The sequence below is a fragment of the Erigeron canadensis genome, chromosome 3 (assembly GCF_010389155.1).
Source record: "Erigeron canadensis isolate Cc75 chromosome 3, C_canadensis_v1, whole genome shotgun sequence".
NCBI lineage: Eukaryota > Viridiplantae > Streptophyta > Magnoliopsida > Asterales > Asteraceae > Erigeron > Erigeron canadensis.
In genome coordinates this window covers 46062201-46134289 of record NC_057763.1, presented here as the reverse complement: position 1 = coordinate 46134289, position 72089 = coordinate 46062201, and the positions used below count along the sequence as shown (strand labels likewise).

General features: G+C 32.6%; 7 protein-coding genes and 1 long non-coding RNA gene across 11 annotated transcripts in view; 6 read left to right on the top strand and 2 right to left on the bottom strand.

Moving 5' to 3' along the window:
• The window catches only part of LOC122593818, a 1418-nt gene extending 364 nt beyond the window's left edge, over positions 1-1054 (bottom strand). Inside the window, exons 1-3 of the mRNA XM_043766270.1 lie at positions 725-1054; positions 408-624; positions 1-162 (exon numbers count right to left, since the gene is read on the bottom strand). The exon at positions 1-162 is cut by the window's left edge and continues 364 nt beyond it. Of these exons, the coding sequence (XP_043622205.1) occupies positions 1-162; positions 408-624; positions 725-1000 (655 nt within the window). The 5' untranslated portion in view covers positions 1001-1054. The remainder of the gene's footprint in view (positions 163-407; positions 625-724) is intronic.
• Positions 1055-15368: 14314 nt separating this feature from the next.
• LOC122593338 (non-classical arabinogalactan protein 30-like) lies at positions 15369-17754 on the top strand. Its single transcript, XM_043765733.1, has 2 exons — positions 15369-15941; positions 17176-17754. Exons 1-2 carry the CDS (start codon positions 15476-15478, stop codon positions 17499-17501), a joined length of 792 nt encoding a protein of 263 aa, XP_043621668.1. The 5' UTR covers positions 15369-15475; the 3' UTR covers positions 17502-17754.
• A 9339-nt stretch (positions 17755-27093) lies between these two features.
• Positions 27094-27986, top strand: LOC122593786 (VQ motif-containing protein 4-like). The gene has a single exon (XM_043766235.1). The coding sequence runs from the start codon at positions 27163-27165 to the stop codon at positions 27778-27780; it is 618 nt and encodes a 205-aa protein (XP_043622170.1). The 5' UTR covers positions 27094-27162; the 3' UTR covers positions 27781-27986.
• A 5611-nt stretch (positions 27987-33597) lies between these two features.
• On the top strand, positions 33598-34946 carry LOC122592244. Its single transcript, XM_043764437.1, has 4 exons — positions 33598-33605; positions 34098-34195; positions 34462-34574; positions 34671-34946. Exons 1-4 carry the CDS (start codon positions 33598-33600, stop codon positions 34944-34946), a joined length of 495 nt encoding a protein of 164 aa, XP_043620372.1.
• A 3234-nt stretch (positions 34947-38180) lies between these two features.
• Positions 38181-43877, top strand: LOC122593811. 4 transcript variants are annotated; one of them, XR_006322876.1, is made up of 8 exons: positions 38181-38999; positions 39086-39230; positions 39380-39502; positions 39690-39785; positions 39856-39931; positions 42483-42579; positions 42686-42805; positions 43493-43877. It is a non-coding gene; the product is annotated as an uncharacterized LOC122593811 (long non-coding RNA). The 4 variants fall into 4 exon arrangements; XR_006322875.1 differs by having other exon boundaries at positions 38193-38999; positions 39402-39502; positions 39686-39785; XR_006322873.1 differs by having other exon boundaries at positions 38193-38999; positions 39686-39785.
• A 1479-nt stretch (positions 43878-45356) lies between these two features.
• Positions 45357-48654, bottom strand: LOC122592720 (30S ribosomal protein S5, chloroplastic). The gene is made up of 3 exons (XM_043765011.1): positions 48116-48654; positions 46771-46973; positions 45357-45808 (listed from the first exon to the last, which is right to left on the bottom strand). Exons 1-3 carry the CDS (start codon positions 48554-48556, stop codon positions 45559-45561), a joined length of 894 nt encoding a protein of 297 aa, XP_043620946.1. The 5' UTR covers positions 48557-48654; the 3' UTR covers positions 45357-45558.
• A 20012-nt stretch (positions 48655-68666) lies between these two features.
• Positions 68667-69737, top strand: LOC122592243 (uncharacterized protein ECU03_1610-like). Its single transcript, XM_043764436.1, has 3 exons — positions 68667-68804; positions 69084-69123; positions 69202-69737. The coding sequence occupies exons 1-3, from the start codon at positions 68667-68669 to the stop codon at positions 69735-69737; spliced, it is 714 nt and encodes a 237-aa protein (XP_043620371.1).
• An 889-nt stretch (positions 69738-70626) lies between these two features.
• The window catches only part of LOC122594378 (probable disease resistance protein At5g45490), a 1620-nt gene continuing 157 nt past the window's right edge, over positions 70627-72089 (top strand). Inside the window, exon 1 of the mRNA XM_043766844.1 lies at positions 70627-72089. This exon is cut by the window's right edge and continues 157 nt beyond it. Coding sequence (XP_043622779.1) covers positions 70679-71938 — 1260 coding nt within the window. The 5' untranslated portion in view covers positions 70627-70678 and the 3' untranslated portion in view covers positions 71939-72089.

Here is a 72089-nt window from a genome sequence, read left to right as displayed (position 1 = left end):
ATTTTCCCACGAATACTTCGGGAATTTTAGATACAAGATTGTTGTATTCCTGACTTCCTTTCTTCATCTCAAATTGGCCGCGTAATTCCAACTCGATTATCACTCTCACCTCTCCTTTCTTTGGATTAGTGTTGTCGATCACGTCCACAAACGTGTGTTCTCCTGTATCACAAAAATTAACAAATTAAACTTGATTAACTATAGTAACGACAATGAGACATAAATTCCTAAACATACCAAAATACTTAAATGGAACGATCTCAAAACAGAACTAACAATCGAATATGACTGATTTCGACTTTTTTTTTTTTGTCAAACACGTGTGGAAATGTTTTTTAGGAAAAACGTATTATTTGTGGTTAGCATTTAATGAAAATGGAGTTAAAGAAATAAAAAATATCAGTTACCTGAAGGAATATCTAAAGAGCTCTTCCATTTGGACTTGCAAATAGCTGAATTATAACCAGAATTTTGTAGCCTGCTACAAATTTCTCTCATCTTGCAACTCTGGCAACCACCAACAACCGGTATAGAGCACAAACAAACATTCGCAACTTCCTTTAGTATTTCTTTTGTTATACTTCGGATTTTGGATTCTAAACTTGTTGTCCTAAACAACGTTGTCTGTTGATAAATAAATAAAATGCACCAGTACTTGTTAAGTTATTATTATAATTTTAAAAAAGGTACTATAAATAATAATTTAATATATATCTAGACTTACATGTAAATTTTGGCATTGTGTCTCCCAAAATTTGATCTTATGTTCAATATCTTCCGGGTTTTCGGTCTCATCTCCATCTTCTTCTATATTATGTTGACTGTCATATATATCGTTTTCGGGAGATGATAATATGTTTACTTCTTCTTCGAGGAACCCGAATATGGAACCGGATAGTTGTAACATCGGTTGATCATGTGGATGATCTACGGCATCGTAGTCGTGATTTGGTGACAGGATACGGTGACTCATGATAGTACGAGTGGTGGCTTTGCTCATTGACCCAAAATATTATAGATTCCCTCTTCTTTTTTTTTTTTCAATAAGTTAAGGTTTTAGGTAAAGTTGCAACGAGTTAAATAGAGAAAAGTGCTGCTTTTATATAGAGAGTGGTAAATTCGACGTGGCGTGTTGCTATTAGATTGCATGAGGGTCAAAGATGATTGGTTGGATCCACGTAAGTTTGAGTCAAGATATGCTTAACATATATTCGGATATTTCTTAATGTTTTCACGCAGAGACAAAAAAAAAAAAAAGCCCTTCAACTTTCAACGTCTTTTACTCATATGTTACTCTTTATTTTTATTTTTCTTTTATACCCAAATTAATATTATTGTTGTAAAGTCCTCTTTCTCCATGTTAGTATGTTATTATTAAATACATATGATATGATATACGGTGGAAAATATGTAATGAGCGTCTTATGAGTTATGTCATGTCTAAATTCAATGCATATGCAAAAATTTGTGATGTGTTATCTGGAATAAGAGTCATACTTTAACGTAATTTTGCACATATATATATCTTTTAGAAAGAATTCTACATAAATATACATATCTTACAAGTATATAGTATAAAACTTAAACTCATAACTAATAAGTTGATAACTTATCAAATATACCAAAAACGAAGTTATATAGATCGTAGTTCACCAAATGGTAAAAGTTTTAAGTTATAGGGAAAAAATTATACAGTAACTTATAAGTAGTTTAAATTTTGAGTTTTGACTTTTATCAACAACAAAAAAGGTGAAAAGTAAATCGCTCATAACAAAAAATATGAGTAAAGTGTCAGTGGTGGAGATATGATTCTTATCATGGGTCGACGAACAATTTTCATGGTACTAATAAGTATAATATTAAACTAAAAAATTCAATTATCTTAATTTGGAATTGTTAATTATCTTAAATCTAATTAAATATATAGAAATAGTACTAAAAATATAAAATTTTATATAAATTATGAGATTGTCATGACCACCTTTATTCATTATATAGCTCCTCCATTGTAAATGACTAAATGGGTATCTTCAATTTTAGAACGTACACACATGACACATGCCTTTATCGTCACTTGGGTCAGAAATATAGATTACAAAATCAAATGGCTTAGATCGAAAATAGTAAAATACTACAGGGACCATTTATGGAACCTAATGATAAGCTTTAAAGAACCCGTAGTATATCCGAATCCATCACATATACTCTCATTGCGGACTGCAGTCTATCGCGTGCAGCCAGAGGGGATGCTCGTGGACTCATGGGCCCAACTTAACAGCCTGTAAGTAAGCCGTAAGGATGAATTAGGATGTAACCATGGACTTATTATTAATATTAAATTAATAATAATGAGTACTACGTTTATCTAATCAGGCTGGTTCTATGCTATCACCTATATATTTTTTATTTTATTATCCAATTATCCAAAATATATACTATTTTTTATATGCGGCGTAAAGTCCATGAATGTTCCCCAAGTTGCAATAATGTACTGTATATGACAAATTCCTCTACTTGTCAATATTTTGGATATATCTTTATACCAGGGTTGTCAAAAACCAGATCGATTTAGTTCAATCCTTGACGATCGATATTGTCCATTACTCCATCAGTGATATTTTACAAACAATTGGAACTTAAGAGATACAAGTCGATGACTATTAATTTGATTTAAAAGCTTAGAAGCATTTTACCGACCTGAAAAATCATAACAAACTACTTTTTTCTTTTTTATTTTATTAGCAAACTACTCCTTTTGTGTCAAATTTAAACATTAACGGCGACAGCTTATATTATTTGTACTTCTACTAAACCGTGTGATTCATGTTGATAATAATTATGGAATGGAGGCAGTTTAATTTTGAAAGTATTTTTAATTTGTAAACATCTCTCTCGTATTTTTTTTCCCTTCCGAAGACAAATATCTATTCACATAATCACCACACGTAAGTAAAGGAATTATTAAAAATGTATACATTACTTAAATGGTTGATATAACTTTACTTGATATTTATTTGCATACGAGGAATGATATCTTGACAAACAATCTATATAAAAAAAAGATTTAGAAATTGATGTGACAGAATGGACCCGTTACATTAAAAATCATTTATCTTTTGTTTATATATTTTTTTCTTTTCATTTTGCAAGAAGCAATTGAGTGGTCCATGTATAGCTCAGGTTAGGATGTTAGGTTAGCTCCAGGATAAAACAAAGCCCAATCCGAACTCAGGCCCAATTATACCACTAGTGGGATCGATTATTTCGTAGTCAATCAACAGTGACCGACGACCTTGACTCGTCTTACTTCGCTAAAGTTATTAGTTGTCTTGTGAAATGACTTACTAGATAGAAATACTAATAGCTGGATGAAATTAATGTTTTTTCAAGAGTCCTAGGTTTCATCTCAGGCATACGTGTAATTTAAAAGTAGGAGTAGATTGTCGTTTTAAAAAAAAATGTTTGTTTGTTGTTAAAATTCAAAAGGTGTAGCTTGGAGGGAACACCCCGATCCCCGGAATCGCATTGGTTCCGACACGAACAGGCCGCACAACCCGTGTCCCTGTGAAACCCCTCCACCAAATACCCCACAGCGGAATAAATCCTCATGTGTGCAAGCCGAGATTCGAACTTGCGACCCTTTATATTCAATAGGGCATCACATGGCAGGGCCCGGATTTGCAGGGGGCGGTTGGCTACTGGGCTATCAATCCAGTGGTTAAAATTAAAACTAATGGGTGTTAAAAAGATAGACTAGTTGGGATGAAATAATATTATAAAGTGTTTAAAAGATCATTGGTTTAATTTAGTAGTATTGTATATTTGTCGTTTTAATAAATATATATATTAAATCAATAAACTTTCAAACAGGATCAAAACACTTCGTTGATCATCCCTTTAGTTATCACATTCATTATTTGGTTATAGACACAACACTCGCACACTTGCCATAAGACCGGATGGATTTATGGCCATGAGACAACTACTATAAGAAAATGAATACTACTACCGATATGATAACAAAAAGTGTCGAGTTATTGTAGAAAAACAACTGAATGTGATCACACGTTTTCATGTTGCAATAGTTTGTGTTTCCGGGTGCACATAACAATGAATTGAAGTAATGAACGGATGGCCCAATGGTTGGTATCTTTTATATGTAGCTATCAGTATTATTTAATTTGAATTATAATATAATTTAAATTTGTTTTGATATATACAAACAAGTTAAATGAAGACGATTATTTGCATTGGTTAATTTGTTTTTTTAAATGTTCATGCAGGTTTGTGCGAATCACACAATTCATTTGATTCTTTTAACAAAGTTCAATCTTAAGCTTTACGAAGAAGACACAAAGCTGCATCATTTTTAATAAACTAGTGTTGAAATTATGCTAAGTTACAATGAGTTAAAGAATACATTTGCTAATTCGTCGCCAAATTAAGACGGATAAAACATCATATTCTACAATACTAATTTAAAAGGCCTAGTATGCACTATCTATACTCTTTTTTAAATAATTATCAACTCTATAAATTATAGAAAGCGTTAAAAAATGGTTAAATGTAAAAGTACTAAATTATCCCTAATAAATATCCACAATGGAAAGAGTTTTTATAAATTATCAAATTTGACCTTAATGAATTAATTTACACTTTAAGCCTTTATTTTAATAATTAACACTTTAAATCCTTATCTTCTAAACCCCTTTACATCAACCTATACCACTTGATACCGTCACCACCAATACCAATAATACCGTCACCACTAGACTATCGAACCCGTCGCCGCCGTCGCATTGCGCGGGTACCATGGTGTGTGTGTGTCTCTCTCTCTATATATATATATAAAGTTCATACTTTGAGTAAACCATAGATCGAATATAAACTTTATTAATGTGCATTATATATACAAAAAGATAGATTTAATATAATACGTACGTTACAACAAATCCTTAATAACATTAGTAGTTTGTGCCTCAAATATTATATAAATTCTAGAAACCTCTATGTACGTATACTCCATTAAATAAAAGTTTTAAAATTTCTAGTTGGTAAGTAAAAACCAACAGCCGAAATATAGAAGGAGCGGCCAACAGAGAATCACCAGCCACAATATTATATTGTAACAATGGGCTGAGTTTTCAATGATACCAAGCCCAACCCACCCATATATATACACATTTCCACACAACATTTTTATTTAAGTTGTGTAGCATAATAATATAATCTCATAGATTTTGCAAGTGCAAAAAAACAAAAAATAGAATAGAATATGGCTTCCCTCGTATTACTCTTGTCCGAACTTTTGAAACACCATGAGGCTGATTCTGGCAACACTACATTCTCATCATCCTCTTCTTCATCGAGACCTTCCAATTTTTCAAATGGTGCAGTGGTGGCGGCTGGTAGCGGTGCATCGTGTGCTACGGCAAAAAGGGTCACCGGAAAGTCATTGAGAAGTGGATTTGGAGGGTATCGTAGAGAAGAAGATTTGGTGGAAGATGAAGCAGAGTTGAGAGTTTGTGTTGAATTTGTTTGAAATGTGGAAATATTTAATTGAATTTTGGAGAGTGATTATAGCATAAGAATCACTTGTACATAAATATTGTATGACGTACCCAATATATGGTGGTTTTGTGATTTTCTCGTTGAATGTGTTTCTTTGTGAAATCTTAATATTTCCAACAGGTTTCCTTTAACAATAAATATTGAATATCATTGTTGGATACCGTTGTCATTCTTGTAATGATTTTTTGATATAAATTAACGAATTAAGTACCCTTAGAATCGCAAATGAGCAGTTTTTTTATTCACAAACTTTAGCTTGAAACGAGCATGGTATCCTCGTAATGTGGCGACAAGTAACATGCGACGGTGGTTTAGTGGTATTAGTGACGTGTGGTGATGACATCAACAATTGGTGTCGAGTAGTGTAAGTTGATGTAAAGATAATAGCTACTGAAAATATTTTACAAAATAAGGATTTAAAATGTAAATTAACAAGAGAAAGGTTTAGAGTGTAAATTAATTCATTAACGACAAATTTGATAATCTTTAATAACCCTTTCCATAAGGGCTGTTTATTAAGGGCAATTTCGTACTTTCGTATGTAACTATTGTGTAACACTTTCTATTTTTAAAAGGGAAGTGATACAAATTTTAGGCATCTACAACAAATACTGCATGAGATAATTGTACTGCGTTATACAATTTATACATTTGTTGTATATGGCTAAATGTTGTTGTATAAATATCACTTCCCTTTTTAAAAGGGTGGATAATGAGTGTAGAAAGTTATATGGTTCAAGTGAGATCCTATTCTTATATATACTCCTCAAATACCAGAGTGAGGTCGGGCTGATTAAGTAGCCACATACTTCAGCTTTGTTTATTAAGCTGTTCGGCCGGCTGTTCGGCCCATCTTTGTATATCAGCCCGTTAGTCATATTAATATCCTCAACTAAGTACGTCGAAGTCATATTTACATATACTAATTATTTTGATTTTTAATGACTGCGACCAACACATGTTGTACAAAGTTTCGTTGTCCCATTCGTTTGTTTATGCAATGAGCTATTTTTATCCCACTACAAACGCAATTGAAAATATCTTTGTTAAACTCAAGTAATAATATGTAGTTGTAACTCGGAATTTTTGACTTGAAGATAAATACAAAAGATGTCACTAATTTGAAATTATAAAAAATTATTCGGTTCTTAAGTAGAAGTTATGAAAGTATCTGGCACTTGATATAATAACGAAAAATGTGTCACTAAATGGATTAGTATATTATTGGCGAAACTTGAGATCTTATAATCTTTTGTTCAAATATTAATATGCGCAAAATGTACCTAATAACAAAGATAGACGTTTTCTCAAAGATGAATTTTCTCTATAATCAAAATTGGGTATACAAAGAGACATGTCATTGAACTCAAATTTACCATCAAAATAAAAGAAGACAAATTTGTCATTTACTATATATTGCATACTTTTACATTTTTTATTTTTTATTTTTGAACAGTTACCTTAAGTAGCTGCCAAATCACTAAAGTATTATCGTGTCACCAAGTCACCAACAGTACCATCCACTCATATTCCGACATCAAGTCACCAATTCAGAGTAAACTTTGATTAACAAAACAAAATAGATTATTGTTACATATCAGAAACTATTAAATATAAGTTATATTGATCGATGATTCTACATTACTTGTTCTGTTGCTCATACAATTTTGCCGTTGATTACAAGGGATAGCATGTCAGTGCAAAATTGTGGTGAATTGATATGTCGTGTGCTAAACGTTACATTATTTAAATCCATAATATATATAGATATATCAGGCAGGATATTTATGATGATTGGTTATTTGATATTTTGGTACCACATACCACACCAAAGATGATAATATAAATGTAAATTAGTCAGTGTTGTTGAGACTAAATGTAGTTAATCTCACATTGATATTACAAAGATATCATAACATAACGTCAGTGATGTGAAAAAAGCTAACACCCTCCGGCCAACATGTAAATCGATATATAGTCTCTAAAGTGTCCAATGAAACAACTAGAGAAAGGCCTAACTAAGCCCATAACCTAAATGTAGGCAAAGGCCTGGTTAAGCCCGTTAGTTACGCAGTATCAACTATATTATATTGATTAATCTTAACCATTGATTGAAGGTATAAAGCTGTATGTTAGTATGTGCTTATGGAACTTTTCGTAGTACAAGAAGTTGGGTTGTTATTTAGGAGGTGTTTTGTTTGTAACTGAGACAAGTAAATAATTCTAGGTTAGAAAGTAAAGGAATAAAAGAATAGGTATGATTATTCAAAATATACTGAATTATTAAGTTTTACGAGTAATAGTTATGTAAAATAGTGAACTTTGTGACTTTAAATGTTTAATATCAATCTATCATATATATCGCTACTAACCAAACATTTTATATCATACAAAAACATTAAACCCATTCCAAGTCCAACCATAACAAACAAATCCTTAATATATAGATTGTGTATACAATTGAGTTAAAGACTCCGTATTTATAATATGAACATTTTTTTGGAACCACGTTAGTATGATCGTCAATGATCGTTTATCTTTTATGATATGATAATTGATGATAACTGAAATCCCTATGTCTAAGTAAATATATGATGGACGTATTTACTCTTAAAGACGTAGTATAGGGTTTCCCATTAAGTGATGGTAACTAAGAGGACTAATGGTACACACATTAAACACCAAAGAGGTTGAAAGTGTAAATACTTTTCTTATATATAGAGAGTCATTAACCCTAAGTTAAAGTTAATCCCTACACATACAATACCCTAATTTTCGTGTGTTTTCTCCTCTAAAATTCGTGCATAACATTACAACCGAATTTCTCATCTCATCATTACTCAATTACCTTGTTTTGAGAACCTAAAATCAATGGCAACTATGTTTAATGTCTTTATAGGTTCCACATGATAATCTGGTGAGTATAATTACTTTAATCAAATCATGTTTATTCCAACACATTTACCCATTTATTCGATAATTTGAGAGGGCTCTGTCAAGAGTTACCATTTTTATACTGTATTTAAGTGGTTTTTAGTTCCACCTTTGTAATCAAATGTTGATTTCGGATCCATAGCAAGATCAGTTTTTCCTCCTGGTTTCTCTGAACCTGCTTGCAGGTTCTGTTGAAATGTTAATTGGTTATTTAAGCTTTGAATTGAACGCATATATAGTTTAATAAGTTAGTGCCCCAAGCCCCCAATCTATCCTATTCTATTGCAACAACTATTTGGAAAGAATTGTTTTGCACCTTCGATGCATGATTTTATGGGTTTACTATTGGTTGGATGACTTTTGCTACCAATCACGTGAGCCATTATTGGGTATCACGTGGTCATCGCATCTCTAGATCTTTAGTTCTTAACAACACTTTAAGTTCTAACAATACTCGTTAGTCGTTATTTTCAGCATTAAGCTCTTTTTATATTAGTGTTGTTACGTTATCACACTTAAATATAAATTCATACATTTTAATGTACACCATTCTATTTTTTTCTTTACTTTATCTTTTTGAAATTAAACCTTTTATTGTGTTTGGACGCTCAACCATGCCCACTTCATTGTTGCTTATCCAAATTATCCAAAGTCCAAACCGAAGAGGCAAAATGACGCAGCCCAGTTCTAAAAACTGGCGAGCTAGGATCGTTGGCTAAGTCACACGACCCATTGTCGGCAGTCTTAGATCCACTTTCTTTTCTTCTTTTTCTTTTTACAATTCGAGTTCCTTCTTTAACATATTTCTTATTTTTTACGAGTATTATTTTTTAGAACGGAAATAAACATATTTCTTATTTTTAGTGTTAAAAAAGGTTTCTTAACACACATTAGAATTTCGATTATACAGTAGTCTAACTTGTCTCGTTAATTCACTTAATTATTACTCCCTCTCTTCCCATTCAAATATCAAAATTTGACTTACTAAGGGTTTTTTTTCCTAATTTTGATCGTAAGTATTTTTTGTTTATATAATTTTACATCAACTATTGTTACAAAACAATTTACGGTCAAAGTTGAGAAATAAAGACTTCAAAAGTCAAAATAGAATATTTAAATTCGGACAGAGGGAGTTAATGGAGTATTAACTTTGGTAGTCACAACATCAACTTTGTTACAAAGTGTCAATATGGTGTTAGCGCATTTTGAAGAAGGTTTTGTTTTGGGTATGAGAAACATACGACACTATATTTAGACATTAAGAATAAATATATATTATATTGCATGGTGTACGACTTATAAAATATGTATTTATATTGTTGCAGATGTCTAAATATTGTTGTGGATTTATCATTTTCCCTTTGTTTCACTATCATATAATCCTTCAAATGTGACTTTAGGATTATTTGGGTAATATAAAAATAAAATTAAAAATTTTTTTTTGTAAAGTTATCTTAGTTGATAACATTGATATTAGAAAAAGTACATATATATGGTTGGTCGATAATGTTGATGGTTTTCTATCAACTATCTAGACTCTAGACCATAGTTAATCTACGGGTTCAAGAAAATATGTTATAAGTTGTAACGTAACTAGGTATACTTATCATATACTAATTTATTTTCATATAAGACTAGCATGACCGCGTAATGCGACGACGACGACAGATGGTGATTTGGTGGTGGCAAAGAGTATTGGTAATGACGGCGTCGAATAGCGTAGATATACAAATAATGTAAAAGGGTTTGTGCATCATATTTTGGGATAAATAATGTAAGGGATATAGCTGCAACTAAGGTAAAATTATGGGGCAAAGATGTTTATTATTTAAGATAAAACAGTTATTTTTATAAAAATTTCTTCTTTGCCGTATATTAGATTTATAAATAATTAGGTTTTTGGCCCGTGCGTTGCACGACCAAGTTAAATTTCTAACAAATAGAAGCTTAACATAAAAGAAAACCTCAAGAGAAGAACGGACATAAATTTTTGTGAAGTTTTCACATCCTTAAACGTATAAACCACGGCAATCCCGGATACTGTTATTATATTTATTATTAAAAACAGTTATATCTGCACACCATGTGGTTACAATAGTATTTTCATTCTCAAGTACGACACACCTTATCATGCATATATATAAGAAAATGTATCATGTATTTATTAATTATTAATGTTAAAAAATATGAATCGTAAGGAAAATGTATCATTGGATGATATCTTTCTTAATGTTAATGAAAGTTAAAATATTTAAAGAAAAATAAAAATATATATTTTTAGAATAGAATCTCAGCTAAAAGTAAATATTATTGTTATGGACTTATAAGAAGAACATATCTTATCATCATATGTATATAAGAAGATATTATTTAATATACTAAAAAAGATGGTTGTTCTAATAATTTATTAACCAATCACAGCTCTCGATTTCCTCTGGTTGATAAGTTTAACCATCTCACTCTTTATATAATAAAGTTGTTTTGAATGTCACACATTCTATGCATTTACATACTCTCTAATAACTTTTTTTAGATAAACAATCTTTTATTATATAAAATGTAATAACTTGAATAAGACGGTAATAAAGACAACCACTACAGAAAGAAAAATAAAAAGAGCATCAATAACTATAACCTTTATTATCAACACATAATAACATGTTTTGCTAAAAAATGTTGAAATGGAAGAGGCGATATGTAATCAGGGATTCTAGGTGCGCTCTCTATATGTGGACCTGGTTAAGAAAACATATTCATCGAATTTGCTCACTCATTATTAAAAAATTGATGATACTTATTAAATTAATGAAATTTCTATAAACAACTCATGTTGATACACGTGGATTAAAGATAGTTATAAGAAGAGAATATAATCACTTATTCATTATAAACTTAGTAATAAAAGTATAGTATGTGAACGTAGTAAGGAAATCTTTTAAATTTTTTAATCATTTAATTAATTAAAAAAAACCTAATAATTATTATTTAGATATATTATTATAGGTGTGAGTTATTTTGAGAACTTCTAAAAAAAAGAACTCAAGAACTATTTTGGACCACACATTCTTTTCCTTTTTCTCTCTCTTCAATTAAATAATAAAATTCACCAAAATCATTCAAAATGTTCTAACTCACAAACCGTAAATCGTTAGATGAAACAAAAGGCATGGGTAGTCTTAAAAATTCATCCTCTTTCATTAGAGATCCAATTCGATATACTTTTGACGACTTTTTAATTTTCGTTTTTCTTTTTGGTAGTTACACATAACTTACACATGTGTAGGTTGAACAAAAATTATGATTCGGAACGGGCTTCGCCCTTAAGGATATTCATAAACCAAAGCTAGTGGGGGTGATAGGTCATAGAGGGTGATAGGTCATAGGGGGTGACCAGTGAGGGGTGATCAACCTAACGGGCTCCGCCCTTAGCCGCTCTTCCTCCGCCATGGACTGACGGGCTCCGTCCTTGGCTACCATGGCTCTGCCATGGATTGACGGGCTCCGCCCTTGACCTTCATTTGTTGTGTACATATGTTCATTTACTAATTTACATGTGAAAACAATGATCTTACACATGTGTAGGATGAACCTACACATGTATAGGATGAACGCGATGTGAAAAAAAAAAAGAAAATTAAAAAGTCGTCAAGATTATATCGAATTGGATCTCTAATGAAAGAGGGCGAAATTTTAAGACTACCCATGCTTTTTGTTTCGTCTAACGATTTACGGTTTGTGTGATAAAACATTTTAAATGATTTGGGTGAATTTTCTTATTTAATGGAAGAGAGAGAAAATATAAGAAAATGAGTGGTCCAGAATTGTTCTCGCGTTCATTTTTATTTGTGAGTTCTCAAATAACCCTTCCTCTATTATTATATTAGTATTTGTAGAAAAAATCTCATTAGTTATACACTTTCTTGTATTAAAAGCACGATTTACAACAAATGGTTACTTGAATACTAAATCTAAATCAATATGAACTCCATTCAAGATTCATTCTATCTTTCAATAAAAAAAAATTACAAAAAATTTTCTCCCTTTTTATATATTAGTTTTGCGTATGAATGTTTAAAGTTACAATTGTCACTCAAATTAACATCCTAATTGTTATCAATAAATATGAAAACAATCCTAATTGTTATCTAATTAGTAATTATTATAGGACAGATGATTGAAAATAAATTTATTTGTGTTGTGGGCCTGCATCATGATCAAATACATATACTTGAATGTCAAGTATGATCACAAGTATGTATATACTTTAATTTTTAATTATCTTTTAAATTAATATCAAATTATGAGTACAATTGGTTTTAAAAATTTTATAATAGAGGAATTATTGTAGTGTGTGTCTTGTGAAATGACTACGACAAACAATTCCATCAGTATGTCTCAGCAAATAATGACAGTGACGAACTTTTGATTATTGTACTACAACTTGCAAAATATAACACTTGGAGTCGTGTATTTTTAAAATTATAAGCTTTTATTACTTACATGTATGAAGATATAATAATTATAATATCGTAAATCCCGTGTCTAGTGTTAAATACGGGTCTAAAATCTAGTATGATTACATGGTATTACCACCAATTTAAGTCAAAATAACAATTCAATTACTTACATGCTCTACATCGAATGAATAGGTATAACCTAGCTAATAGATATTAATATATGTAATGTAATGAGATTGTATGGAAAATTAGAAGTTACATAAAATAATACTTATTAGTTAAATATAGTAATAAAATTAAATAAGTAAACTTGAAAGTTGAGAGAATAAAAAAAATACTTATATAAAAACAACTATAACTATTGTAAAAGCAAAAACTTAACATAAAACACTTTGATAGTCTAATGGTTCGGCCATTTAATATTCCTTTTGTAACACGTCGCCGGTTTGAGACCATTTTGGTTGTTCGCTCTTGAACTTTTAGTATTTTTAATTCATAAGCTATATAGGTATACGTGGCCAATGTGGTGTCTGCTTACATATCGATCGATATCTAGAGACAATCAACGTGGAAACGCCATGTAGGAAAAAGATGATGTGGCGATACCAAAGGTATGTCACATCATCACTTTAAGATAGAGAATTATATATATATATATAGATGAATGTAATTTAGACAAATCTTTCATCCAAATGAGTAATTTTACAACGAGGATAATTTTTATAAGGCCATAAGGGAGTAACGATATGATTACCTATTCGGAAATTTTGAGATCATACATATCAACGTTTCATGTTAAGCTTATAGTAATGAATTTATTTCAAACAGATACCGGTTTCATAGTGATACACACAATTTGCTTGTTAATATAATTTGACAGATACTCGTATATTTTTAAGAACGGGGATTATCTCAAGTTCCCCAACTTGATTAGTTAAGTTATGGTCAAGATTTAAATTTGTATTTTAAATCTTAACCACTAATTTTGATTGAATGGTCAAGATGTTTCTAACTTGACCCCTCAAGTTAGAAGCAACTTGAGGAGATCTCCATCCTATTTATTTTAAGGGGAATGATAAATTCTCCAAACCAAATAGCCTAATAATCCTCCTAATCATGAAATGATGACACGTGGAAAAATCAGGGGGCAAGATTAGAAAAGATAATTAGTGGATACCACATGTCATCTTCTTAATTTTTTTAGGAGGATTATTAGGTTATTTTGTTAAGAGAATTTATCATTTTACTTATTTAAATGAGATTCAAAATAATGTGTTTATTGACACATATCGAAAATTGTCCCTTTCAGATTTGGTTTTTGAGATCCAATGAAGACATTTAATTACCATTATATAGTTTAATCTTTTTAATCAACCATAACTCTTCGTCTGAGTTGACTTATGATTCGCTTTCCAAAAGAGAATGAGTTTATTTTAAAAAAGACTAGTTTATTTGTTTTATTGTTAATCTTCCTAGCTAGCTTTTGCGCGCAATAGTGGTAAATAGAAATTGAAAACTCGATATATAAAGAAGCATGTGAAAAAGAATCAAAACCAAGAATCACGCCACAATTTCATGCTTCGGCAACATTTAATGACTCATGATAATAAACCCTTCCCGCCCCGCTTCTTCACAATATATCTGTTCATTTATCATTATTATATCTACTTGTTACAAAAAGAATTATGGAGTACGTGTTTACTAGAGTAACATATATGTAACTGATCGAATACAATATGTAAACCGTATATTTGGACCATAAACATAGGTTAATCGGTGTCCGAGGCGGAGATGAATGATACGGAGCAACAAAAGTTGATTATACACACTCGTCGGAATTCCATTATTAATTAGTTTAATCCGAAGTAGCTTATAATTGCTTCTTCAATATAATAATTAAAATTTGAAAATTAAAGAAAATGACTTTGATATTTGTTACTGCATGTTATGCAAATTATAACTTCGAGTATCTTAATTTTAATGTAATTATTCACAGACATTGATGACAAATATATATCATTAAAACTAACTACAATGTATAACTTGTCTATGAACACATTGTAGAAATGTTAATAGGTTCTATTTTACTCATTCACCCACTCGTAACATATAAAATTTTACGTCTACCTTTCTTTTGGACTATTTTTATGATTGGATAATGATAAATCTATAACATATATATCATATTGTATAAACTTATTATCACAATATCACTCCCCTTTACATTTGGGTAGTGATATGTTATTAATATTTGATCATTAGTATGTATTACATATTTATACAATACGCTATAAAATTATCAAATTTGTGTACTATGAATAAATATTACTTTCCCTCTACATTTACCGTACCTAGTTTGGTTTCACTATCTTGTTTTTAAATAAATACAGTATAGTAGGCTGCCTCTACTCCTATATAAATACTACAACCTCCACCCCTAATTTCCACCATATATCTTCATCAGTGCAACCCAACCCCCACCCCATCCCACCTCTTGTTAATTAGCCAGCAAAATGGGATCCAAGCAGGTATTTCTCCCTCTATTGGTGCTTATCTGTTGCATGATAATCAATAATGTTCTTGGTCATGTGGCCTTTACCCAACCACCACACCACGCACCCCTGTACCCACCTGTTGCTGCCCCTGCTCCCCACCATAAGGGTGGTCACCACAAAGGTCCTGGTGGTCACCACCACAAACCACCCACTGTGGCTCCCGTTCACCCACCGGTTAAAGCCCCTGTTAAGGCACCAGTTCACCCACCAGTCAAGGCACCAGTTAAGGCCCCGGTTTACCCACCTGTTAAAGCCCCTGTTCACCCGCCAGTTAAGGCTCCGGTTCACCCACCAACTGTGGCTCCGGCTCACCCACCCGCTCCACTTCCAACAAGGAAACAAGTGGCCGTTCGGGGTATGGTGTACTGCAAAGCTTGCAAGTACAGAGGTGTTGACACACTTGTGGCTGCCACTCCACTTCCGGGTACGTATGGCATGGTCTCCTATATATCTTTCACTTCACTTCTCTTCTTTAATTTTTAGGAATAATTCGTTAAATGGCGTCTGGTATACAGAACATATTTTTGATAACCCGACCAGACTGTTAATGACAGGGCCCGTTTTTACTTTACCAGATTTTCCATTATAGGGGCCCACACTTTTTTGAAAGGATATGGTCGAGATACCAAAATTTTGGTTGGGATACACCATCCGTTAATTAATTACTGTTTTATTTTTCAAAGCTTTATTCTGTGGTATCTTAAACAAATTAAGAATATAATATCTAAACTATATATACACTGGTACTAATAATGTTCATTTACACGAAGTATCTATATTTTCAGATCGATATATCCTGTTTGTTTGATACTCGTAAAAGCTATCCAATTAAGTATTAGCTTGTTTGTAGAAACTAGAAAAACCTAAATAAACTAAAACCACAATATTGGAGCTTTTATAAAATGTGTACGTGGGTGTTTGGTTTAGCTTATTTTGGTTTATTTATAATATTGTGTGTATTTAATTAGCCTCATATTTATGTCTAATTTTTAGACTTATTAGCTTTGCAAATCAAACTGATAAGTTCAAAAATAAGCTATAGCAAAGAATTATAAACTCAAATAAAGCTTGAAAGTAAGTTCAGCCAAACTCCCTACAATAGTGTCCGAAATTAGTTCATCATATCATCATTATTATTACGTGTTTTAGGAAGGGTTTAGGTTACTTATTTAGGAGCTTAATTTAATAGTAGTTCATAGTATATATCACGATAAAGTAAAATTAAGTTTTATGTAGTAGTGTTTAATATGTACCAAATTCTTTTAGCTAGAAAAAAAAAAAGATTATTAATATTTTGAAGAGCAAAAAAGTTTATAATCAAGTTTGTAACTTTTATCACACATACTTTTATAACTCATCGATATTGGATCTTTAACTTTCGCCAAATTAGTGAGATCTTAACATAAATCATAAATGAAAGTTAGCATAGTCGTTGGGGTGTTTTTGTAAATGTTTCAATTCACAAGTTAGCCCTGTCCACACTCAACAGTGTAAATGACATCGTTCAATGCTTTATCCGATATCGTAATAATAAACAATTATTATAAGCTCAGAGTGTCATGCACGAAACTTTAATACGACATGTGACTTATGGTACGGCCAAACTTCAATCCGAGTACAACCCACTAATGCATGAAATTAATTTGAATATGTAACAGGAGCTGTGGTACTCTTGACGTGCAACAACAGCAAGTACCCATTGAGGGTAAATGGTACAACTGATAAGAACGGGTTCTTTTTCATCATGCCACCTAAGACATTGACCACTTTTGGGGTCCACAGATGCAAGGTCACTTTGCTAAAGTCATCAAAGCCTACATGCAACCATCCCACCAACCTTCACTATGGAGTCAAGGGTGCCACCTTAATCCCAACCCCCAAGCCAAGTGGTTCAGTCTTGCCAGTGCCTAAGCTTCCCTTTGATGTCTATACCGTTGGTCCGTTTGCATATGAACCATCTAAGAAAATACCTTGCAAACTTTAAATTGTTCCGGGGTTGATTTCGTCAAGATTTAGAAGTTGAGGGAATTTAAGTTTATTATTATTATGTTTAGTTTATTGTGGCAAAGTGTTGATTAGCTTTTATGAGTTTATCTCTTTTTTTATTTAATAACTTGATGATGATGATTTGGGGTTTAATTAGATTTGAGTTGAACCAAAGGAGATGAACTTTTGCTATGTAGTGTACGTTTGCTACTAGCATTCAATAAATCTACTTTTCAACCATCAACAGTTAATTAAACTTGTAATAACTTATGGTTTATCTTACTTTTACATAAAATTAAATGTGATCGAATTTAACTTGCAGATTATAACATTTTAGTTAGGGGTTTATAGCCTACCGATTCCCATGTTATTACATCAATTGATTATTTAATAAAGGTTTTGTGTGTAAGTCACAAAATAAACTAATGTAAAGATTAGTATCAGAGGTTGTACCATGAAAAAATTTTAAATGGGACAAACTTAGAAAACTTATAAAAAATAAATTTAAAAAGGGACAAAATGTTAAAAACCTATAAAAAAAATTTTAAAATTTTATAAAAAATTTAAAAATACATGACAAAATTTAAATTTTGAGGAAGACATTGGACCCCTTACTACCTTTTAGTACCGCCCCTGATTAATACTACACATTTATCTGCTATTGTCACTAAGAATAGAAATAGAATTATAAGATAGGTAAACATTTATCTGCTATTGTCACTAAGAATAGAAATAGAATTATAAGATAGGTAATGGAGGGAATTGTAACCTTGTTATCATAATTAGATACCTATCAAATCATAGGCGGTACAATAACTTAATCATAATCCCCATGTGATAATGTTGATCCAGTGATCCAGTTGATGGGTGTCTCAAATGGGGTGGTAATAAAAGCCCCCTTCACATGTCATCTTCATTAAAACAACCGGCGTGGTTTAGGGTTTCTTCCCAAATTGCCATTAATAAAAAAAATTAAAGCCTTTCTTCAGAGATCACAATAAATATAAAGGGGAGTGGTGGTGGGAAAGTAATGAAGGGTGGTGTCTCATCAAATGCGGACATGAGAGTGGGTAAAACCATCATGGTGAATATAAATGTGTGTGGCGCCTCCCCCAAAACATTCCCAATTTCTATTCCATAATTTTCACTAAACTTGATAAAAAAAAAAGCGGTAAAAAGTTTATTGTCAAGGCCAAGAAACAATACAAAAGATTCCACTTTTCTTGATAAATCTTTTCTCATCATAGCAGATCGATGATAGCAAGAGCTTTAAAAGAGATCCAAAGTTATGTTTATATTGTATCTTATTAGGAAAATGATAAATAGTTGTTGTCATCATCTTATTATTATTATTACTTTTTTAAAAAAGTAAATTACACTTTTCGTCCCTGAAGTTGACACGTTATTAACTTTTCGTCCTTTAAGTGAAAATATTACAATTTTAACCTTAAAGTTGGCAAATTTTTTCAATCACTTTTCGTTCCTCGTCAAACGTCGTTAAGTTTCAGCCGTTAAGTCGGACACGTGCAAAACACGTGAGGGACTGAAACTGCAAAAAATGACAAGTTCAGGGACGAAAACTGAAATTTACTTTTTTGTTGTCATCATCTTTATCTTCTCTGGCTGACTTTCGTCGGAAAATTCGCCGGAAAACTTAAAATGCCGATATCTCACTCGTTTCTTCGAATTAGATCACGAAACCACCACCAAGCTTCTCAAAATTAATTTCCGCACGAATCCCAACAAAAAAAATCTTAAAATGTCGATATTTCATGAAATGTAAATTAAAAGCATCATAAATGAAATTGTAACCAAGAAAAGCAACAAACTAGCATGGAACTTGTACGAACTGGCAACTTTGAGTGCGAATAACTTGTAACCGAAACGAGATCCAATGAATCGGTTGTCACACCCGAATTCTTTGTACCTCAATCTACTAATCTAACTATTGTAACAACTTAATAACCTTAACGATTGACCAGTAAACTATATCGAAAACCTTACAATGAAACTAACATCTAACTAAATCACCAAAAATGAAATATAACGAATCGCTATGAAACTTAACACAATACTAGCTAAATCAATAGTAAACTTGTAACAACTTTCATAATGAGATTTCGACGTAAGGATTTCACGAACAACGGATTAAAAGTTTCTATACAAAATATAGAACAAGAGCTATAATCAACCAAATGACGAACTGTAAATTGCTTTGAACTTCTATTACATAAACTAAGAATCAGGTGACGATGATCGGGTAGGGTTTAGGGTTTTGATCTGTAATAATTGAGTTGTCGGGGCTTGTTAGGCCCCCTGGTCCTTTCGTCCCTCTTTGCTCGCTTTTATATATATTTATAATTTTTCGATCTTATGTCTTTGCCTCATTGACAAAAACCGAACCCACATGAAAGTCTCTCCCCATTTTGTACTTTTCTTTTTGGTGCAGAGCTTATGGAATAATATATAAGGCACACCATTGGTGTCTTAGTGAGGAGCACGTACACCTAATCCAACATGGACTTATTTGCGAAAACAGAAATATTGCATTCTTGGAACAAGCTAAATCGTACAGAAAAATTGCTCAAAATTCATGTTATGGGTAGTTTGAGTTTTCCGGCAAGTGTTGAATCTGAAATCTTTTGGTTAGGATTCGTGCGGAAATTAATTTTGAGAAGTTTGGTGGTGGTTTCGTGGTCTAATTCGAAGAAACAAGTTGGATATCGGCATTTTAAGTTTTCCGGTGAATTTTCCGACGAAAGTCAGCCGGAGAAGATGAAGATGATGATAACAGAAAAGTAAATTTCAGTTTTCGTCCCTGAACTTGTCATTTTTTACAGTTTCAGTCCCTCACGTGTGTTGCATGTGTCCGACTTAACTGCTGAAACTTAACGACGTTTGGCAAGGGACGATTATTGAAAAAATCTGCCAACTTTAAGTTCAAAATTGTAATTTTTTTACTTAGAAACGAAAAGTAAAAAACGTGTCAACTTCAGGGACGAAAAGTATAATTTACTTTTTTAAAACTAGGTGTTGTCAATTTTTTTCATTTCATTTGAGGGGTAAAAATTTTCCTCACTCTAAAGACATGATTGACACATTTTATTTTTCTTTTCTTTTTTTTTTTTTTTATCAAAAAGATGTATCTTCATTATTCTAAGTCAATGTAAGTACACGAAAATATCTATGAACTACTTCGCAATCTACATCTACATGTATAAAAAAAAAAAAAAAACTGAGTACATAAATTTACAACTGAACTTAGTTTAAAAGAATTATATAAAATTCAAGAACGTTATCTTTTATCACCACATAATCATAACAAACAATAGGCACAACCCTGCAACACGTTAACTCGCTTGAATTCCATATACTGATCGATTGGTTTTTATGTCGTTGGTAGTTGTTAACTATTAGTCTATATATATAAAGTAACTTAGAAAACAATATGGTATTTGAAACTACAGTATAATTTAAGCCACGGTATTAATTATCAATAACAAGTGTGTGTGTGTATTTGTGCCTATCCATCGTTAATCATACGATTTGTCAATGAATGGTTGTGTTTCTTTTTCATAAGACAACGTTCAATTTAAAGGGCAAACAAATGAACATGAGACATTTTTTGAACGAGATTGTGGTTAGCAATTCACAATTTCATTCCTTCTCTCATTTTATACAACAACAACAAGACTCAATCCCTAACGGGGTATGGAAGAGGTGAGTTGTTGACAGTCTTACTTATACCCAAAGGTAGAGAGGTTGTTTCCATAAGGACCCCCGACCATAAAAAGGAGAAGAAAAAAGTAAAGAGTTTAGTTTTCATACCTGTCGACCGAAAGAATGGTATAAAAGCATTTACCTGTCTGCTGAGTAACCCCAACTACGTTAGGAGTAGGGAAAAATAGCAACCTTGCGCCTAGCCTTGAATAGTCTGGAGTGTGGCGTGAGATGCGGTTGCGGCGGTCGCCGGCGACTTTGACGGTTGAAGCAGGGTAACCCATTTGTTTAGTTCTCATTTTATGTATGTGTTAATAGGCCTAGATGAGGCCTAGATAACCCAATCTTCATACAAAGAAAACAACCCAATCTTCATACAAAGAAAACAAAATATCCCCTGGACCGTTAATTTGGGCTTTTATGTCATTGGACTTTCTCGGTATGATTCACCCTTCACAGACTAAACATTTAATTTTTTTTTTGGGATAATGCATATCGATAGACGAAGCTCTCTCTTTATCATCTCGCGCCAGATGCAACAAAGGATGAGTCCTTTTTCCCCATCCAAATATTAAACTTTTTTCTTTTAGGTCACTCAACTATAAAAAGTTATTTATAGGCCGCTTAAATATATAATTTGTTTTGTTTCAACCAATTTCAATTAAAAAACTTTTAAAAAGTTATTTAAATAACAAAAAGTGTTATCATTTTACAAACTCATAGCACCATAGATTAATATAAATATGTGTAACACCTTTTTATATCCTTAACTAGTCTTTAATACATATACAATGTACGGATTCACTTTTTATATTTTATAACTATATCTATATTTGTCTTACCATTATAAAGATTTTGACTGGTGTTTTATAATTTGACATATACGATCTATTGATATCGATTAATTGTTATATGATGGAATCACTTCAAAATAATGATAATGCAAATAAATTTCAAAGTATCAATCTATTTTAATACTAAAATAATTTTTAAGATTTATCAAGTTAGGATAACTCGAAAAATTGATCAACATTAAAGAAAAATTCCAAATATAATATGGATATTAAAGAACTTTTTAGTGTTGTGCAGAACCAAACAAATTTTAAATAACTAACAATATTTTTATTTTTAATATAATATATATGGTATTTGATTATAATAAGAAAGATTCAAATTAGGATATAGATTAAAAGACACGTATTGCTAAAATATTGTGACACGTGTTAATCAAAGAACGGTGCAATCCTGTTTTAGTTTATTAGTAGATAAGAAGACAATATTTGTCAACTCGGGACTTTAAAACGGGACATGACATGTATTATACATGTAAGCTATAACTGTAAACATTTTTAGATTTTCAGAAGTAGAGATATTTTTACATTCTGATAAACTTTTGATGTAATATTGACCAAAATTGGGAAAAATGAAACGAAACAGAAACTTTGATGGCCTATAAGAAATTTTTTATAAATGGGTGACCTAAAAAAAAAAACTTAGTAAATGGATGACTTATCCTTTTTTTTTTCTTCACACAATTATGTTGGGCAATAAAAGTCCGAGCTGAATATGTCACTAGGGCTGGAAACATTACTCCCTCTCATTTAGCCTATAAAAAGTTATCTTTTTCTTTAATTATTAAACTGAGTATTTTGTCCCCACTATTTTTCTTCCTCTTTTGTTAGAAAAGATTGCTGGTTATTTTATTTGTAACTTTGTAAGGGAGGTACTCAGGAAAAAAGTAGCTCGCACACAATCATTCATGAAAGTTAATTTGGTCACAAACATGCATTAAATCTCGGGCTCATGTGCACCTTTGAAGGTCATTAGTTTTCTTGTTACCTAGCTTATTCGAACTTCAAGTGGGTGTCTGATATTTTGTTTCAATTTAATTATATTTTTATGTCATAAAATCAGCTTTGATATTAGAGATAGGGATACAAGCTTCCTTGAAGCTTTTCGGGCTAGTGAAGACAACGGATTGTTAATAGTTCGGATACATTCACTCCCAAAAGCAAGACTAGTATTCGACTTGCATCATCCCTCACCAATATTCAACACCATTAGGTGTTTTTTTATTTGACTCGTGGTGAGACCACATGTGGTAGGAAATATGAATGGCAGAGGGAATTTTTTTTTCATCTTTCACATACAATTAGTATAGAATACAGGTCTTACAGCATTAGTAATGGTGGTATTAGCACACCATGATGATAGTGTCACGTCATCACTCCACTATAATCACACCACAACCACACAACTTCCATAATAATAACCCTACAAACTATACCTCATAATATTAGAACAACCAATCAAAAAGAAAAAAAAAACAATAAAAAATTAACTACACCACCACCACCTAACTCTACCCAAGGTGGACAGACCCGCCTTGAAGCTTCCACATCACTACCACACCACCTCTTGTAATAGACCACCATGACAACACCGAGGTGAAAGCCTTCAACCTTGTCCATACCATGCACCGTTACAAGGGCTTTTAAAGTAGTGGTGGCATTAGATATGTTTGGAAAGGATTAATGTTGGGTTAGTGGTGAAAAAAGGTTTTTTTTATATGTGATCTATAGATGAGTTGACCTTTTTTATGGTATTAAGAGTGCTTTAAGTAGATGTTTAAAGTCAGCTAAATTTTATAATACTCCGTAACTAGTTTAGTAACCCGCGTATTATGCGGGCAGATAAAAAAAAATTTTCTTTAATTTAGTGAAAAATGTTTGTAAAAAAATGTATATATATAAAATTTAAAAGAAAACATGTAATCCATTCACATGTAGCAAATTAAAATATTTAAAAATGAAAATATTTATTGAAGGAATAGAAAATCAAAATTTAATTAGATATGATGTCATAAATTAATTAAATAAAAACAAATAATTAGTAAGAAAATATCTCACAATGACAAGTAGGTTTTCCTTTATTAAAAATGACATCATCACAATTTTTCTTTATTTATATAAAAGATAGTTATAAAAATAACTTTAGTTTAATTATTATCTTGATAAATATAGATAAATTTTATAATAGTTATAGGAGGAACCTTGTTTGACTTTGTGGTAAACTTGGTCCCAACAACTTACAAAGCGTATCTCACATCCTTCAATTAATTATATTGGCTGAAATTCCTATGCATTAACCAAATCACCTTGTCACGAGGTGCCTTTTTTTTCTACTCACTGTAGCCTTTCTCGATCAGCTCGTGTGGTATACAAACGTCCCACTAAACCGTTATTATACAACACGTAGCCAACACACTCCTAACACCCGCGTGAAGTCGTAACGAAGAATCGATCCTATATTCCTATATAGGTCCACTTTGTCATTTCTATCAAGCTAAACCATAAGGGGCAAAGGTGTAGTGTCAAGAGATTGACAAATTGGCAAGATTGACAAATTTTCTAGCCAATGATAACATGACATGTGTCCAATCAAAACTTTGCCAAATACTAGCCAAAACTTACCAATCTACATGCTATAGTGCCAATTCTTGAAAAAGGAAAAAAAAAAATCACATACGCTCCCAACGTTCACTTCCAGATAAAACAAAAAAAAATGGTCACTTTCATACGCTCCCAACGTTAATATGCATCGGCCAAAACTAGTCGATCTTCCTTGCCAAAACTTGCCGATTGTGCTTGCCGAAATTTGCCGATTCACGTGCTATAGTGTAGCTGATTTGCCGAATTTGCCGATGGTTTTAGCCAACTACACCCTTGCCCCTAAGCCGTAGCCAACCCCGACGTGGGGTGCTCGGCGTGTCCCCCTCCTCTTCCTGCGTTAACACCCCCTCTCTTCTTGCCTCTTCCTTTTTTGTCTCTTCCTGTGCCGCCGAGCATAGACGAGCGATGGTGGGGTCCAAGCGGGCCATGACCTTAACGTAAACTAACAAAAAAAAACAAATTATTGTTTTAATTTCAATGAATGACCGTTTGGTTGTTTTTTTTTGTGTGTGTGTTTTCCACCTTTTATTTAAACAACACCACTCACTGAATGACCTTTTTTTTGTTTTCCACCTTTTAAAATATTAAAACAGACTTAATTCAAATACTAGAACATACTTAATTCAAACGAAAGGGGGCAACCGTGATAAGTTTTCTGAAATAATGCTCATATCTGAAACCCCTCCCATAAATCCAACGGTACTCCTGATGCACTGTTGCGTATAGCAACTGATCAGATTGCCTCTATGCATTCAACCTCGTATAGATTACCTTAAACATCTTACATTTATTGTGAATATTCTGGAAGTGACCTAATAGTTGAGATTTGGTTTGTGGACCTTCAGTCGTGCACCCGTTGAAGGTTTCAGATATGTAGCTCCAAGTTGTTTGGCTTAGCCTTGGGGTTTCCGTTTCACATTTTTGTATCCAACACCTGCATAACAAAAGATCTTTGGATTGAGTCCATAGTTGTCTCGGCATTTTGAAATTGAATGGTTTGCAGAAGTAAAAAATAAGTTGGAAGAAGTTGATTTGATATGAAATGGCTGTGTGAAGTTGAGTATAAATAGGGGTAAAAAAAACCCAATAAAAAGCAAAAAATGCCTCGTAGCCGTTTTTTCCAAAAATTCGAATTAATTTTTGAAAATTCTAAATTAGCAACGGTCATCAGTGAAGTGGGTTCCACATACCAAATATAATAATGAAAGTTTATAGTTATTTGGTAATTATATATTTTTGATAAATATAAAATAAGAATAAATTAAAGTTGAGGAAGAGATGAGTAAGAGGTAGGGTTGGTAGTGAGCAGGAAGATGTGATTTAAGGAGAGAAAAAAGCTGATGTGACAGTTAAGAAGAGCTATAAGGTTGGTTGAGGCCTAACTAATGACTCTATCCTAGTAATTCACTTCCAATGTTATCGTCGTTTGCTCGTCAGTCAATTCTCTTTAAAACTCGCATCATGGATAGTGTCTAGTCGTTTTTTAAAATCGGTTCCTTTCATCACTTAATTGACGAGCGAGTGGGTTCATTCTCAATTCCAAACGCTACTTTTTTTATTTCTTTTATTTTTAATTTAATAAATTTGCTAGACAATGATAAAAACATATATGTTAAAAAGTTTGAGAAACAATAACTTGTCATTAAAAATAATCGTATACAACTCATGTTAATTTCGTAGGTTTATTTAAAATTTTATCAGTATATTAAACACCTTTCAAAAAAGCAGCACCCACTTTTTGAACATGGATATAAAGTTTAGTTCATTTTGTGACTTTATTATAAAAACGTTATATTAAATGTGAAGTGATAAATCTACAACAACTATTAACCATCTACAACAAGTGTATATGTTTTACTGTACATTTTACAACTGGGTAAAACATATATTGTTGTGGATGACCAAAAATTAATGTAGATATATCATTCTCCATATTAAATACTTATATATACATATGAAATTTACTATATTTCCAAGAAATATTTATGATCTTATTAAATATTTAACGCACGATATTAATTCTATATCTAAAACATTTCTTACTTTAAAGCAAACATTTTATTAGAATAAATGAGTAAAAAAGTATATTTTTGTTTGTCTGTTTCATGATGCAATATATGAATATTTTTTAGAGAATGGTAATATAAGGCTATTGATATGTTTAGATATGAAATGTTCACATATTAAATTTTAAACCAAAAAATTTATGGACTCAAACATTTATTCATCAAGAATGTTAAAATATTAATATGTGAGAGTTTACACACATAAATTTAAGTGCCGGAAAATATTAGTATGTGAGAGTTTACACCCATAAATTTAAGTGTCTGACAAAGTTAAATTCACTATTCCCTATTTATTAATATTATATTATTATATTGTATATACTCTATGCTTTCCTTCTTTTATTAATTGTTTATTCGTCTTCTTAAATCTTAAGTCATCTTTCTTTCCATCTCTATCGATATTTTCTTTCTCATTCTAAAAATGGAGATGAATTCTTCATCCACCGTCAGCCATCATCACCAATCGCCACCGCCAACACCCGTCACAATCTCCGATCCAAACAACCCATATCCAACCACCTTTGTACAAGCCGACACAACTTCTTTCAAACAAGTAGTCCAACTACTAACCGGATCATCCGAAACACTTGTCAAACACGCCAACACTATTACTAGTCAACCATCTAAAAACCCGATCCATTTAACCAAAACCAGCCCGACTAAAAGACCATCAAAGCTTTATGAACGTAGAAACAGTCTTAAAAACTTCAAGATCAGCCCATTAGTTTCTGGGTCAACCCGAGTTATTAGTAATTCTAACATGCCCGAGATTTTGTCTCCAAGTTTACTTGATTTCCCATCTTTGGTTCTTAGCCCGGTTACGCCACTTATACCCGACCCGTTCAACAGGTCTCCGGTGACTGATGGTAGCCCACCGGGTTTGGATGTTGAGGCTGAAGAAAAAGCGATTGCCGGTAAAGGGTTTTATTTACATCCGTCTCCGGTCACTACTCCGAGGTCGGAAAATGAGTTACAGCTTTTGCCATTGTTTCCGGTGACTTCACCTAGATGTTCCGGCGGATCTACTTCCAGTTCTTGATTTATATTGCTTCTTTTTTAGCTGTAATTGTAGTGAGTTCATTAATAATTTTCTTATCTTATATAATATAGTTTTTTTTTTTTATATAGAAAATATTGACTGTTGCTACGTACGAGCTTGTATACGAATTAGATTCCTTGTTTGTGTGTGACAATGAGTTTTTGAATATTTTAATTTTAACAATGTAACATACATCTAGATTGAATGTGACGTAAGTTTGTTTTTTATTGAACGTTTAATCATTTTTATTGTTAGTATTATTACGTTATGTACTTATGTACCTGTTATATGTGGAATAGGCGGTCAACATGGAACATATGTAATTGTCAAAATAAAAATTAAAAACACAGTAAAAAACATGTAACATATGTTGTCAGTGTGTGTAAGATGGACATGTTAAATTGATATGAGAACAACTCAAAATAGAGTTTGTGTGAAAATAGATTTCGGTTAAATGAGTTTGGGCTGGGTTGTTTGCGTCTTTGCGATAGTGGAAATGATTTTCATACCACAGATAAATCTACCACATAATACAACTTTTAAAACACATTGTATAAGCTATTAAAACATATGTATAATAGATTTATTAATATATGTGGTACAAATATCATTTATCTTGCGATAGAGATGCACAAAGATCGGCCATAGTTTGGGTTGAACTTGAATACAGTAAATTTCTATTTTAAAAGATATTGCTTTATGATTATGACATTTTTTAAAGAGTAAATTACATTTTTCGTCCCTAAAGTTGTCACATTTTTCACTTTTGATCCCTAAACTTTAAAAATTATAATTTTGACCCTAAAGTTGGCCAATTTTTTCAATAATCGTCCTTTGGCCTTACGGGCTACGACGTTAAAAAATGGCCGTTAACGTACGCACATGCTAGACACGTGAGGGCACTAATGTCATTTTACCATACACCAAGGGACGAAAAGTGAAAAAATAGCTACTTGAGGGACAAAAAATGAAAATCATACAAATAAATTTATTCTTCCATTCTTTCTTTTCCGATCATCTTCTCCGATCATTTTTACCGATGGAATTTTCCGACTAGACATTTATTTTTCGATGATACCTAATAAAAACTCGACTTTGAATCCAAATATAAACCATAAACAAAATCATTTACTCAAATTCATGACATTCAAAACATAACCAATCAAACAAATTATAGTTCAAACATGTCAGTCATTTTTTTTTCTTTTCTAAATTTTGGTTTTAATTCAAAGGGAGATTGTGGATGGTGGTGATTCTAGGTGGCGGTGGTGGTTGGTGGTGATTCCAGTCGGCGGCGGTTGGTTGGTGGTGAATGTAGACGGCGGTGGTTGGAGGTGACTGTAGATGGCGGTGTTTGGTGGTAATTGTAGGTAGCGGTGGCTAGTGGTGATTGTAGGCGGTGGTGGCTATTGTTGATTGTAGTGGCGGTGGCTGTTGGTAATTATAGGCGGCGGTGGTCGGAGGTGGCGGTGGGTGGCAGTGGTGGTTATAGACGGCAGTGGCTAGTGTTGGTTACAGACGGCGGTGGCTGGTAGCGGAGACTGTTGGTGGTGGTTATTAGGTGGTGGTGATTGGGGAGGCTTGAGGGTAAAGGGGAAATAAATGTCTAGTCGGAAAAGACGATCAGAAAAGAAATAATGGAAGAATAAATTTATTTGTATAATTTTCATTTTTCGTCCCTCAAGTAGCTATTTTTTCACTTTACGTCCCTCAAGTAGCTATTTTTTCACTTTTCATCCCTCGGTGTATGGTGAAATGACATTACCGCCCTCACGTGTCTAGCACGTGCGTACGTTAACGGCCAATTTTTAACGTCGTAAGGCCAAAGGACGATTATTGAAAAAATTGGTCAACTTAAGGGTCAAAATTGTAATTTTTTAAAGTTAGGGATCAAAAGTGAAAAACGTACCAACTTCAGGGACGAAAAGTGTAATTTACTCTTTTTTAAAGTCAAAAAGTCAGATTATTAAGAATAATTAGCAAAATACATCTATCGGGCCCCCATTTTTTAAAATGGGCCAACATTTTTTAAAAATTCTTAATTTTATATTAACATAATATAATTATTTATTAAAAAAATATTATTCTATATAAAACAGGTGGATTGTTTTCCTAATGCATGTATTGCATATAGAGTGTTGTTCCGGTGACCGTGACAACTGTGGAAAGAAGCTTTTCGAAACTTAAGCTATTAAAGTCATATTTGCGGTCGACAATGCCACAAGAATGGTTGAATGGATTAGCAATACTGAGATTTGAGAATGATTTATTAGATAATATTGATCAATAGTCTTGCTTCAAAGACGCCTAAATAAAAAAAACATTATTCAACCAAGAATGTAATCAATAGTAAGTTCTAACTATCTTTATGATAAGAACATTTCGTGTTTAATGAATCTTATAAGCAATTAATATTTTTTTTTACACTTATAGTAATTATCGTAAAATATATATATATATCTTTTTTTGTATATGGCCCCCCAATTTTTAAATTCGATCTGGTACACGTAGATTAAAATTCACTTGGCGGCCCTGACATCCACCACTCGTCACCACTAAGTACCATTGTCGTCATATCACGTGGATATTCGTGTAATAATATAATATATTCATAAAAGTGAAAAAAGGTATTCATACAAGCATTTAATGTATAATTAATGTAATTTTAATGTAACGTATGTAATCTAATATGTAATAGGATATTCACACTATTTATATTCTTTTTATTGAATGTGTTTTATTTACTTATATTTCATTTATTTTTGAACAACATTTTCTAACTTCATTAGACTTTTTTCTTAGAGTTTGATTTCTTTTTGAGCCATTAGTAGTTTGTTCTTCATTCGATATTGAATCGGCGTCATATCCTTGAAACTTCAGGTAAACACTCATTGTTATTATAATATATTTTGCCAAAATGAGTTTTGATTTTTATAATTGCAGATATAACTACAGTACTATGGATATCTTTGCCATGCAAATGTAAGTCTCTTTTCTATCTCTAAAAGGATTTGGTTAAACTTACATTAAAATAGTGAATCAGTATTGCCAAAAACTTCAAATTCTCCGAGTTAAACGAATCCATCTTCTTTTTGTATATATGAACATGGTATCCGCGCGTTGCGGCGGATATCATTGAAAGAGTTTCGATTGTTGTAATCTTAAAATCTTTTATTATCGTTAATTACGACCTCCTTTTGATCTTGAAATATTTTGATCTCGTTAGTTACGACTTTTACTTTATCGGGATCCATATGAATAGTCCATATGAATAGACGTTGTACCGTCATAATTGCCGACTCCATATGAATGTGTTGTGTGTATTTTAGGGATAGAGAAGACATATATTAATGTTTAATGACTTAATGTGTCTGCTTTTGATGAAGGGTATTTGTATTTATTGGAAGATATTTATTGGGAGAGGGAAGACTAATGGGGTGAGGAAGGACAAAAACATAAAATCGCATGTCCCAAATTTTGTTAACTTAATTTTTAATAAATTATATATATATATATATATATTATATGATGATGTATTTTTCATAATTCATAAGTAATTGACACAAGAAAATTCAATCTTATCGTTAAGAATTTAAGATGACTCTTCACACAACACAATATGATCCAAAGTCCAATCAACACGGTCCAAAATAAAGGGTTGATTGTTATATTTTGTGTTTATTTATTAGACGATTAATGAACAAAATGTTTTAATATAACTAGACGAATACCTACACAATGCGACGGCGATGGCGGTATTGACGACGTGATGGTGGCGGCATCATAGTGTAGGTCAGATGTAAAATGGTAGTGTGGTTATTTAAGAAAATTTGGGGTAGTTTTAGTTATGAGTATATTGTGTTTTCATTAGGCTCATGGATAATAATAGTTATATAGGACATTTTAAGTATCTTAAAGATAGAAATTTTGAATGAAAAAGAAGTAGTTTTTAATTTATATTAGGAAGTAAGATATTTATTTGAAGGTGTTATAGAGTTTTACTTTTTATTTTGAATATTTCACAAAAAAAGTGTATTTTTAAGGTAAATTTAATTTAGCCTTTTGATTTATCTATTCAAAGCTTTCCAAACAGGGTTTGAAGAAAACACAGCTGGCCCAATTCCAAGCTACAAGTTCCAACTTCCAACTATCTATATCTATATCTATATCTAAACTTCTATCTTACTTAATAAAACAAACCATCATTTTTTTCCCTTTAAACTTTTTTTCTTTGAAAAATCAGAACTACCCTTTTTTTTTATTCACTAATTTAAACATCTTCATCTAATATGCCTATAAAACCTTTAATGAAGTAATTTACAGTATAGATCCCTCAACACTTAAAAAAACTACAATACCACTTCTAACATCAATTATTTTTACATTCACCACCATCACCGTCCCCACTCCCCACTACCAACCCCACTACCACCTCCGCCATCACTACCCAAGCGCCGCTGCATTGTGCGGACATAAGTCTAGTTTTTGTGAAACACCGATGATTTCAAAATGTTCCTCGAAATATTTTTGGACGGGATGTTTTTATACTTTAATTTAGTAAAGATTTATATATAAAAATGAAAAAAATAAATACCAAAAGACATTGGAAAATTACCTTTTGTTGTAAGAAGTAAGTTGAAATAACTATAATGTTTTAAAACTGTGTTTTTATTTAATGAAAAGTTATTTTGGTATTATAAAACGGAAAAACCAATATACTTTTAGAAGCATAAAAGAAGCATGTTTTCTCTCATAAACTTTCCATGAAAATTACATGTTTAAATATAAAATCTTTCCTCTCTGAAAATCATGATGGAAACATGTTGCTAGAAGCATACTAGTTAGCCCCATTATAAAAAGAGTATCTTTCTAAATGATATATAATAAGAAAAAGATACTTATATTTTTTTTTTGACTAGTTTAAATAAAAAGAAATACACATTTTAACTTTAGCCAAAAAAAAGTTCATCACTAATTTTGCATCTTTCAAATAAATGTTTTGAAAATTAAAATAATAAAAACGTGTTGAGTTGGGCCCTGGAATGAAGTTGGGCTACTTTTATATGGCGTCCCTGTGGTTATTTATAATTTAATTTAGGGATAATGACTTGTGGATGTAGTGAACTATGACAAAATGTTTATGTTATGTTGATCTAATCGGGGGTCTATGTTATGTAACGAACTTACCAAAACTGTCTAAGTGATGCATACTACCGGGTAATCTACAGGTAGCTAGTTACCATCCAAAGGGATAATGACCTGTGAATGTAGTGAACTATGACAAAATGTCTATGTTAAGTATTGATCTAATCGGGGGTCTATGTTATGTAATGAACTTACAAAAACTGTCTAAGTGATGCATGTTATTTATTGTTTCCAACTCCTCCGAGTATTTGAGAACTGGTATTTTCTTGTTTCCATTTAGTTATTTATTAATATCCTGAAAAGAGAAATGATGAAAGTTGAGGTCAAGGGGATTTGATCTTTTCAGCTTTAGGCTTGTCATGCGTTCTTCTAAGTTTGTTGTTTTGTTGCTTTAACTAAAATTTAGAATTTAGTTATTCTTTCTCATTTCAAATCTAAGTTATGCTTCAAGAAGCCATGTAAGAATACGCCCTCTAGTCTCTCATTGTTTGTTTGTGTAGGTTGTATGTATGTACCCTTAGATTTGTGTGTGCCAGTGTGTATGTTGAGAATATATGTAATGATTGGTTTCAGGTTCTTGACCTTATAAGGGATCGTAATCTTCAAATGCGATTTTAATTTTTGAGATCTTTCATTTTTTGGTATATGATTGTGTTAGGGTTGATCTGAAAAATGGGGAGGTAGGTGGCGGCCAGAAGATATGATGGTGTTTATAGTTTTTATATAATTACAGAACTTATATTTCCATAACTTATATTTATTTATATATGTTAAATAAATAAATTAAGATTCAAAAATAAAGGGAAAAAAATTGATGACTGGCTTTAACCTGTAACATGCATCCCTTAGACAGTTTTGGTAAGTTCGTTACATAACATAGACCCCCGATTAGATCAATATATAACATAGACATTTTGTCATAATTCACTACATCCACAGGTCATTATCCCTTAAAAAAATGGATGGTAACCGGGTACCTGTAGATTACCCGGTAACATGCATCCCTTAGACAGTTTTGGTAAGTTCGTTACATAACATAGACTCCCGATTATATCAATACATAACATAGACATTTTGTCATAGTTCACTACATCCACATGTCATTATCCCTTTAATTTAATTTAATTTAATTTAATTTAATTTAGCTTTAAATATATTTTCAATTTTGTTAGGCTACATTTTTATATGCTTGAGCACATGTTAAGAAATGGAATGAATGAAACGGCGGAGGTATTTTGTAGAGAGGCCGACATCAGAGAGCCCCCTTCTTGTACGTATCGATCTCAAAATTTAATTACTGCAGTCCTATATTTGAAAATGATAGCGAAATGATTATCATTGTTTAATTTATATTGAAAATACTGATATTTAGTATGTATGGTGAATTTCCCCCTTAGATTATTAGTTAGCACGTAAATGGATAACCGACCCGGTCCCCCACAGATTGTTCTATGTCTGTATCTTGGTAGTATGTTTTTTTTTTTTTCTTAAAAGTTAACGTTTCACTTTTGTTTGTTTGTTTGTTTGTTTTTAAAGGGTTAAACTTGCCCGATGGATTTCTATCGAATTTGTGGGGTGAATTTTGGGACTCTCATACATGGGAGCATGACCGAGGCAATGAGACTACGGAAGAGGAATCTTATTCTCAGGTGATGATCATCATCAATCAAATTTACAAAGTCTTTTGTTTCTCGTGCCTGTAAATAGATGTTGTATATTTATATGCAATTGTATATCGTATGCAGCCCGAGGCTCAGGCTCAATCCCAGGATGAGGCGGTTACCGTTGCTGCCCATGGCTATGTTCATGCTCGAGCTCAACCGCAAATGCATGTGCAGTCCTGGGCTTTTGCCAATAGTGACAATGTCATACACCAGCATATTCAACCTTACAATTACAATGTCATCATAGTAAGTCCGACATCATTGGCTGTTGAACAACATAATGTGGTTCGCCATTATGTGAGCTTAGATGTTCGACAAAGCAGGGCTTTTTCAGACCCTTCAAGCAATCTTGGGTAATCTCTGCATTTATAAAACTGTTTTAGTGAATGTTGTTACTTTCTTCATTATGTTTGTATTATTTTCTGCATTTGCACACTAAACATTTTATTTATATAGGCAAAACGTGGGTCAAAGTTCACAAGGGTCGCTTGACGAGGTATGGTGCTATATAGGTAATATTGCATAAGAGAGTCATATAGTTTTATTGCTTTTATTTAGTGGAACCTTTACTTGTGTTACAGGTCAATCCACCAACACCAACATTACCACCACCTACTACTAATACTAATGAACATGTTAGTCGAGAACTATTTGATTTAAATGCTGATTTTGATGATTTCAGTAGTAGTCAATAGTGATCCTTGGCATTGATGGTCTGAAAAGCAGTTTTTAGCCTTTCAAAATAGTATATTTTGTTTGAATAATACTCTTTGAACCGCCAACTATATATATGGCTTCTTTATTCGGGTAACAACTTTAATTTACCAATTTTATGTTATATGTCCTTTATAGCATACACTTATATGTGAGGTATAAGATTCAATGTTGAAGTTATGATCAAATATAACTCGAAGGATAGTCACTTTCTCGAGCGAAGACTTAGAAGGAAAGTAGTAGTTGTTGAGTTTTGTGAGTAATGGCTATGTCATGGTGTGTTTAATTCATAAGCATGGCAAGCCATGGCCATTGGCAATTACACTTGACCTAGCAACAATAACAAGCATACTTGATTCCACGAGGAACAAGATTACTCCACCCAACAAGTAATTTATTAAAATACCATAACGGAATCTCTTCTTGCGTTCTCTTTTGCCTCTTTGTCTTTAAGCCTCATGGGTTACGGTCTTGTCCACTCTTGTGATGTAAAACCGTGCCATATGGTTATCTAACGGGAATTATGACCCGGAACAACATCTAGATCCTCTTCTATTAGACACCTATAGTATACGACCTCACTCTTATATATTTAGGATTAAACTCAAATCGTACATTAGCATTCTTATTTTGAGATAATGTAGGTAGTTGATTCCAATTAACTTCACAATTGCACCATATTGAATTTTGCAAATTGGATTTTTATGCTAATCAAGATTGGCATTGCTCAAGATGCCGTATACATGAAGAATTACTTGTTCGACTTTGGTGGGTATAGATGAAAATTGTGATTATTCATTTATATATTCTTAAGTTCTAGTCAACAAGTTAATCATGGTGTTGCCTTTATAATCTTATATTCATTCATTTTATAATTCTTTTTTTAGAACGGAAACTTATCTTACTCCTAAATTACACGAATGCATGTGATGCAACCGCTTTTGAACCCTCTCCCTCCCAATAAATAAAATTCTCGAAGATAAAAACTTTGTAGAATAAAGTTGAAAGAAGCCCTAGCTAAACCTTTGTAGCTTTAGTCACAAGTATGAGACCCAATCACAATCATTTACTTTATTCTAATAAAAACTATATTTCGTCATTATATTGTGAGGTTCTACGTATTGGACGGTGATCGCAGCGTGCACAAGTAGGGTGCATTGTATTAATTTCTGCTAAGTGACTCATAGCAATGGTTCAAAGTAGATCTAACATGACGATCAAAGCAAGTAAAAAAAATCTCGAGGGGCACATACATGAACCTGTTTATGAACTTGTATCACATAAAGAATATAGAACATCATAAGATCTTAATTTCATGCTATATATATTGTTTATTTCTTTGCATTGTATATATAATGTATAAATCATTATATATGTTATGTGAATCTTTATCGTTAATGTATTTCCATATATTCCAATATAACGGACATGAATTGGCTTTCAAATTAGCTAACAAGATTTATCATGTTTATTCAAACATAAGAGGATCTCTTCTATCCCATTGAATCGTGAACTTTGTTCGTCCTTCAATTTTGACTAGCCAAAGTTCATGGCATTGAGAATAATATAATTCGTAATATGTTAATCTAATGTTAAATGAATTATATCGAGTGATCTTTGTTATAGGAAGGCCAATGATGAAAGGCTCGAGCAAATAAGATGGGGGTGGCGGAAATACGGATGCTTATGTGTTAGACATGATAACAATTAAAGTTTTTAGAATGAAACTGAAAGTTGTGGTCAACAAGTTGAAGGACGGATAAAATGATTTGGCGTGTTAGGATAGGGCAATAAACAATGGCATATGTGTGTGGAAGCCTTCACATTAGAGGCTTAAGAAAAAATGGGCAAACAAAAATTAGGTGAGAGGATAGACTCAAGCAGGGTAGGCTTAAGCTTTTTGGGGGCTTTAGGCGAGACCAATTTAGGGGCGTAATTTATAAGCATACAAATTAAGTATAATGGGTCTTAAGGTTCAACCCTCGAATGCATCTCATATCATTAGCATGTTTGGATAAGAAAACTGATTTGAAGCATAAAAAGAAAAAGTTATATTAGAGATGAAATACTAATTGAGCGTTGAAGAATGAAGACTTTCGAAATTTCCACCATAATGTAAAAACCATTTGAAAGATTGGAAAAGTATAGGCATCAAGGCATGTAGCATATTAGTTTTCTTAAAACTCAAACTGAATATACTATTATACTTAAGGCCAATTCTTAAAAAATTTGGGGGCCTTTATGACTTGGGGCTCTAGGCCATTGCCTAACTCACTTCTATAATAGAGTCGGCTCTGGACTCGAGTTTTGATCCCTAGGAGCTTGTTCAATGCGAGTGCATAACATTTGATAGGAATAAAAGGATTAGAATTTGGGTAGAAGAATAGAGAGGATAAATGATTTTCCTTATGCGTCTAGTTTTCTTTAGGCTATCTAAGTGACCTAGGGTGTATATATATATAATAATTAATACTTAATCTAAATTTCAAATTTCAAGCTTAAAAGTGTCCATATTTGATAGATTAGTGTTCATACTTTCAAAAGTTAGTGTTTCTTATGTTGTGTTTAAGTTTGGACAAAGAAAAAAACCCATGTAAAACTGAAATATCACCGAAATTTTGACCAACTTTAGTAAATTATCGGGACCGGAATTTGGATTTAAATTCTAGAAGTGGGCCGAAAACCGAAATACCACTGGTACACCATCAAAATACCACCAAAATTGACTAGACAGCCTATCCCTTGAGGGATTGGTATGTTCATTGTTGTTAGGTCAAGTGTATGGGACCATGGTTCACCATGCTATCCACCATGGTTACCTATCGCTTTAAAACTCAACATCAACTATTTTAATTCCAAGTTTGCGTTTGAGACAATGATTGTCCTTGAGATATTTTTATCCTAATTGCCACATTAACCTCATACTTAACATAGAAGGGTATACAATAGAGAATGATATATAAGAAGAATTTGATTAATTAAATTCGTTATCCAAATATAGAAGCCATCAATATGGTTGACGACGTGACGAGGTCAAACGGAATCTACTAATTTGAAGAGCTAATGTTACTTACTATAATCATCGTCCATCGACGTGAAAGATCTCTATTACCGGTTGAATTCCCCAAAATCAGCATTTAGATCAAATGGTTCTCGACTAATACGTTCAAAAGTAGTAGTAGGATTAGTAGTAGTAGTTGGTAATGTTGGTGGGTTATGTGTTACACGAGTAAAGCCTCCACTAAATTATAGTAATTAAACTTTATGATTCTTATAAATGTATGCAATATTAGGAATTTATACCATAGTTGGTGAAGTGACCCTTGTGAACTTTGGCCCGTGTTTTGCATATAAAGGTAAAATGGTTAGCGTGGAAATGCAAGAAATGATATACGCGTAAAAAAAGAAGATTCATTTAAGAAAGTTCATACTTACAGATGTTACCCAACATTGCTTAAATGGTCTGTAAAAGTCCTCCACTGTTAAACATCTAAGTTCACATAATGACCACACTATGTTGTTCAACGGTTAATATTCTCCGACTTACAAATGGTTAAATGTTAAGTGTGGGGTTAAAAAAGCTTGGTATATGACATTTTCATTATTAGCAAAGGCCCAGATTTGCACCTGCGTTTGCGGTTGAGTTTGAGCATGAACATAGCCATGGGCAGCAATGATAATGGCCTGAGCAATATGGTAAGTGAATTTCATGTTTGTAATAAGAAATTTCTGAGCTCCTATTAAACATAATACCATTTATGAGGTCGGATATTTTAAATTAGGATACGTCGTCTTGGCATCTCAAGCGGACCCCTTTTAGTACCTGATCAGCTTGTTGGTCGTCCAATCATATTTAGATGATCAAAGGAAGTGGGATGGTCAACAAGTCTTTTTTTTACTTATTGCTGCTTTACTTCACTTAATTTGGTATGCGCTGTAAATAATTGTCATCTGATAAAATTTATGGAGTGACCTTATTTGGTATTGCTCTTGCTAAATATAACTGCATCAATACTGCAAGGCTGCAAGCTTTTGGTATCCATATTTTAAAATTCATCACCATCTTCTTGTTTCAGTTACTTACCATATACGTCACAGGATGGCGATAATCTGGGACATCAAGCATGAGAAAAACATGGTTATTATGAATTATATCTTTATTTTTGGTTATTCAGCATGGGATCATGACATAGATACAGGTACTTTGGATGTATCGGTGTTTTTTTTAAAAAGAACTTTATAATTTTTATATGTTTTAAAAATGTCTGCAGATGTGAAGTTATTAGTTGACAAACTATATGCATATTTTAAGTTGTGCAGTTAGCCTTTTTGATGTATTCATTTGTTCAAGCGTGTAAAGCTACTTATCCTTCTTTGTTTAGGAAGGTTTGTGAATGTGGTGTTACAAGAGTAGCTCCTTTGGAGGATGCTCGCCACTTGGCACGCAGTTGTGACCGACTCTGACAAGAAGTTGAGACACAGGTATAATTTACTTTGATATGTAGAAATGTAATGTTTTATCTCTTATTTGCTTCTCCTTTTCTTTTCTCAGACTGCAGTTTGTGTTCTTGTCATATGGAAAGAACGTTTATGGACGCACTGCTGCAGTTTTGGCTAGAAATAAGCAGGTTTGCTTTCTTATATGATCCTTACCTTTTCTTCTTATTGCTCTATAGAGGTTTATCTCCCTTTGTTTTTCAAATCTCTGTTATGCACATGGATCCAAGATGTCATATGTAGGCTGCCTTTTTTAAAATTTACTTTTCCATAGTTTATTTCGCATCTATTAGCATGCAAATATTTTGAAATGTGATGCATCATTTCTCTTTAAAACAGTTTATGAACCTTAGAATAAATTTCATTATCGAGTCCCTTTGTTCCAAAAAAAGGTGCACTTTGATTCTCTTGTTAGATGTATGACATTAGATTTGATGTTGTCAAAAGGAAAAAAAAAAGAACTTTTTGACCCAAACATAAGGTGGCAACTGGATAAATAAAAATTTTTGATCTTTATTTTGCTTTTCTGGATGTAAGTGAGGATATCAAAGTGCTGATACATCAAGTTTAGAAAAGAGTGACACGCGTAACATATCATAAAACTTGCTAGACTATCTAACAGTTAAAACTTGCTAGCTTTAAACCTAAAAGTTGGAAAGAAGTGTGAGGTCATAGTCCTATAATTGATCATTTTAGTACGATCTTTGATAATATAGCTCCAAAAATTGTCACGTAAAACTTTGTGATTTAACTTCTTTTTTTTATGTTTTTATTTTTAATTTTGCTTATGTGCACATATCATATATAAAACTTCATTCAAGTAATCTTTGTCCTTTGTTAGTTTGTAATACTAACTTTCTTGCTTAGGTAGAACTTATCATATATACTATTTCATGGAAGTGATCTTGCAATTGGACACCTAAATACCAATAGACAATGCATGTTGATTTTTGTTTATTAGGATTCATCTGCCTGATGGATTTATAGGGATGAATGGGTGCAAGTTTTGGAAATGTCATAGTTTAGGAACGTATGCTACATCTAACAATGGTGAAGCGTTCACCATCATCAAATTTATCATACATTATTAATTTTTAGCATTCTTAGAACAGGTACCAGCGTTACCCTAAAAGTTATTGGCCCGATTGAAACCTTATAAACAAAAACACTCATTGCAAATTCTAGAACTCACTTGGTATTTCAAAATCCAAATAATTGTAGCTAAAATTTATAGGGATTAGTACTTTAGAATGCAAACAACTTTATATGAATTGTCATAGTATATATGGAACTTCAATCCTGTGCATTGTTTGTAACAAACTTTCAAATCTTGTGCATTGTATGTATCCGATTATATGTGGAAATCATATAAGCTGCCACTTGTAAGTTTTTGATTGGTCAAATACATACAATGCACAGGATTTGAAAGTTCATTACATACAATGCATATGATTAAAGTTCGATACACACTATGACAATTCATGTAAAGCTGTTTACATTTTGAAGTTCTAATCCCAAATTTATATGTTTTAAGTTAGCAGAACAACCACAACTTCTATTTTTCTGGAATTAGCGTTGTGAGTGAATTTGTGATATGTGTTGCATATGGCTCTCTTTTGACTTTTCTTTTTTATCTTTAGCTTAGTGATTGGACTTGTATGATGTATTTTGCCCATATCAATTTTTTTTTGGATATTCTTACTGATCTGATTTTCACCAAAAAATTTTAGCAAAAAGTTTATAATTAGCCATCCTTCAAATGTGTTTCATCACAATACCTTCCACTTAGTAGGCTGTAGTCCTAGATAGGGATTTAAGTGACCGTTTCCATCTAATTCTGGATTAGGCGGCTTATGTAACTAATGGGACATTTAATGGTCTTTAGACAATCATAGGTGCACATTAAGGAGGATAATGAAGTTAAGCGTTTAGTGATTTTTGTTAACTTTAATTGAATACATGATTGTTAATGGACTAATCCAAATGCTATACAGTTCTTTTTTCTTTCATTTGTAGCATGTTTTACCAAATTATATGCTAACTTTACTGAAAGGAAATTTCAACATTGAATTCAGTTCCCAAATAATTTATGATTAAGTCAATGTGAACTATATGAGGCATTTGTATGAACTTGTATATTTGGTGTATATATATATATATGCAGTCAGATTTCAGCACTTGGAATAAGGGCTGTCTATTTATCTTTCGTTGGGTGTAATGACAAACTGACTACAAAATTACTTTTATGTATTACTGTATCTGATGAAAGAGACGCAAACAAAAATAACATTATTGTTTATTGAAGTTAAGAATTCAAACTACCTAAAACATGGGAATGAAATGTTGAGGTTATCTACTACCCATTTGATCAGTCATAGGTAGCGCTCAAATCCATTGGACTAGAGGCTGATTTGATTCTTTTCAATCTTCATTGCTTTCTGCGATGTTGGGTTGTTGGTAGTATTCTTCCATGTTTGATCCTCACACGGCAAAACTTATCAACTTGTATAACACGTGAGTTTCAACTAGATTTACAACAGTAAAATTATTGATGGTTGTTCGAAAATTTAAACATAGTTCAAACTTATATGTAGACTTATATATAGCTGCTATTTGATCCCATACCTATTAACGTATATGTAGTGGGTATTTGATCCCACTTATTTTTTTTATCTTTTTAAGGAGGTATTCTTACATTCTATGTCGTGTCAGCAAGACTCAAGAGTTGTTATATCTGTAACATTGCTAATGAGAAAGAAATGTGCAATGGAGTTAATGGGTATTTTTCTCCATCTTTCTCTAATTTTTATTTATTATTATTTTGATTTATATTTTTTGTATTGTCTATAACAGTCAAGACCATAAGAAGATTGTTCTGACTTTAGGTAAAAGGGTTGGTTTACTCGAGCTGAAAAGTAACAGAATATTGTTGAACAGGAAGTGATGTGCTTTGAAGAGAATAATTTGCACTAGTAATTCCATCATGCGTGGCATCCTCAGAGAAGGTTTTTTTTTTTTTCTTTTTTTTTTAACAAGTGAGTTTATTTGCATTACGGGTTAGACCTAACGTTCATGATTTTTTAAGGGCTACTAATGTTTTATTGCGTATGGTTAGAGGTTGTATTTCGATCCATTTCCTTTTGGGTGGTGGTTTTAGGTATGTTTTTTTCTCAGCTGCAATACATTCTGTAAGCTAAAAAGGAAACGGGTCAAATGCACACAACTTTCTCAATTGCCTTACAAAAAAGTTAAAAATCGATATTTGTATTAGTTTCGTTTTAACCTTATAATATAATGGTGTAAAACATAGGTTTAAATTAACATATGCGTGTGGCGGGTCGTTTTAAATTGGCTTCTAGCTCTTATTAACTTTGAAAGAAGAATACCTACGTATTTTTCCACATCGGACTATCTTATTTTTGGGTCTAATTATGTACGACTAGTTATTAGTAATAGCTGACTGTCTGTTTTGAGTTATTATAAAATTGATAATTCTGATGTTCAAGTTGTAAACAAAACTGTTAGCATTACATAGAAGGGTGAATGGTATATACAAAAGATTGATTAACAAGTTTTAAATGACAAAGAACATAAAACCATATTTTAGTTAATTGGACAAATAAAATAATAATCCGAATGTCTGGATCATATTTGGTGGAGGTGTTGTATCATGAGACCTTGTCTTATATCAGGTGTTATCGATTGTTTGGATCTTATCGGGACAATGCGAGTATTGCTTCCCAGGTTCTTCGCTACGTATTGACATGGCGATTTGGTGATGGAGTGGAAGATAAAACACTCTGTCACTTGTTTTTTGATTGTCCATTTGCAAAACAGGTTTGGACACAAGATGAAATGTTTAGCAAAAATAATAGATGGAGTGTCAGAGATATGGCATCTGATGCGGGTTAATACGTATACCATGTTATATGATTTGGACATTTTATCAAATGTCCAAAACCTTAATTTGTTCAAACTATATGTACTAGATTTAGTCTCATGTTAAATATGCAGGTTGTTTATGACATATTTTAAATAGAATATGTGGTCTATCTTATAGTATAAAGATAAGATAAGATGAACATTAAGATTAAGATTTGGTCATAATAAATATTTTTTTTGAACGACAGCGGATAAATGGCTAACATCTATTATGCTCACGCCTAGTTTTAATCTAACTATATTAAAGTGTGTTTACAAGATTAAATCTGGAATAATTTAAAATCCAAAGTTTGTCAAACCAAATAAATGCAGTTTTGTATTCAGATAATAAATTCATAATAATATGTAATGTTAGTTTCAAATTTTAAAATAACAAATAAGCATTGAATGTGCATATTTGTAATGGGATTTTTTTTTTGTAATGGGATTTTTTTTGAGTAACATGTGTATTTTTTTTATTTTTTATTTTATCATTGAATGTTCTTTTATCCCCTATAAATCTCTCAATTCATTTGCTTTGAACACCACTCCTACTTTTATATATCTCAAAATCAGGATTGTTGCTTGAATGTTGTGGTAAATCCTCACCTTGTTGAACATCCGAAATCACATGATGTGAAACGACATTATGCTGCACAACATTCCATTTGACAACCAATAAGGTGTGACTTACAATGGTTACATGATCCTTTGGGCAGGATGGAACTTTGTGCATTGGTGAGTAGACACTTGATGAATAAGTGACCGTTTTGTTATTAGCAAATACCAAAAAGATCATTTATTAATCTCGTGTCTATAAACCATAACCATTCACCATTGCAAATTTTTTTTTTCTATGCTTATAATGTAACCATGCTAAGTCAACCCGTATTGGCTGCTAGATCGAACGTGTTGCAACATTCTATTGTTCGTCATTATTGCGATTGGGAGATTCAACAAGGTGAGGCTTTTCCGGAACATCCAAGCAAAGCAATCCTGAGTAGCGTCTTCTCATATCTATTCCTTCTTTTTACGTTTGTTTGTTATATTTCTTTCTCTTTTTTTTTTTTGTACTCAGACAAGTTTTCTGTAGACACGACATCCAATTGGATATGATATGCGATGTGGAGAGACTTGTGAAATTTGAACATTCTTGTGTCTATAAAAGAATATTACATTTTTGAGTATTAAAAAAGGAAAAATATGACGAACATAAAAAGTGATAACATCCGATTCGATTTGATACGCGAAGTCAGGATTAGTAGATGTACTTTACTCTAAATGTTTGGCTCATGTGATTTATACTTATATATATGTATGACAATCCATCAACCTATACCCACCCTATGGTTATAGGCTAATGGTGGGCATTTTATGAATATGTGAAGAATCGTGTGGAATCATTTAGTTGTCTTTCAAAAAACAGGAGTTGTCTAATATACCCGTTAGCTACAAACCGACAATGTTCTTAGTTGATTTCTATTACAATTGTTAACCACTCGTCCCCACTGTGCAAACAACTCCCGTGCCAAATTAAACCATACTGAACTCAAATTGGGTTCAGACAGGTTGGTGTAGTTGCATACCACTTGTGTGTTCTAGCATGACAAATTCAGCATTATAATAGTCAAAATATATCAGCAAGCTTGATTCGATTGATCCAAAATTCCTTCGGTAACATCATATCTCTAACCTTGCAATTTCCTAGAGAAGCTATGGACACTTGAAAACAACTAGATAACTTCCATTGTGATCTAGTTCAAGAAAAGAACCAAACTTAAAGAATAACATTGACACAAAAGAATACATGCAGTTTGCTCATGCGTCTACAATTTGATCATTTCCAGAGTTCTTCCATTGGGATGCCACGGTCACGAGCAACTTCACTAAACTGTCTCATTTGCTGGACTGCCACGACAGTTGCTCTAGCATTGTTGAGGGCGTTGTTACTACCGAGTTGTTTCCCCAATGCGTTTTCAACACCTGCCATTTCTAATACGATTCTAACCGCACCTCCTGCAATAACTCCGGTACCTGGGGATGCTGGCCTGAGCATAACCTTAGCTGCACCATAGTCTCCATCAGCCCTGTCAGTCCAGAGTATCAATTAGCCAGATCTACTAATAAATTTGTTGTATGTGAGCTTGATATTCAGAACATATATATGTATCTACATATATATTTAAGGATACGTATTTTGTTACGTATGTGATATATATGTGTTTTCCAGACACATGTATGAAAAAATCCTGAAAATTCCGCAGGAGGAAATTTCGACTCATTTACATAGATAGGTATTATTTTGGTATTTATTTATCCAGGTCGATGGTTTAATATATACAACTAAAAAGTAAGCATGGTCAAAACCCACCAAAGTGTATTCAACTTTCTGACTCGATTCTTCTAAATCACAACCAGATGATGATTTTAGTACAGAATTCGTGTGACCAAACTTGTAGGTTTTTTGGGTAAAAGGGCCATGGTAAGATTGATCAACTTGTTACGTTGATTAGCTATAACAGTTAAAACAGTGTTGGTGGGTCAACCCAATATGTTACGAACTGCACTGAAATTTACCAGTCAAGGCCCAAACTCATGTTGACCCATTACTGGCCAACCTCCCTGACCTGACTAACTTATCACCTCAACAGTTGTTTCATATATGATTCTTTATTGTAAAACCTGCCTATTGACACAACTTCTTAAATTCATCATGCAAGTGATAAGCGTGGGACTCGATTCTTACAGCCCGAAAATTTGGTAAGCATACATCTGCTCCAAGCAAATTAGACTAAGATACTGCATGACCTTTGACAACGAAACCATAAATCAATTTTAAAAATTGCTGTTAAAAAAAATTGACTTAAAATTGGAGAAAAGGGTCGATAAGAAACACAAAGTGCCGATAAGAAACACAAAGTGCCAAATCATCCATAGCACATGTAACAGGCTTTCTGTAGTGTATGGTTAAGTAATTAAACAATTCACGGACTTGAGAACTTATGGAGCACTAAAATAAATAAAGAAAAGAATACAGGAGCCATATTACCTGTGAGGAAAGGTCGAGTACTTGGTCATTGGAACCGTGATTATATTCCTTCGAGCATTAGTAGCTGATTTCTGAACGGCGGCAACAACTTCTTTCGCCTTCCCAACTCCCACACCAACATTCCCTTTCTTATCACCCACTACCACAACTGCCCTAAAGTGCAATTGCTTCCCACCTTTTACCACTTTCGTCACTCTCCTCACCTGCAGTTTTGCAGCCGTTTAATCAATCCAAAATAATTCTTTCCGCAGATTAAACTTACTGGTGTATATATGAAGCTTTCTGATTGTTCACTGATCACTCTCTATAATTCCATATTACATGGAAGATTAACTTTATACCCATGTTCAGGACTAAAAACAGTCCAAAAGAGCCAAGGGCATGTTTAAGATAACTGAATACATAATTGATGAAATGATCCAGTTTCCAAATTTGTTACTTCCACATTTTTCTGCATACATATATGATATGCAGATATACAAAATTACAAATATCCGGTTTCAAACTTCTGTACAAATTGTTCTTTTCTTTTATCGATATCCAAAATGTATATATATAAATTCAGACAATTGCAGTCATAATTCTAGTTTTAAAGGATTACTTTAAAGCAGTGACCTGGGATATGTAACTTTATGCAGCATTGTTTCTTTCCTATGAGACGGTAAACAAATTAGAATTTCCGTGTTTTAGAATTTCCTATGGGAGAGCAAATTTATTATTCGTAATTCAGATGCACACTGCCTACCCTGAGTATTCCTGCGGTCATTCCTAAACCTTTCTGTGGTATCTCCAGATGTTAATTAGGGATGTTCAAACTGAGACCTCTTGTGAGGACATCAGATTGCCTGACCACTAGGCCACATCGGTGGCGGTTTTTCTTTCCTATGAAACAAAGCCAACTTACACTAATTTTTTTTATCATAAAAGTTTTCGTTTTTCTCTGAAACTCAACAATCACTAGCATGACTCAATTTCATTCAATTTCATGCTAGCACTACAGAAATGAAAATCTTGAAAAAACTATAAGATAAAAAATAAAAAAAATGTCAGCAATAGTCAGGCATTTGCAAAATCAACTACTCAAATACCGTATACCCTTTGACATTCTAGGTCAAACCAAGTAACTCAAAATGCAAAATTATCAAAAAAATTAGTAGCAAACACTAAACCAGCATTAAGCCATTGGCATTACCTCTAACATATATAGCCCGCCCAAACCCCATTATATAAACTCAAACATCAACTTCATATCAAACAATGAAACTAAAAATCACTAATTTGACATGAAAAAAGGTAACAATTATAATTTAAAAAACCCAAAATTTGGGCAAAAAAACAAACAAACCTGGACAACTCTTTCTTCAAACCCATCTCTGATTTTATCTTTTTTAATTTTCCCAAAAGAACTTGTTTTTTTAACTTTAGAATCCATAACATAAACATCATTTCCCAAAACAGAAACCCCACTGTAAGCAGGTCCATAAAGTTCTTCATAAGCAGCAGCAATTTCATCTTCAGATTCCATGGCATCTTCATCAAAAGACTTTGGTGGTTGAAAATCTTCAGGCTTTTCAGGTGGGTCAAAAGTGTAAGTCTCATCTGGGTCTTCATCACTAGTCATGTATATTGTTTCAGGGTCTGTTGCTTGGGCTTTAAATGAAGGGAAATTGTGGGGTTTTTGGAGGAAGATTGAGGTGGGTTGATGGTGGTGGTGGTTAGTGGAGAAGCGGCGGAGAGAGAGGGTGGAGAAGGTGGTGGAGAGAGAGGATGTGAGAGAGGCTGCCATTGGTGGTGATGGTGGGGAGAAGATGATTTTGATAGATAAGGTGTGTTTTTTCTTTATGATTCTTATCTTTGAAGAGATATTGGGATGAAAGTTACACTATGGTTTTGTAAATATTATTTGTGACACTAACATGTTGTTTTCAATTACTACAATTTTATTTTGGTCATGAATGTACATGAAGGTGTTCAAATAGTGAGTTTTGGATTAGTAAAACTAATTGAATCGAGTAATTGTTTTATATAGGAAAGTATGATTAACATTTTACTTCGTTACGGTCTTTTTTTTTTCTTTCAGTTAGTGACATGATGTAACCTATTAACATGGTATATGACGAGATCGCTTCTGCATGACACCGAATCTTAAATAGGACCGGTACAGATATCTACGGTTTGTTGTTTCGTGATTAGGACCGGGATGTTATACGAAAATCCTATAGTTTGCGTGATTTTTTGGTGCCGTCCCTGTCCTTATGGATACCGGCTTATATGGGATCGAAACCGATACCATATTTTGGTGATTTTCAAAACTACAAGATAAGTTAATTTATTATTAATCATGATACATAACCTTGATACATGATCTTTGTATTTATAGCCAATAATCTACCTATTAGACCCAAATTAGTACTAGAATACCAATCTCAAAGCTTACATATTTCTAAAAAAATTACAACAAAGACCCAATCCCTAAACTGGGTATGAGAAGGTGAGCTGTAGACAGTCTTGCCTCTACCCAAAGGTAGAGAGACTGCTTCCATAAAGGCTTCCGACCACAAAGAGGTGAAAGTAGAAAAGTGTAAAGGGTTTAGTTATCATACATGACGGTTGCCGATAGCAAAGAAGGAAATACCTGTCTGTTAGCGTGTGGGGGGTGAGGGTAGCAAACATGCAACCTAACATACTTTATCACAGGTTTGACAATACATATACGCTAGCCAACAAGGGATATGGAAACAACCAAGCATACATGCAAATAAAAATGGAACCAACCATGCAAGAAAGATAATTGGTGCTAAACACCCTATGGGACAACGTACTAAGGCCGCCTAGCTAGACTAAATCCTATTCCTCACATATACTCTCAAACCCCTAAATTAATCCTAGCCTTCTAAATCCTCTCTCACTGGTCATGTCCTCCAACAAACAAGCATTTTGGGGTCAGCCTAGTATGACCTCCCCCTCGGTTTAGGCTTACCTCTACATAAGGCCAAAACCAATACGGAGGTCACAGAAAAACCAAGTCTAAGTAAGTAGTCTACATAATCTAATCCCATATGCCTTTCGCTCCTTCAAAGTCCTAGTTAAGACTCGATCTACTTCTCTTTCTTATTCTTGTAACAGATAATAGTCTTAAAAGATACTACTTATATGTTAGCTTTTAATCATTTTTTTTTTTTGCAATGGTTCAAAATTTGGGTCAATCATGCCGGTTGAACTAGGCTAACCCGGAACTAGTCATGTGGCACCAAATTTTTTGGGTTTGTAAGGCATGACCGTTAAACTGGGTTGACCCAAACAATGTTGATCAAACTGGTTTTTCCTCTGTCCATATATAGATTGTTCTTATCTATGGACAAACTTTACATACACATAGTAACTCATCAAATTTAAAACAAGTGTATAAAAAAGAATAAAATATATTCCAAGCCACAAGATCCTAATTATTTTAGAATCGTATCAAATAGATAACAAAGGATCAATTCATAAACGTAAAGAATAAAATATATTTCAAGCCACAAGATCCTAATTATTATAGAATCGCATCAAATAGATAACAAAGGATCAATTCATAAACGTACATGTAAGCGAAATATTGTTCAAGAAAGTACGAATCAAGGGAAACACAAAATATTCATAAAAGTCGATCTGACAGAAAGTCTAAACATATGGATGGATCCTAGCTAGCTAGCTAATTAAGCACGGGGATTGAGTACCACACCAATGAAGAAAACAGCTAGAGAACTGTCTTCCCTTATCATGAACATGAGCGGATGGTCTTGGTCTGCCACAAACCTTGCCGGTGGAGGTGGAGGTGGTACGGTGGATGCATTATACACCCAAAACTCATCCCCATGGTGGCGATAGAAGCGGCAGCAGCTTTTGTTCCTTTCTCATCGATTTCAATAAAAGATTTCTGGAGTATTTTTGAGACAAAAAGAACATCTAGAGGTTCACTTGGCTCCACGATCCTGCTAAGCTCATTCGTAGGTTGGAAAGGCAATGTCAATCCCAAATGTTCCATAACCCTTCCAGCATCAAATTTATGAGATATTTTAAACTTGGGTATCAATAGTTTTTCCATAGTATGTGGGCTAAGGTAATATCTTGTATGAAATAAAGCGGGATTAGAATGAAAAACTTGTAGAAGTTTCGTCAATCCATCCTTCCTATGGGGGAGAAACATATACATGGAGAATCCGTTCGGTTGGCCTGCTTCATGTTCATATGGAATTTGGAGGATCTTGTAACCTTCAAAAGAACCATAGTTGAATACCTCTGAGTAGAGGTGCAAATACCAGTTAACCGGTTCCAGTTATTTTTTTTAGTAACTGATTCCGGTTATTTTTAAAAGAAAAAAACGATTACGGTTAACCGGTACCGGTTATTAACCGGTTTGGGTTTTAAAAAACTATAACCGGTGTAATCTGTTTCAGTTAATAATAACCGGTTAACCGATACCGGTTAACCTAATAGGTTATTTTTTTACCGCCCACTATCAATAATATATAAGCCAAAAGGGGTTTTTTTTTCTAACATAAAACAAGTTGTTCCGTCCGGATCTACCCACAAACACCACTGATAACACCATTTCTCTTCATCATCATCTACCCCTCATGGCCGCCACATATATCAATGTATATATATATATATGACTGGGGGTTTTCTTTCTCCGGTCTCCGATGTTTTTTTCTTTCTTTCCAGATGTATGTGACTTCATTCTTCTTTTTATATCTCGATGTATATATATATATATATATCACCCAGTAAGTGGTGAGTGGTAAGTATAAAATAGAAAACAATCCCAATTATATATAATTAATCGATTAACTGGTTAAAACTAAAAATAAAAACCGATTATCGGTTAACCAATTAGGAATTGGTTTTTGGTTTTGAAAGTGCAAATCGATTACTAACCGGCGGTTTTTCCTAACCTATAATCGGTTTGTACCGTATCGGTTACTAACCGGTTATGATTATAGGTTAACTTTCGAATCGGTTCGGTTAACCGGTTTTTTTGTGCAACTCTACCTCTGAGCTAGTCATAAAAAGGATTCAAACCCTCTTTCCACTATTGAGATAAAAGTCTTCCTTTTTTGTATAATATGCATTAAATGGCTTACACCATATTAATATATATATTAAAAAGAAATGTACGGAAATACGTGTAAATAATAGTAACGGGCCAATTTATTTCTTTGGGCCCGTTTTCATTTTCTTAATGGGCCATTTCATTTTCTTTAGACCCATCTTATATTCTTAATTACAAATTATGTTTTGATCTTTTAAATTGCTTCCAATTTGTTTAAAAAAGATCACTTATTTTAATTGCATATTATTATTTTTTAAGTTTGCAAACATTTTTAAGATTATCTAATCTTATTACAAGTGAACTATAACATAGTATATATACACATAAAAGTAGGGTGTATGTTTGGAATATATACACTTAACCATCTCCGAAAATTTTGTTTGCAATACTTATTAGTTTCAATGTTATTTTGGTTGATGTTTTATTATTATGAATTATTTTTGTTTCACTTTCTATTTTCAATGATGTAGGAAATTAGCTTTAATTATGTTTGTATTATTAATTTGTTTTTTTATTTTAAATATTCTACTTTCATACTTATTATCTTTTGGAATCTATATAATATATTAATTTGTTATAAAGTTATACTGTCGATTTTTTCTAATTTATAATTGCTTACTCATTAAAAAATCAATATCAACTCAGGTTTTGAGCTATATAATATTTCTAATAGCATGTAATAATTTTTACATAGTACAGAATACAATAAATATAATGTCTCCTGGGGGCAACGCCCGGGCCGGTAACGTATCTCGTTCCTTTAAAATACAAGACGTTCACTAGAGCAATCACCGCACCTTGCAAATCTTGCCCATCAACAATATTGGAGATTAAACCTCTAGTTTTCTGGTTTACCCACGAATTTATTGCTTCGGCTGATTGATGAGTCTTCGCACGCAAAACAAGTTCAATAATGAGTATACATACGTACGTAGTACTATAAATAAATTAAATGATTTTTCTAATGACAACCTTAAGATCATTTATCAACTAGATCAATACCCGGTCGTTGACCGGGTTAGAACAGTACATGTTGAACTTTACATACAAAGATAAATAAATTGACAAAAGTCTAAATATCTAACTTTTTTTAGCAAGCAACGTTAAACCTTTCAACCCTAAACCCGTCCACTATCCTGCCAGCCTGATTAAGTTAGGTTGGTGAGTTAGTTTCGGGTTATCTGGTTAGTAGGTTCGGGTTAGTTTTTCTACCCAAAAGTTATCAAGGTGGGTATTTTCAACTCGTCAACCTGAACCCGGCCTTATTGACACCCCTATACAAATAAACGACATAAATAGTTTTATAAAAAATATCGAAACTTAGATGGGCACGTATGTTATTAGTATTAGTTTAATAACAATTATTTTAAACAAATACGTATAAGATCATGACAAATTAAATTTTATTGCATTGTCAGGTGTCGGGTTTGCACGCCTTTGGCCGGGTTTTGACCCCTGCTCATGCCTAACACTGCTGTCATCCGTCACGACACCACTGTTGTCACCCATCACCAATGCCGCATTGCACTCACTTGAAATATATTTACTTTTAATTTAAAATTACAAATTTAAAACCTCATTTTATGAAGCCTTTCTTTCTTTCTATATATTTCGATCGAAAATCCCATACAACAATACTTATCTGCACTTGATATAAAGATTTTTAGATGTGAGCGCTTTCTTAAATTCTTTCCTTTTTCCTGGTTTCAAGTCTATCACCATTTTAATTTCATTAGCTACATAAAATATTTAAATTGAAAATAATAAAAACATGACATAATTAAAAAAGTGTATATATATAACATTAAAAAGTTAACATTTTTAACAAAGTTTGACTTTAATTTCAAGGGCTCGGATTGTTTTGTGTATTATTTTAAATGGCGTAGATCAAAACTTGAATTTATTTTTTTCTCTTTGTAGCATGGGCCATATGTATATTCTAGATTATACCCGGTGGATAACCAGGTTACCAAATAAACTTATACAATGCATGTATCACTCACTACAAAAATTTACGTCTTATAGTATATGAAAATACATATCTTATATGAAATCAGTCATAATGTTAAGATAACAAACCTTCTACTTTTTTTGGTATAACATATATGGAGTCGGCTATATATTAAGATTTTCAATATAGACCTTACTAAATAAGGTTGTGAAATCTCGACTCGGTAATCGACAAGTTGATATTTTAGGGTCAGGGGGTCGGGTTCACTTTTTGGGTTAATAGCTCAACCCACCTACCTAAAATATTTTAAATTTAAATAAAAAATTTTAATAGGTGGATCTACAAACTTATTTGATCAGACAACCCATAACCCATTTTACTTAAAACTAATCCGCCAACCACCAATCATGTCACCTAAAATCAACCCACCAAACCATTTAATTCGCCCGCTAACCTGATTATTTTTTTTTTGTTTGTGGTTAAGTTTAGGTTTACGGATTGACAGGTTTGGGTTGAGATTTTCAAATCAAATTTTGATATTAAGCCATAACCACGTCGATGATATAGTTATTAAGGATTTTTCTAATTGAGAATTTTAATACTTATTTGTTAACTCTTTGCTCAAAATAAAGCTTATCTTAATTGTGACACCTTACGATATTTTTAATTTTATATTTATTTTTTAAGTCACATATTAAGTTGAAAATAAAATAAAATATTGTATATATGAGTATCAATTTATATACAACATGGATTTCCATGTTCCCCTTGCATGCATAAGCTTGAAAGTTTTACTTTTAAAAGTAAAATTGTATTAAATTAATGGAAAAAAAAATATTCACATCCGTAGTTTGTAGCAATGGATTGGAATCTGTAAAGCGTTTTGGAAGTTTAGTTAAATAGCACAAAGTAATTATCATAATTATATAAGTAGTCAAACATTAAAAAGTTGCCATATATAAAATAGTGAATTTTGACTTTTAATTTAGATGGTTAAGATTTATTTCTTGATCTATTTCAATGGCTAAGATCATCCTACAACTATATTTTTTTCTCTTAGTTGTGGTAGCCATTAATATATATAATTATAAACTGCATAATTAAAAAACTTCTATCTTTCCTTCATATTAAAAATTACATATTTTATGCACACTAATGACTACCCATAAAACAAAACCCATAAATAAATTTAAAGGTTTGCTAAATACAGCCCTTAAGGCTGTATTTAAGGTGCATAAATTATTTATACATTATCATGAAAATCAGGGGGTGACGGACTTTTAATATGAAAGGTACAAGTGTTTTTATGCACGTTAAATACAGCCCTTAGGGCTGTATTTAGCATTTCCCATAAATTTAAAGTAATAATTAGTTTATATATATAGATAGAAGGGAAAAGTATCCTAGAATGTAACAAACTTTGGACGAATGTCTATAGTAGTAAATAGCTAATGTTTTGTGTATTGTATGTAAACAACTTTAAAAAATGTTTATTTTATGTAAGAAAACATTTGTGACAACCATATAGAGGTGTCACTTGTCTAATTTTAATTGGTTGAATACATTTTCTTACATACAATAAACATTATTTTCGAGTTGTTTACATACAGTACACACAACTTTAGTTATTTCTTACTATAGACATTTGTTTAAAGTTTGTTACATTACAAGATATTTATCCCTAGAAAGAATTAAAGCTATATATATATATATATATATATGAGCTTAAATTAAAGCATGCATGTACCTTGTTTTTAAAGTCCACAATACTGGCTTCTGATTTGTAAACACTTTTCATAACCTCATGGTAACAAGATTGAATACGATGTTTCTTGTCTACCCAAATACCATTTGCTAAACCGATATCAGGACCGCCTTTTCCGCCACGGCCTTGGTTAGGTGAAAGTTAATTGTGCAAGAAGTTTGGCACTTGGTGACTGAGAAACAAGTTGATCAATAGTTTTATGTCCAAGGAATTCCAACAATTGTATCAAAGTTTCTCCTTCAGCTCCAGCAGCAACCATCCCCAGCAAGGTCTCAAGCGAAAACGGCGAACAAACGAAATTTCCATTCTGGAAACGATTGCGAGCATCTTCAAGTAAAGTTGTTGTGGTTACCTGCATGTTTATAAAGTTATCATGATCAACTTATAAATATATAATATAATACGTATAAATAAATAGAATTCAATGGATTACGGTATTGGTTTTGGCTGATGCAGTGCTCGAACTTGCACGACCAATAGTTTTCGTATATACGAGTATATATATATATATATATGGTAGTTTATCATAAATATTTATATTTATTTATTTATCTATTATCTACCAAAATTATTTGATCGACACACGACATAATATTTAAGTAGCACGTGTTTTTTTAGAATATATTTAAAAAAATCTTATTATAAGTATATACCATATATAATAAATAAAAGAAATTATTATTTATAAGTAATCACTATTTATTCGTTTACGAATTACGAATTTAAAAGTTGAGTTGGTTTAGGCTAAGGGGAGTGGGGTGAGAGACCCCCTAATTTCGCCCAAATGTCGCCCTCCACACCACCCCCTATTGTCGATTGAGCCCAAATCACCTTCCAAGTGGAAAATATATTTTGCCCAAAAATTTCTTGTGTGTGTCTTGTTTTATGTGCGTGGCCAATCAAAAGGCTAGTTTTGCCCTCATTTCGCCCACTACATCACCCCCTTTTTTTCTAACAAATTTTTGATGATGACATGGCGTCACATGGCGGATATCTCCACCCTTTAAATATGTCCCATTCCGGATAGCCTTAAAATTCCAATGTTAATTATTGATTTTGTTTGCACATATGAAGCAACATCAAATAAATATTTTTTATGCGAGATTTATTCAATTTGTATTCTACTTTTTCCTATTATATATACATGTTCACACTTCTTTTGGAATATATACTTCAAAAAATATTGGGAGAATTTAGTATAGGTTGAAGGAATAAGTATCTTGTAATGTAACAAACTTTGAATGAATGTCTATAGTAGGAAATAACTAAAGTTCTATGTATTGTAGGTAAACAATTCGAAAATAATGTTTATTGTATGTAAGAAAATGTATTCAACCAATTAAAATCAGACAAGTGACAACCTCTATATGGTTGTCACGTATGTTTTCTTACATACAATAACATTTTTTAAAGTTGTTTACATACAATACACAAAACTTTAGTTATTAATTTCCTACTATAGACATTTTGTTATATTTCAGGATACTTATCCCTATGTTGAATACTTAAGTAAAAAAAATTGTTTTTACTCCGGTATTTGTATATAAAAAAATAGCCAGAAGAGTATAATATGCTTGGTGACACAACTTTTTGGTAACAATTTCATCCGTCTAAGATTTTGGTTTGTTAAATTATGTAATGTAATAAAAAAAAAAAAAACTTTCAATTCATTAATGGTTATATATAAAGGGATGATGCATTGGTAAATGATTAATTTGTCTAAAATATAGGTTTAAAAGTGTGTCTATTAATAAAGAGGAATTGTCACATGGCAAATTCAATGGTAAATACTATGAAAGAAAAGACGTTAAATCTATGTGTCAAAATTTGAATGCATTAGACATACTTTTAAGCATATTATTAAGCGTATTTATCATTATTCTTTGTAAAACCATGTTGTAACCAGCTTTTTTTAAAATTGGGTTTCGTCTCTACGTAGATAGTAAATTCTTTTGCCAAACAATTTCTTTCATTTTTTACGTTTTATAAATGAAATAATCAGATAATCACTTCAAAACGTAATCGAAATGTATTCTATAACATACCGGCTTAATTAATTAATTTCATTAAAACAATCCCCTATAAAATGGATTATTGCAAAACATAAGAGTAAGTAAACTAGGAATTTTTCTTCGATCTCATGATGAAGATCGATCTGATCCTCTATTCTTTGGTGGCGATTCCTTTAGCGGCATCCCATACATCGGACACCGCCTTCTCAGTCTTCTCCGCCACTGTTTCTGCGGCACCAATGCTCTTGTCCTGGATATCCTTGGCCACCTCGGCCGCACTACTGTTGCCCTCATCAATCTTACCCGCAATCAAGTCCGCGGTCTCTTTAGTATCTTTGTCTTGCTTAGCTTTCAATTCACTGGCTTCATCTGCAGCTTTGCCAGACATCTCGCTAACTTTGCTTTTCAAATCTGTTGCGCTTTCTTTGATACCATCAAAGATTTCTCCTACACCTCCTTTCACTTTGTCTTCTCCCGCAGCCATTGCCTTGATTGATCGGAATTTGAGTGGTTTTGAGACGCACAACGAGGCGGGCGATTGTTGAATAATTAGATGGTTTGGGAGAGCAGATAACCGGCCGATAGAAAGGGCAGCGGAGGACGTAAGTGAGGCAGCCATGGAGGAGATAGATTGTTATGAATAATGAAGGTAAAATACTTCTGTTGTATGAATAATGTTGTGTAGAATAATTGTATATTTGTACAAAAACTAGAATGAAGGTCCAAATATATATATAAAGAGCTAGGATATGCGCATGGCCAGGATATCTTATGTATGGACGTTAAGTCTACTATGCGATCGAATAAAAAAAATCGAGTACGTACACGTACGCGACATTCACGTGGAGCATATGATTACATAAATTATGTCGATAATCAAAAATATCATGAACTGTTACTTTACAAAAAATCATAAGAAGATGATAAATTAATAGTCGTATATACAGAAATATCATCGACCTCGAAGGTTTTACTTTTTTTGTCCTCCGTTCAAATTAACCAGTTTTATTTCATAAAAAAGAAAAGAAAGAAGGAAAAGCCGAAACGGTAAACGGGCCACCGCATGTCGACAGCCTTAATTAGGCCTTGATCGACTCGAGGTAACGTGGCAACAATAATATGAAAATTATACCATTACTCTAGTTATGCTAGATTTTATGCTTTGTATACGCGTACGATATTTTAGCTATTATTATCTTTTCAATAGAATTGAAAATGTATAAATTTCATCATTGAATATGAATATATATATATATATATATAAATAAAGAGTAATAATACGTTTGTTAACATATTACAAACACAAATAATACTGCATCAATTAAATTATGTTTATAATTTTTATTGGAACAACTCAGATGTTACATGTACATGTTTGTCCCAAAACACAAGTACGTAGAAATTATTTTCAAATTTTAATTTTTTTTTTCCGTCTCAAAACATGTAGAACTCCACGTTTGGGACACAACTTGATTGTAAATTATATCCATTCTTTTAAGTTATTAGCTAGCCTAAAAATCATTTTAATTAATTAATAGAATGATAACATGTGAAAAATCACAAGATAAAATTAGGAAAAAAAATTAGTGAAATGTACATGTTACATTTATAATGTTTTAAAAAGATTTTTAGGCTAATGTTTAAAAAGATTCATATTTTCTATATAAAAATGACACCCTTGACATATATAACAAAAATCAATATCAATATTCCATTTCACGAACCGGACACAACAAAATGGAGAGAAATATTTGGTCACATATCCACATGTCTGAAGCCATGCATTACCATGAATGAAGTCATGAACACATCAACACAAATCATTTTCAAGAACTTGAATAAGCACAATAAATTAATATATGCTCTACTTGATTGATGGTAATTTATATCGATTATTATCTATCATTTGAAGCAAGCTGGTTGAATATACCCCTAATTAATTATGTAAATTACTTTAAATATAAAGAATAATATAGTAAACAAGTTTAATCACATGTTGTATTGACTAAATAAGAAATACACAGTCAAGTTTTAAGAAAAAGAGAAATATCTATTAAGTTTTCGACACACAGAAAACTTAATAATTTAAAACAAATGTAAAATACGCACTAAGTGTAACAATGTGGAACACACCAACCAACTAATGGCTAGATCAAATGTTGCCTTATATAGTGAGAGAGAAAAGGCAACACAAGACAACCCATAGAGGAGGGTTGTCGATAATCTATTGGTGTGTAAGACTGGTATGCAGGTTGTTCTGTCTTCATTTTGTTTGTTTTCAAATCGGGTATGAAAGATAAGCTACAAAGTACTATTTTGATACAAGAACCACATGTCTTTATACAGGTTGATTGATATGTGTATGTCCTTGGGGGACAATTCTTCTTATCTTCATTTTCTGTCTATATTTGATATACAAAACTTGGAGATGAGTCATCGATTTTATCTCTAACTTTGAAGATATTAGTAATCGTTGAGGAGTCGCTAACACATTCAACGTTGAGTAACTTGAGTCTTTTCAACGAGTACATGACTCAACAAAAACATTACATCTTTATGACTCGTGATACACAATTACACATATTGGATGGCGATTTTTCGATTAATCATATGTGAGATTAGTTTACAATTAAAACAAACTAATAAAACGACTTTATAAAATAATTAACTGTACTAATTAGTTAATACGTATGCTCGTAAAGTCGTACGAGTATTATTATTATTTAACAAAAAAAAAAAAGCTTGATTATGTACGCAGAGCTAGCCTTGAACAGTTAATTGCACTGCACACAAGAAGCTAGTCATTTACTCTTTTTAACACCATGTATCTATACGTACTACATTTTAAGTACTTATATATCCACAATGCACCAACTATATATGATATTTGAGAAATAATTTATATATACGATCAATCAAATTAATCTTTAAAAAGATAACGTTAGATGGATTTAAGGAAAACTCATGTTGAATCTCCCTCAATATATATATCACATCCTTAATTGTCTATTTAATTATGTGAACATGAATATTGAATGTTATATATATCGATCCTTGTCTAATTAACTATTTAAAATCAAACAAAATCCCCGGCCTATAAAATGGATCGATGCCAAAATATAAAGTAATCAATCTTTCTCATGATGATTAAGATAATTAATAATCATTCTTTGGTGGCAATTCCTTTAGCGGCATCCCATGCACCGGACACTGCCTTCTCAGTCTTCTCCGCCACGGTTTCAGCAGCACTGATAGTCTTGTCTTGCACATCCTTGGCAATCTCGGCCGCATTACTGATGCCTTCGTCAATCTTATCCCCAATCAAGGTCGCAGTCTCGTTAACGTTTTCATCTGATTTAGCTTTCAATTTACTGGCTTCATCTGCCACATTTCCAGCCATCTCACTCACTTTGCCTTTTGAATCTGCAGCACTTTCTTTGATACCATCCAAGATTTCTCCTGCACCTCCTTTCACTTTGTCTTCTCCCGCAGCCATTGCCCTGATCGATCGGAACTTGAGGGGTTTTGAGACGGACAACGAGGCGGGTGATTGTTGACTATGATGATTTGGGAGAGGAGACAACCGGCCGATAGAAAAGGAGGACAAGGTAGCAGAGGATGTAAGTGAGGCAGCCATATATGGATAATAATAATATAATGAAGGTAATTAAAATACTTCTGTTGTATGAATAATATTTGTATAAATTGTACAAAAACTAGAATGAAAGGTCCAAATATATATAGGGAGCTAGCTAGGATATATAATATGCGCATGACATATATATATTCGTATAATGTAAGGACGTACGTAAGTCTGTATATGAATATCGAATCAATAAAATCGACTACGTGCACGCACGAGACACTCACACATGGAGCATATGATTTCAAAAGTTATGTCGATAATCAAAAATATCATCTCGAATTTTTACGAAATTTTTACTCCGCCTTTTTGTATCCGTTCAAATAAATCAAAAGAAATTAAAGTTTAACAGGAAAAGGTAAACGGGCCACCATATGTCGACAGCCAATCAGCCGTAGGCCTTGATCGACTTGAGGTCACGTGGCAATTATAAGATACCTACTTATTTCCTATAAACTTTTTTAGAATATCACAAAATAGTAGTCATAAGAATCACAACAGTTCAGCAAAATCGGAATACGAGGGACAAAATCGCATTGCGATTCTTAATAATCGTAAGATTGCAATTGTAGTGATCTGGTAAAATCGCAATGCGATCTTGTTAAATCGTAATTTTTTTTGGAAAAATAACAATAATAACCAATTTTTGTTGCAAATATACTAAAATAGCCAAAAAAATTTAGCATATCACGAAATAGCCATAAAAATCGCAATATTTCAACAAAATTGCAATGCGATTCTTAATAATCGCAAGATCGCAATGCGATCGTGCTAAATCACAATGCGACACAACACATTTTTTCATACTTCTAAAAGTGTCGTTTTGACATCATGTTGACATCAGCAACGGTTTTTCTTTTCTATTAATTTTTTCGTTTTTTTTACTAATGTTTTTTCTTTATTTACAAAGTTGTTTTGAATTCAAACGAAAAAAAAAAAACTTTTTTCACCGATTAATAGCCTCATGCTTTTTAACAAAAAGGCTAGTTTTTACTTTTTAACCCTTTTTTTATGTGTCAAAAAGGAAGGAGATTCCCTCAAGTTTCGAGATCTTGACCATTAAATTATAATCAAATATCAAAATTCAAAGATGATCCTTAAATTTTGATCTTTGATTCAATGGTCATTATTTTTGTAATTTGAAACTTGAAGGATGTCCCCCTTTCAAAAAATGCTAAATGTTTTATTTATATATATGTTTTTTCTAATTATTACTTTTAAACGATTCTTACAGCGGGGTTAATTATATACGAGTACTAGTTAAGATAAAATTACAAACACCATTGTATAATTTTTTGGATCGGTTGAATTTGATCTGTCTGATTTTTCATGTACAACTGAAAATCCAATCTGAAAAATTCGGTCAAAATCCAAACTAAACTCATCAACCAGTTCTGACTATATATTGACCGGCTTTTAGATATCAAAACTAAAGATCAAAATCAAATAACACGTACAAAAACCAAAGGTTATACACCAATTTAATGAATATAGCATATTACATCACACAAGCATATTATATTATATCACACAATTATTAATGAATAAATCTTGTATGAATCAAATAACACAAAAACCAAATGTTATACACCAATTTAATGAATATAGCATAGTAGATCACACTGCAAGCACATACAGATCGACAGAATTGAAATTAAAGTAGTGATCGACCGGTGATATGATCATAGGTAGCTTATTTTTTGGTGACGGCCCCTTTGGTGGCGTTCCATCCACCAGACACGGTCTTCTCGGTCGTCTCCATGGCACTTCCGGCAACATCCATAGATTTGTCTTTCACCCCCGTCGCCACGTTCACTGTATTCTTCCTTCCTCCTTCCATATAACCCCCCACCATATTTGTAGCATCTTGAACACCTTTGAACGCTTGGTCTTTGATACCTATCGCTCCTGCTTTCACACCCTCAACCATTTGTCCCGCACCTTTTGTTATTTTGTCCGCCATATATATGACTCTAGCTGCTGATCGATATATATATATATATATTATGATGAAACTTTTCAAGTAGTAGAGGCCAATGAATTGAAGAAGCTGCTAAGTATATAAGATAATTAAGCAGGCATATACGTCTCGTCTTATATATAAGCTAGCGATCGAGGTGAATACGTACATCTATATATCTATGGTTGATATTAAAAAATTAATGATATATACTCTTTGAATTGAATCAAATTAATGTCGACCACATGCGACTTACTTTTGGCGTGTAATTGATGATTAGGAAAGTTACATATATGTCGACGAGTCTCGGTATTTACAACGTTAAAATTAAAGTTTTTGCTGATTTAGATATACTAATTATTTGTATATTAAATTGGGTGAAGTTAAATGGCCCCACAAGACCCTTGACTCGAGGTTATAATAAAATCTTGTGGTCATAAAATGCCATGTATGTCGACGATGGTATTTTATATTGGATATCTTTTCTATATCTAATTAAAATGTCGATCTTTATTAAATTTATTTTCATTTTTAGTTATTTGTTAAAATGAACTTTTTCCTTTTGTTTATATAATTACCGATCGATTATATTCCATGGAGAAAAATAAAATCTTGCATGATGAATATAATCAATTAACACAAATTAACTCAAATGTTATACACCATTGAACATAGCATAATGGTACGTACATTTCAAACAACATACAGTAACTGATAATCAGGAAATAGCTAGCTAGTCATAACTGATAATAATTAACTTAAATTGTTATTTTGTGACAGCCCCTTTGGTGGCATTCCATGCACCAGACACCGTCTTCTCGGTCGACTCCATGGCTGTCCCGGCAGCATCCATGGATTTGTCTTTCACCTGCGTCGCCATGTTCACCGTATTCTTCTTTCCTTCTTCAGTTTTTTCCCCCGCCGTAGTGGCAGCCCCCTGAGCACCTTTAACCGCTTTATCTTTCGTGTCAACTGTTTGATCTGAGGCTTGTCCAAACACACCAAACGCTTTGTCTTTGATATCTATAGCCCCTGTCTTCACACCATCAAAGATTTGTCCGGCTCCTGCTGTTATTTTGTCTGCCATGGCTATTAAAGTTTTCAAGAAAATGTGAAAGTAATTAAGCTAATAATAATAAGTAAGGGAAGCAGCTATGGTTATTCTATAAGGTGCATGGTACGTCTCTATATATATACACACATGCATAGTTACGTTTGTATATGTATCCATGCAGCAAAATCGATGAGGCCTTTTGATTTAAGTCAATATCGACCACAAAAATCTCACTTTTGGAGTATAATATAATTTATTTGGGAAAGTCATATATATGTCGACACTAAACGTTAACAAGTTTTTGTTTGATACTCTATATAATATACAACTTAAAATAAATTTGCATGGTGAACAAAAAAATTTATGTCACGTTAAATGGCCCCACACAAGATACTAGAATCGAGGTCGTGACTCATTAGATCATGTGCTCATATCCATGCAATGTATGTCGACCAAGGTATTAATCTATTATTGGTGTATATATGTCGACGAAACATAACACAAAAAGATGAATTTTGTAATTCTTGATAAGAATAAAGATATTGGAGTGTAATCAATTAAAATCAAATGTGTATGTTGTATAGTAATTTGTGACTTTGTGAGTTTGTTTAATTAAGGTTATCTCTAATGGGGTGTTTTTAGGCACCCTTGGATATCCTTTGTCGTTAAAGCTTGTCCAAACTAAGAATTTTTTTAAGAATGCTTTTCCCTCACTTGTCCTTACTTGATATATTTTTGTTTTTAGTTGTAGGGAGAAAATATATGTAAGGATGTTTGTATGATTGGAGATAAAATTATAAGATTTAAAGGATTTACAAGGATGTATAAGGATATATATATATATATATAAGGATTTGTAAGGATATGATGTGGCAGTTCAAGAGCGTTTAATGACGTCTTTAGCATTGGAGATAACCTAATATAGAAAACTAAACATTTTTGCTTAGAATATGTTAAGACCTTTTTATCTAGTTCAATCGATACAAGGACCTATATTTTTATTTTGTTCAATGGTCCATTTATATTTTATAACTTTTTATACTAATTAAACAATCTTATAAGTTATTATACTACATGACTATTTAATCATAGTTACGTTGGTTACATTATATTCTGTTATCCCTTCGCGTTATTTTACATTGAAAGGCGTGAAATTAAGTACTTTATAATTTTAAATTGATGATCGAGATCTTACAGTATGTAAGTTATAGGTAAAAAAAAACAAGTATTAATTAAAACATATAAAACAAATAAAATAATACGTTTCTTTTCATGAAAAAATCATGCATCAAATTTATCATTATCTAAGAGTCAAAACACTACAAATCATATTGCATTTGTTCACATTTTTAGGTGAATGTGAACAAATTAAAAATTTTGCCACACTTTTTAGTGTGCATAAATATATTGAATTAAAAGTGTGTGGAATTTCTCCACACTAAACAGTGTGTAGAAATAAAAGTTCACACTTTTTAGTGTGAACTTTCATAATTATTTTGTCACACTCCATTTGTCCACGGTAACTAAAAAAATTACCGTGAACAAATAAGGTGTGACAAAATAACTATGAAAGTTCACACTAAAAAGTGTGAACTTTTATTTATTCACACTTTTTAGTGTGGATAAATTTCCATACACTTTTAATTTAATATATTTCTACACACTAAAAAGCGTGACAAAATTTTTAATTTGTTCACACTCACCTAAAAATGTGAACAAATACAATATTGTTTGTAGTGAAATATTGTCTTATTTATCTTAAATTAATATATTATTTACAATAACCAACCATATGATAATAATAAAGAGCAATATAATAGTAATAATATAATATTAATTTGCTTTATTGACTACATAATATAATAATAATAATTAATATTTATCAATATATTAAAACAGAATTAAGGTATTATTGATACAACACGTGGCACATTTATTAATCGACATGTGTCAATTTGGTTTGTTAAGTAATATTTGTAATTTTATATATATGTTGTATGATTATCAATATATCCATATTTACTACGGAGTATTAATTTTTAATTCTATTACTTACCATATAATAATGTATCATTAAATAATATATCACGTAGTTGAGTTATTTTATAACTACAATTAAGAATCGGAATTTATTGGATCAAATTACGTTTACTATGATATAATATCTGGATGTTTCTATTAAAGTAGCATAGTGTTCAATCGAGGTAAAGTAGTTCGTCTTCTTAGTTTCTTTTTGTGATTTGTAGATAGTTTGATTATTTTATTTATTCTATAGTTATTTTCTGTTTATATACATAGACTAATGATAGACTATGACTTTTTATGTATTTATGGGTTTAGGGTTTAGGGTTTGTTATTGGTTTTTCATATGATAAAAAAAAATACATAAATAAAAGCAAAATTTGTTCCATAAAAAATTTTATATTTATGGTTTTAATACAAATCAACTAACACACGTTTGTAAATTAATATAGCACATACCGAAGCCTTTGAAAAAATATTTCTTTTATTTATAAATTATGCTTCCTTGCATAATGAGTTGTAAACGACAGTAAAAATTTTACATTGTCTAAACTCTAAACTGAACTAGGATTAATGGATTACGTAACCAAAGCAACCAAGTGAAAGAATAATATTTTGTTTTACACTTAATCCAACCAAGAGTGGGCGTGAAGCCCAAGATGAAGGTCTTTAATTTATTGGGCTTCTTGTCATTGAATATGGACGAGTTTCAGCGTCACCATAAAACCCACGAAACAAAAAGTCACCATGTAAAAGCCCTTAGAGATTTTACCACTAAATTACGGGAGTACCTAACCTACGTTTTGGTTTTGAAGGGTGACGAACCTTACATAAATTATTATTTTCTAAAAATGATAGTGACCATTTCAAAAGTTGCAATAATGGTTTATTATACACATAGAAATAATACTTAATATATTAAAAATTAACCTCTAAATTTAATTTTATCATATATTTCATATTTCTATTTTTTAAGTAAAATCTTCAACGAGTAAATTTCAAAATTATTTTATTATACTAATTATATTTTTGGTTAAATACTTTAAAGATCTGGAAAATCGTGTCCTCGTAATAAAACCAGCGGCCGCCTATTCATCTTTTGAAAACCTTTACTAATAAGCTTCTCACTGACTCGATAGACTTTCGAAATTGACTGGGACGTACTCAAGCAACTCAATAGACTTTCGAGTCGAGACCTAGCATACCCGGCTCTAAAAGCTTGCAAGTCTTAGTGAGCTTGTGTTATTCTTCAGTTTTATACTTGAATATCATATACATATTGGAAAACATTTTTACAACCGAATACAGTCAAGCTCAAGTATCAATATGAGTTAAAAAGAGTCATGTCGAGATCAAAATTTTCGAGCGCATATTAGTATTTAGTTTAGCACCTTATTTAAGTTGAGTTAACCCAATCTCAAAAGTATCAATTAATTAATTGTACTTGAAAAGCTCGGTTGGCACTAAATTAGAAAACAAAAAAAAGCTTCTTGACTCTCGAGTATGTAATAAATCCTGAGTCCGGCTAGATTCGAACTTCTAGTCTAGTAATCTAGTCGTGCTCGAGCCTCACACTATATCGACCTAACTTTGCCCGATTACAACCTTAGCTCAAGCACCGGAAAAAATATGCATTAGTCTCAAATTTTGATGGCCCAAAGCACAAATCAAAGACATTAAAAGGCAGATATCAAATGGGATCTGGCCTTACATATTTTTGCTTTTCTAGAATCTATAGCAATTTATAGTTTTGGTCGGGTACTAGCTTTTGAGTGTCTGTTGGATTTAGTTCCATTCAAGTATTTAACCTGGAAGTTAGGCCGGCCGGGGCCGGGCGAACTCGATCAGGTCCCAAATTATGATGTATGTAGGCTTGACCTTGAGGTAGCACCCTTTGTAAAATGCAATGGTATTTTCTTACTTTTTTTACTAGATGATAGACAAACTACATAAAATTATTTACTCCTAAAAAATCAGAATAGTTTTTTAAATTAAAATTTATGAATCTGAATTTCTACAAATTTAATAATATATCTTTGAAACGATCGAACGGTACGTGGAATTAATTCTTTATGAGAAAAGGGGATAAGTGATGAAGCATGGAAAATCCTAAAAACCTTTCTTCTACACGTATCAAACACATCACCACGTGTAGGCACATTCAAGCTGCCACCTAGCTTCGATCTCCTCTAAATTCGTCCACCTTATAATAAAAACCTCCTCATAACCAACACTTGCAATTAAACAGATAAACATCACAACATACACACAAGGAAAAAAAAAGAAAAAAGAAGGCATTCAATTATTCATCAAGAAAAACACAAACCAATTAAGGAAAACAAACTAGAATTAATATATATTCAAAAGTTGAAGGTCGGTCAAGTTAGTTAAACAATGGCAGCAATGCATTTTACAAGAACAACAATGTTCAACATCTCAAAGCTAGCAACCAGTGTTCCTCGTTTCACTTCTCTTTCTTTCCCTCAAAAAGCTTCCAGGGTTTGCTTCACTTCCGCCTCCAAACATTCTCAGGTAATTAGTTAATTATCACTAATTATGTATATATATATAGTTTTAATTAAGGCATTTTAAAAAAAGTGGTAACTTTCAATTGAGCAGGTGGGTGAGCGCATGAGATTTTAAGTATATGTTTTTATTGGATGATTGTCATTTAATTAATTAGTTTTAACACGTACTAGAATTTGATGATCTTGCAACTTAATCATGCATGGACACATCGATCAATATATATGTAGATGCTTCATTTAAACAATGTCTTCAAATGAGTATAATATATACATATGCATGCAGGGAAAGCATGCAAGTGAAGAAAGCAGCCATGGGTACAATAATGGAGACGATGCAGCTGGTTACGAGACGAGGCGAGATGCGATGAACAAAATGGAACAAGGAAAAGAACGAATGAAACAAGGTGCTGGAGAAATGAAGGATAACGCTATGGACGACATGAAAGGAAGTGCCACGGATATGAAACATAAAACTAAAGACATGGCAGGACGGGCCGCCGATAAAGCCGGTGACATGAAAGACAAAGCAAAGGATGTGGCTTCAAAAGCTGCGGATAGGGCTGGTGACATGAAAGAAAAAGTCAAAGATAAGAGTCAAGATATGAAGGAGAGTGCTGAAGAGACAGCGGCTAGGGCCGCGGATAAAGCGGAAGAAGGGAGAAGTAAAGTGGCTGAGATGGCGAAAGCGGCTAAAGACAAGACTATGGATGCTGCTGGAGCCGTGGCTGACAAGACGAAACAGACGGTGGCTGGTGCGTGGGATGCAGCCAAGGGAACGTCACAAAAGATCAAGGAAACGGTTGTTGGGACGTCCTCGGATGACGAGGATGATTGGGGTCGTGATGACCGAACCCGCAAACCGAAGGTAATGGATGAAGATGTGAAAGAGTTGAGGAGGAAAGTTGGTAATCTTGATCATGAAAAGAAGGATTACTAGTTATATATATCTATCTAGTTCGTTGATAATGTTTTTTTCCCCCAATTATATTGGGTGGTTTTTAAGTCTTGGACACGTGATCGAAGTTGGTATGTTTTAGCCTTTTGGTCGATCGGTCTTTGGCTATATATACATATGTGTGGTTGAATAATAATCAATCGTCCAAGATGATGTTATTTATGTTGAAATTTGAAGTTTACGTTGTTGTTGCACTTTGAAAATGAATCATGGTCAATTCGATGATGTTGTTCACTTGTTTGTGATGAATTCCTACATGATGTTGTTCACTTGTTTGAAAATGAATCATATCAATTAGGCAATGACGACTGGGCTTTTAAAGGAATGACATATGTTCAGCAACTATCTAAATGGGCTCGAACTTAACGGGCCTTTGTTTGGACCGATGAATCGAAACTAAAGGGGGAGGAATGGATGATGCCTTTGATAATCCAGCAGGAGCAGCAGATGACTAAACGATAGTCGTCTATTAAATATAAGATTAGATGTTAAACGTTGATGCAAGCTTATATATATAGATCTTAACTTCACTTACCCGGAATGAAGCTAATTAATTAGCTAGCTAGGTGCAATCGATAGTGGTCTATCATAAGATTATATGTTAAGATTAAATGCCTTGATGTATTTGTATCTCTTGTAAATGTTGACTAAAAAAGAACAAAAATTTATTTTATCCCAAAGTCTTTTAAGGAACACTTAACAAAGAAGTTTATTTTTGAATGAATAAATTAAAGGACATACTTATATATCTTCACAAGGAGAAAAGGTATTCCAAAGTTGTATTTTCCTTTTAAATTCAGCAAGGAAGGAATCTCAACTCTTTTTTAACGCATGCAATCAAGCTCCTTCATTAATCTCCAATCAAGTCTCATTAACCCTCAAGATAGAAAGCATATAGCTAGCTAGAGTGTCAAAAAAGAGAAATGGCTCATGAGAATGATGAAGATGATGAGATTGAGCAACATCTTATTCGCAGGATCAGTCATGAGATTGAAAATCAAGGTGCTCGAGTAGAGCAAACCGATCCAGTGATCAAAGAAATCAAGGGTGTGCTCGACATTCTCAGAAAGAAAACCAACGATAACCCAAAATTAGTTGCAAAAGAATGGCCAAGTTTAAGAAGAGAAAATCTTTATTACCTCAACAACTTGTTCACAGAATGGCAAATGACCAAAAACCTTGCAGCAACCTCACCCATTAAGTCCGCGCCTGCAGGCGGTCAAGATATTAACAAAAGTGATGAAAACATCAAGAAAAACTTGAAGAAAATGAGGAAAGATCTTTCTGGTGACCACTCAGAAGGATCTGTAACTCAGCGTCCTCGTAGTATTGTTCTTGATGATGAGGAGGAAGAAGAACGGAGGAGGCATCCTATTTTCGAAAGACACAAAGGCGATGTTTATAGATGGAGTTCAAGATATGGACCAAGGAAAGTTCATGGTCTTGACCATCTTGTCATGGCAATGGAGAGGGACCTTGTTATGAGAAATCTTGACGAGCCATTCAAAGTGTTTGGGATCACGGGTGTAGCCGGTATAGGCAAAACAACACTTTGTCAGCAAATTTTCAACCTCGAGTCAGTAAGGAAACACTTTTGTCCAAGGATATGGGTTTGTCTGTCTAGGCAGCCTAAAGACAGAGTCGAATACAAAGAAGAAGTTGTTGCAAGGATCTTGAAGTGTTTAGGAGTTGAAGACAAAATCATTGAAAATGCGGAAAAGGGAACCGACGGGCTAAAGCGGCTGATTCTGTTACTAAGGTTGCAGCTTACCGGAAGGCGATATCTGTTGGTTCTTGATGACGCGTGGTGTGACATCAAAGATGACAAGTTCTTTTCGCACTTGACACAAAAAGAAAAAATGGATGAGAACTGGGGACATGAGTTGGCATATGCATTGCCAAAAGGGTGTGGCGGGACGATTATTTGTTCAAGCCGTTCGCAAAATTTACTGAAAAGGATGCTCGGGAAAGAAGCTAGTTTGACGGTTATGAAGCGGCAAACGGACGCAATCATTGATGAGATATTTAAAGACAATGTGAAAGGATATGATGAAGATGAGAGGGAATTCCCTGAGGATCTGACACGTTTGAAAAAAGAGATATTGAAAAAATGTGATGGCATTCCTTTGGCTGCTACATTGCTTGCTAAAATTGCCCGGGAAGGTCTCCCCGTTAAGCACTGACCGCCACCAACGACAACAGTTGCTGGTGGAGGTCATGAGAGTATAACTCCTGCTACTGATGGTGGTGTGACGCGGCTTGACTAAAGACGTCATGGCGTGTTCGGGCTGGGGTTTATTAGCAAAACCCACTTAGTACAGAGGAATAATGATC

Bases quoted from the DNA above. Each gene is read 5' to 3' on its own strand.
- LOC122592244 (XM_043764437.1), top strand. The intron at 34,196-34,461 runs GTACGTATCGAT...TTGTTTTTAAAG, and splicing joins CATCAGAGAGCCCCCTTCTT to GGTTAAACTTGCCCGATGGA. The intron at 34,575-34,670 runs GTGATGATCATC...TATCGTATGCAG, and splicing joins AAGAGGAATCTTATTCTCAG to CCCGAGGCTCAGGCTCAATC.
- LOC122593338 (XM_043765733.1), top strand. From the start codon at position 15,476: ATGGGATCCAAGCAGGTATTTCTCCCTCTATTGGTGCTTATCTGTTGC. The intron at 15,942-17,175 runs GTACGTATGGCA...AATATGTAACAG, and splicing joins GGCTGCCACTCCACTTCCGG to GAGCTGTGGTACTCTTGACG.
- LOC122592720 (XM_043765011.1), bottom strand. From the start codon at position 48,556: ATGGCAGCCTCTCTCACATCCTCTCTCTCCACCACCTTCTCCACCCTC. The intron at 46,974-48,115 runs GTTTGTTTGTTT...GCAAAACTGCAG, and splicing joins TTGAAGAAAGAGTTGTCCAG to GTGAGGAGAGTGACGAAAGT. The intron at 45,809-46,770 runs GTAATATGGCTC...CTGGACTGACAG, and splicing joins TACTCGACCTTTCCTCACAG to GGCTGATGGAGACTATGGTG.
- LOC122592243 (XM_043764436.1), top strand. From the start codon at position 68,667: ATGGCAGCAATGCATTTTACAAGAACAACAATGTTCAACATCTCAAAG. The intron at 68,805-69,083 runs GTAATTAGTTAA...ATATGCATGCAG, and splicing joins CCGCCTCCAAACATTCTCAG to GGAAAGCATGCAAGTGAAGA. The intron at 69,124-69,201 runs ATGGAGACGATG...AACGAATGAAAC, and splicing joins AAGCAGCCATGGGTACAATA to AAGGTGCTGGAGAAATGAAG.
- LOC122593786 (XM_043766235.1), top strand. From the start codon at position 27,163: ATGGAGATGAATTCTTCATCCACCGTCAGCCATCATCACCAATCGCCA.